This window comes from Schistosoma haematobium, chromosome 6 (genome assembly GCF_000699445.3).
Source record: "Schistosoma haematobium chromosome 6, whole genome shotgun sequence".
NCBI classification, from domain to species: domain Eukaryota; kingdom Metazoa; phylum Platyhelminthes; class Trematoda; order Strigeidida; family Schistosomatidae; genus Schistosoma; species Schistosoma haematobium.
This window is the reverse complement of record NC_067201.1, coordinates 558905-623132: the sequence shown is the minus strand read 5'-3', so window position 1 is coordinate 623132 and position 64228 is coordinate 558905. Positions and strand designations below refer to the sequence as shown.

At 37.3% G+C, this 64228-nt stretch overlaps 2 protein-coding genes across 3 annotated transcripts; one reads left to right on the top strand and one right to left on the bottom strand.

Moving 5' to 3' along the window:
* Positions 1-6407: 6407 nt before the first annotated feature.
* Positions 6408-15000, bottom strand: MS3_00008260 (uncharacterized protein). Its single transcript, XM_051216617.1, has 4 exons — positions 14773-15000; positions 12557-12676; positions 7954-10467; positions 6408-7922 (listed from the first exon to the last, which is right to left on the bottom strand). The coding sequence occupies exons 1-3, from the start codon at positions 14926-14928 to the stop codon at positions 10321-10323; spliced, it is 423 nt and encodes a 140-aa protein (XP_051065206.1). The 5' UTR covers positions 14929-15000; the 3' UTR covers positions 6408-7922; positions 7954-10320.
* Positions 15001-22147: 7147 nt separating this feature from the next.
* MS3_00008258 (uncharacterized protein) lies at positions 22148-61366 on the top strand (the record flags this gene model as incomplete). 2 transcript variants are annotated; one of them, XM_035732825.2, is made up of 13 exons in its annotated part: positions 22148-22209; positions 27297-27537; positions 30464-30632; positions 32209-32282; positions 34934-35304; positions 36507-36983; positions 43255-43395; positions 44742-45642; positions 48483-48862; positions 52211-52390; positions 54175-54441; positions 57077-57241; positions 60125-61366. In XM_035732825.2, the coding sequence occupies exons 2-13, from the start codon at positions 27366-27368 to the stop codon at positions 61364-61366; spliced, it is 4539 nt and encodes a 1512-aa protein (XP_035585824.1). In that variant the 5' UTR covers positions 22148-22209; positions 27297-27365. The 2 variants fall into 2 exon arrangements, with proteins under 2 accessions (XP_035585824.1, XP_051065205.1); XM_051216612.1 differs by lacking the exons at positions 22148-22209; positions 27297-27537; positions 30464-30632; ... (3 more) ...; positions 57077-57241; positions 60125-61366 and adding an exon at positions 33210-34700 and having other exon boundaries at positions 48483-51517.
* Positions 61367-64228: the final 2862 nt, after the last annotated feature.

Below are 64228 nucleotides of genomic sequence, written 5' to 3'. Positions count from 1 at the left end.
AGCGCCTACAAATCCACTTCGGACGTTTTAAAAAATGGCGTCGTAATCAACTCTTCTAAATGTATATTCGGTACCTCAGCCTTGTAGTTCCTAGGACATTACATCGACTCTCAAGACATTAAACCACCTCGAAAAAAGTCGAGGCCATTATCAACTACCCCGAACCAACTTCCGTAAAATCATTACGTCGTTTCCTCGGAACGTGTAATTTTTACCGACGGCTTCTACTATATTATCCAGACGTACTACAGCTGTTAACAGATTTGCTGAAAAGTGGTAAAAAAAGGTACGAAGAGAGAAAAGAACCAAATATTCAAGCTACCTTCCGACGCCAAAACGGCATTCGAAAAAGCGAAGTCCATGATTTCCAACGCCACTGTTACAACATCTAAATACTGACTCCACAACCCACCTGATTTTGTGTACGGACGCGTCACGAAAAGCCGTGGGAGCAGTATTACAACAGCAAGTAAACAGCACGACTACCCCCATAGTATTCTTCTCCAAGCGACTGTCACCAACTCAAGAACGTTATGGTACTTTCGGATGGGAGTTACTCGCCATTTATTTAGCTGTCAAACACTTTAATTTCTTATTACAAGGGGGTAATTTCACTATCATGACGGATCACAAACTTCTGTGTTATTCATTCAACACCTCTTATGATCGACATTCACCTCGAGAAGCGCGACGATTAGATTACATCTCTCAATTTACAACAGATATCCATTTTATCAAAGGACATACTAACGTCGTAGCCGATGCACTATCACGAAAGGATATGAATACGCTAATACGTAAACAAGACGTTAATCTTGAAACAACTGAAAAATTACAAGTAGACGATGCAAACCTAAAAATCTGCCAAAAAAACTCTAACTTGATTCTCAAACCTGTACCCATTCATTTCTAAAATGTATCTATCATTTGTGACGCTTCAACGGGGAGTAACCGCCCCTTCGTACCTCAAGCTTGCAGACGCCAGGTAATTCGACAACTACACGAACTTCCACATCCTGGAATCAGAGCTACCACCAAGTTGATTACTGAACGTTTCGTGTGGTCGAAGATTAACGCTGATATAAAGCGATGAACCCGAAGCTGTATACAATGTCAACGCAGCAAAATTCAAAAACACAATCCTGTTGGGAAGTTCCCACTGCCAGATAAACGCTTCCAGCACATTCATTTAGATATAGTCGGTCCACTGCCACCATCAAATCCATTCACGCATATACTCACCGCAGTGAACAGGTTCACAAGATGGGTAATAGCATGTCCTATCACTGACACATCTGCAGAGACAGTAGCAACCACATTCCTTGACCGTTGGATATCAAATTACGGAGTACCATCCATCGTTACTGCAGACAGTGGTCCCCAGTTCCAGTCTATCCTATTTCAAGAATCCACAAAACTTCTGGGTATGAACCACATCAAAACAACAACCTATCATCCGGCAGCTAATGGTCTGGTCAAAAGGTTTCATCGCCAATTAAAAAGCTCACTGATGGCACAGGATGATACATCGAAGCGGAGTGAAGCATTAGCACTCCTACTCCTAGGAATCCGATCAACCATAAAGAAAGATACAGGTTGCACAGTCACTGAGCTAGTTTACGGTACAACTCTTACATTACCAGGCCATTTAGTAGATCCAGACACATCAGTACCGACTGATCCAAGTCGTTTCGTTAGTCGACTTCTACAAACAATGCAAGGAATCAATGCAATACCGCCGCGAGAACATAATAATCGAATACAACTTGACAAAAGCCTAGAAACGTGTCTTCGTTCTAGTTGACGCTGTTAAAAATCCACTGAAACAACCTTACGACGGACCATACCAATTAATTAAAAGAACAAATAAACACTTCATAATCAACAAGTGCGAAAGAAAGGTGACTATCGCTATTGATAGAAAAAAAACCTACTTTCTACGTAGCTCAACTAGACAAAGAAGATAAAACGGCATTTAATCAACCCCTCCCACCAATCACTACTTGAGCAGAGCGGGGATAAAAAACTGAATACCAAAACTACTTGTTTAACACGTTCAGGCAGAACTGTAAAGAAACCCAAGTGCTATGTACATTTTGCTGAATAAAACAAAAAAAATCTAAACAGACAATTATCAGTGTACTATTGTTATGGCTCAAAGTGATAGCCGATTATATGACAGTGACTTATCGATCGGATCAAGGGTTCAGAATCTCGATAGTCTATTCTGGTCCGTTGTCCCCAACTCTGCTAACTCGATCAAAAAGTCTGGGTAAGGTGTAGAAAGTGTATTCTACAGACAAACAGCAGATAACAAGTCAGGCAGGCAGATCAGATCAAGCATACAAGTCAAGCGTATTTATACAATTATTTACAATCGATATTGTCATTGAAGATTTTTGAACATTAATCAACAATTGACTGCTATTTGAACATTTAATCGATAGTTCATCAATTGACCTATTTGTACATTTAATCGATAGTTCATCAATTGACCTATCTGCATATTTAATCGATAAGTAAATTACAAAATTTGAGTTTTGGGGATCTATCGTCCCCAACACTCCTCCCCTTTTTAGAAGATCCGGAGTTGATATCCGGACTTTAAGTTTTCCAGGTCCATCCTCCCCCACGAAACAGTGTTGGATCCTCATATGCCCACGTTATAATTAAACTGAATTTATTTAAGACATATTTATCGCACTGAACAGAGAATTGACTGAAAGTGACTAAGTCTTGAGGCTGAACGACACTTGATATGAGGTGTTCGAAGTTTAATTCTTCTGAAATATTGTGACCAAATTTATTTGGAATCTTATTTGTAGATAATCGATCATCAAGGTAATTAGCATCTATCAAAATTGTATTAAGTTTTTGATCATCATTTGATGCATCTGACATATTTTCTGGTAAAAGAGAATCTTGATAATAAGATTTGTCAAAAACATCTGTCGCATACTGATGAGAACCATTTGAAGAAGTTGTATTCAGTGTACTGATCGATTTGTTTTCTGTTTCATGGGTGGTTATTGCGACAATTCTATGAGCATTTGCCAGGGAGTGTGTTTGTGAGCTGGATAAGTCACCGTCTGCACATGCTGTTTTGGGGATAACAGAGTTTGAGTCCATTACCGGGCATGTTTCTGGAATGGAGAGGACTGGACCACTAGGCGCATCATGGATGACTGCCGTTCCGTTTGAAGTACAGTTAATCGAGGATTCATGGAGGCTGCTGTCATTTTCCAGCTCACTGTGTAACTCAGATATCAATCCATCCACTTCCGTCGCATCTTCATAGCATGACTGACTTAGCAGCTGCGTGCGGAACTTGAATAATAACTCCAAATGTCGTTCAAAGAGCAGCTGCAATCGATCGGAAGGGAGTGTCATTTTTTTGGATCAGCACCAGCAATGAAGATTACTGTATGAATAATGACCAATGTCGTTCAGGGACACTGATGACAAACTGGATACTGATTGATTGAATAATTAGACTGGATTTTGTCCAATTACAGAATGACTTTGGATTGTATTTTTTTTTACCCCGTCGCCAATTGTTATGGCTCAAAGTGATAGCCGATTATATGACAGTGACTTATCGATCGGATCAAGGGTTCAGAATCTCGATAGTCTATTCTGGTCCGTTGTCCCCAACTCTGCTAACTCGATCAAAAAGTCTGGGTAAGGTGTAGAAAGTGTATTCTACAGACAAACAGCAGATAACAAGTCAGGCAGGCAGATCAGATCAAGCATACAAGTCAAGCGTATTTATACAATTATTTACAATCGATATTGTCATGGAAGATTTTTGAACATTAATCAACAATTGACTGCTATTTGAACATTAATCGATAGTTCATCAATTGACCTATTCGTACATTGAATCGATAGTTCATCAATTGACCTATCTGCATATTTAATCGATAAGTAAATTACAAAATTTGAGTTTTGGGGATCTATCGTCCCCAACAACTATACTATTAAATGCACCCAATTTTCCCAATAAAATCTATAATTTTTTTTTCTTTTCACATGTGTACATAATTAGTCACATTTTCCCACAGTTACTTGTTTTGCCATAGTTTTTTTTATAATAAAAATAATTTTTTTGTCACAATAATAAATGAGTAAACTCTAGTTAATTATTTATTCATTGTACACAACAATAAACAATTCAATTTTTTTCTTGTGGGTTTATTAAGAGTTTTGCACATTATTATTATTATTATTATTATTATTATTATTATTATTATTATTATTATTATTATTATTATTATTATTAGCAAATCAAGACTTTGGATAACCGTATTTTCATTCCTTTTGTGGTTGTTATTGCTATGCTACATCTATGCTACTTTTACACAATAACACATCGTATATTACTGATGTGCATGTCATACCCATCTCCACATTTTTTGTTGGTTATTACTGTAAATAATATTTTTGCATACATGTATATACCATATTCTTACAATTTTTTTGTTGCTGTTATTATAACCAGTGTTACCTCCGGACACTGGGGGGGGGGAGCTATGTAGAGATATGCATGACAAGCTTGTAGAAGTTCAACCCTTGGAAATTTAGATGAGGAGAGTGTTATCTCTAAAAGTACGTCGACCACAAAGTTGAACAAGAATGGGGAGAGTGGACAGCCCTGACGAACACCACTTGAGGTAATCAATTCTGATGACAGTTCGCCATAAGCTCTCACTCGACCAGTTGTGTTCGAGTAGAGAGCCTGTATAAGGTTAATGTACTTCTTTGGTACTCCTTTCAGTGACAAACACTGCCACAGAACCTCACGATCAACAGAATCGAATGCTGCCTTAAGGTCGAGAAATACTACCATTGTTGAGCGTCTGAATGTATGTCTGTGTTCTAGAACCTGACGTAGTGTGAATATCTGGTCTATACAACCATGTCCAGGTCGAAAACCAGCCTGACTTTCTCTAGCCTGCTCTTCACGAGCTTTGGTTAGGCGTCGAAGTATTATTGAACCTAATATTTTAAACACTATATTAGTCAAACTGATTCCTCTGTGATTGTCACAAGAGGACTTTTGTCCTTTCTTATAGACTGGCACAATCAGTGATTGAGTCCAGTCAGATGGGATTACGTCTAGTTCCCAAATTCTACCTAAGACCTCAGTTAATCTCACTGTTAATACTAGACCACCATCCTTAAAACTCTCAGGAGTAAATCTGTCAGGGCCTGCTGCTCTCCCTCGCTTCAGATTTCCTATGGCTTTTTCAACTTCGAAAAGAGTCGGAGGACCAACATTAACTTCCCATTTAGGTTGACTGGAGATCGTGGAAAACCAAAGTGTGGCTGAAGGCCAGTTGAACTGATCCCTAAAGTGTTCTGCCCATCGATCCAATCTCCTGGATTGAGAATGAATAATATGTCCATCTTTCTCTGAGATTGTTTCGCTAACGGTCGGGTTCCTAATTCCAGTTTCCTTAACGAGTCTGAACAATTGTCTGCTATTACCTATTGCCGCTGTCTTTTCCATCTCTCTTGCTTTCGCTACCCACCACTGTTCGCGATCATTGTGTAGGTTTCTTGTCAGCTTGCGCTTAAGCTGACTCCGCTCTTCACTATGTTCAGAGCCAGGTGGAATGAGTTTCCGAGCATCTATCAGTGCGATAGATGCTGCTGAGATCCAGTGTTGCTCCCTAACCTTCTGGTTTACCGTACTAGCAGATATCACTGCTGTTTCCACAGCTTTTCGGATATCATTCCATGCTGCCTCGGGGTGGGCATCACTTACATGGCTGCCTAACTGTTTTCCTAGTTGTTCCTGAAATATACTCTTAGCTTGACTATCATAAGGTAGGCCCCTAAGAGGTTTCCTTGTAGCGTCTTTCCTACGTCCAGTAAGACGCAAGCAAATACGCGCTCGCACGAGAGCATGATTTGAATCTAAGCATGTGCTCCAGAATAAGCGACAGTCTTCTATTGAGCCCCTCCATCGGTGGCTGATAGCGATGTGATCTATTTGGGTCCAACGTTGGGAGGAATTAGGGGGTCGCCATGTTAAAATATGTTATTGCTTATGCTTGAATTTAGTATTTGCAAGAAACAAGCGGTTATCTGAACATAGCTGCAACAGACGGTCGCCATTATCTGTTCTTTGAGCCATGATGCTATAAGATCCACCCAGGTGTCTTTTCCTATCGCCTAGTTTACCCACTTGAGCATTAAAGTCACCAGCCACCATTATTATATCAGAGCGCCTAGCTTTTCGGAGAAGGTCGGAAAGCTTTCTATAAAACTCATCTTTTACAGCATCTGAGCTGCAGTCAGTGGGAGAATAGGCAGAGGCAACGATGAGTGTCCTTAACTTTCCGAGTCCTTCCTGTTCCGTTTAGTCGGACAGCGCACAAACGATTTTCTACTGGGATACACTCTAAGAGAACTAGTTCTGCCCTAGGACTCAATGCTATACCTACGCCGGCGAGGCCACAGGAAGCAGAATCAGGGCTTCCAGATCCACGGATCGTAAATCGAGTTGTTTCGTTACTTTGACATGGTGAGGTTAAATGAATGACGCTACTCGGATCCCGTATGCGCGTTTCGGAGACGCAGCACACATCGATGGCGCGAGATTCTAAAGTCCTAGCTAAGGAAGTCTGTTGTCCTATTTGGCACAGTGTTCGGACGTTAAAAGCTCCTACATGTAGTTTAGAGCGTGGTTTCAGGAGACCAGTAAAAACGTTTGGCGTACTGGAATCGTTTGCCCTGGCGATGCGAGGTGATAAAGGGTCGTGAGGAGGGTTATTCGTGGAGATAAGAGAGGTATGAGGAGGTGTAGGAAGGATTTGAGTGTGACCAACTTGGTCTCGTGTGCTGTTACGAGTATGAGGGCTGATGTCACTTCCCAGCTGCCCACACCGTGGAAGGGTATTTCTTGAGGAACCTGAAAAGGAAATTGGATTAGTGTTGGTCTTGACGACCTGGGAGCGTGACCGCAGAGCGCAAGGGACAACTGCTTGGGGCGGGTCGCGCACGGCTTTTTCGTGGAAGGTTTTTAATGTGTTAGCTCCGTTCTTCAAAGGGCCTGACCTCCGGAGACGGAAATTCGTGAGGTAAGGTGAGATGTGACATTTTTAGGGTCGACCTTTTCTAACCCCTTCCATCCTTGTGAGAAGACAGCATCGCTGCAGATGCTGGTTGTCCGAGGGAAATACCTTACTGCTGTCAGCAGTACGACTTCGCTCTCAGACCTTTAGTTGCTGCTTTTAATCTTACCGTTCTCCAATCGACCTGCCTGGCGTTGTAGAACCTACAGGAACATATGTTCCAGCCAATATAGCTCGGTTGGGTCATCACGATAGGCTATGGTCAGTATGTCATCAACGTTTTACATAGTATTCAGGATTAGCTGGTTTCCATGACATTTTTTGTTAACTAAAGATTGAAGTTTTTTATTTTTTTAGAACATTTTGACTGAGAGTTCAGCATCCACGTAATGTACTTCCGTTATTAAGAAATGGAAAAGTTATTTGTTAATGAATAATTTGTAATTTATTAAACTTTAATAAACATTTTAATGTGTTACGAATAAGTCTTAATTACAGCGATAGATCGGTTGTCGTTAAGTTTCTTTGGCAGTGCGTTCACTGTGTGTAATTGACTGGAATAAATGGAATACCTGAGTAGAAACTTATAGGTAGTTATAATCACCAGGCTCTTCTGTGATATCTGTCGAAAAATATGGAGGCATTTTGTATAAATTCACCGAAATTTGTGCAAAATTTTCCGCTTTCATAAATAAATAGACGAATTTCTCAAAAATGTAATAAAATTTTGAAGTTTTTGTCCTATTTCTCCAAAATTGGGATATTGGGTTCAGAGATCACAATACATCTGATTGATTGATTTATGATTATATAAACGAAGTTCATATTATTCACTGAATACTGATATATTAGTGGAATTGAAATAACATACGTTATGTGACGAAAGATCGTGAGTTCTTTAATTTGGTACCACCTATCGTGGACAAATGATTATCTTATTATTCGAACTCGTCCAAACAAAGTGTGACGACACAATGTGAGTTACTGAGAAAAATGTTAGAAATCGTTTAGTTAATTTTAGTGTTCGCCAATCGAATAAAATACTCGACATACACTTACGTTCAGGAGATAATTCGAAACCAAAAACAATTCTTCTTACTGGATTTTTCATAATAGACACGATCAAGTTGTGTGGCAAAAGATAAATCATGTAATTATATGGATTCGAAGATCAGTTACTATCTGAATATGGTTTTCATCATAAACTGACTCTAATTAATCAACCAGTGAAAAGCTATCTTGGTCTAATATGAACACGATCATAATAGAGATAAAAGCCATAGGTGTCAATACTCAAAGACCCAATCATGCCATCGAGACAACTGAACTTCAATTCATTTGTGCATATTCCCAATGTCGATAGATTCGTGACATAGCGAGTTGATCATTCATTGTAGTTGGGGATTCCTATCCAACTCTTATCACAACCGAGCTAAAACATTGACAGCTAAGAAAAATTTCATAATTGTTATCCTTTCTATCGAAGAAGGCTTCTGGATAGATTCGTGTACTTTGAATAAGATAATCACAGCACAGCTCTTTGTTAGCGTCAACTAAATTCAACAGTGTTAGAAAGTCAGAACAAATGATTCAATTTGTCGACCGTGGGAAGGATTTTTGCCCAGATTTAGACTATATAATCTTAAAAAAGGAATTAAAATATGCTACGGATCTACCGGGAATCTTAAGACATTGGGTAGCTATTTAATTTTGTCTTTATATTATCAACTGATGCTTGAATGTGACCACATAAAACTTTTAAGTTTCACAGTCAGTCAGCTACAACGTAGGACCAGGCACATATGTACATCGGTCCAGGTTGCCATACCTCATTAGCACAGCAAGATGAACACCGGATTCATAGGAGTGGTTAGGTCAAAGGTTGCATTTTAGTGAAGTTGGGTCCCAACTAAAGACGAGAATCAGGACACACATTCTGTCCTATTTGAGGCTCGTCAGATGGATGTATCTGGATCTTAGTTTTGATGATCACAAGGCGATTCAACCCATTACCTGTCATATCAAAGGTCAATGTGTTTTTCACTCAGCTTCTGAATACGAGTATCAAATTACAAACCCTTACAAATAGTCTCTATCAGCTGTATAGGTTCAATTTGCGATATAGTGCAGCAGTCACTTAATCGGTAAGAATCTGCTATCATTAACAATATGATTTAACGTAGTTTATCAAACTCAAATCGGGACTAACTAAATATGAGTTATATTTCTAAGTTCCAAGATTTCTGTGTTGAATGTTTCTTCACTTAATATATATGAATCCGATTTAACCTTATTTCACCTTGATAAGCTGTTCCTCTTAATCATTTCCGGAAAGAAGCCAGAGCTAGGTTGTCGGACGAAAAGTCAAGACAGTTTTTGTTTTAGAAAACTGTTGTATTCTATGAGCTACTGTATTAAAATTGTATGTCTGATGCTTTTACCTATTCGACGAATCATTTTTGTATGGCTGTTTCTTTAAACGTTGACATATATCCAGATAAAATTGAAGATTTCCGTTTTGAACATAATTGTTACCTACATTGATTCATACTGAGAAGCAATTTTTATCTTCATATTTAATAGACAGCAAGAACAACAATTCGAGCGGAATAAAATGAATTTTATTTTATTTCTTTTAGTTTCTTAGATTTGTATGCATCTTTACCACATTTTACTTTTAAGTATTCAAACTAACCCTCAAAATGAGCTCATTTACCAAAAGTAATCTCAATATATTTGTAACTAGGATTTTTTAAAATTTTATAGATTGTAATCAGCTGATGGGACCCCAAAGAAATTAGTAAGTTTATGTCAAGTAGAAACAGGTATCTTCCTCAGTACAATGAAAGAGAGTTGCGCAATTTCATGAATTGATCGAGGTTAAGCGTTCGCATACGAAACCAAATATCGTCGGGTCGAATCTCGCTAGCGGGATCGTGGTTGCGCACTGTTGAGGAATCCTACAATAGGATGAAATGGCCGTTCACTGCTTCCAGGTTTTCAATTACGATCTAACATCAAACAGTTCATGATCTCAATCAACATTTTTTATTGATAACTTTTTAACTAGTTTAATAAAACAAATTCATATTATGTAAAACCAAACAAAAATCACTGGCAAAACAAAAAAACCAACAATTTTATACATACTAACGAGATTGGTTAATACACAATTAAGTTGTTTCTATGCATTATGTCTACAAAAATAATTGTATTTATATATAAAGTGTATTATGTATTATAATAAATCAATTCCATTACGACGATAAAATTCACTTTCCACTAGCATAATTCGAACATGTTTACGATCATTATTTTCAATATTTTTATTTAAACGATGTCCATATATTGATGATGAAAGTGTTGGTATATCTTTACTTTTCTCCTATAATGAAATCAATTAATTTTAATTGAATAGGTTCAATAAACAAATACAGTAATTATAGAAGATAAAGATCATGAATCGATTGATATTAGACTACCATTGAAAATCTGGAAGCACTGGACGACTGTTTCGTTCATGTGCTCATCAGTGGCTAGGTTCGTGTGGGAATTCTCCGAGTTCTAGTGAGAAGTTGTGACCAGTGGAGCTAATCCGTGTCGGGGAGAGACAGGTACCTACCTGAGTACAATGGAAGATGGTCGTAAATTTTGATGGATTGGTTGAGATTAGACATAAGCATCACTGGATGCTGGCTCAGTGGTCTCGATGATTAAGCTTTCGCGTGTGAGACTAAGTGCTTTCGGGTCGAATCTCGCTAGCGGGATCGTGGATGCGCACTGCTGAGGAGTTACACAATAAGATTAAAAGGCCGCTCACTGCTTCTAGGTTTTCAATGGTGGTCTAACATCAATCAAAAACATAATAATCTCCAAAACCCTATATTGATAATTATAGAAAAAACAATTAGAAATGATGCTTTAATTATGGAGAAGATTTTCAGAAGTTGATAAAACTGGCTATTTGTTTAAATGAATAAATTAAGCCTTCAGAAAGTGATCAGTGATGATAATTGATCTATGAATTTATAATTCCTACAGCCGAAAAAAGTGAACTCAATAATATTCTCACACCATAAATCATCAGGTAAATACAAGAATGTGACAAAAGCATTTAACAATAGATATCCACCTTTGTGTTATGAATATTATTGGGCTTTAAGATATGACGACATAAAATGAAATTATTTGGCTTAGTGTTTATTTGTATCAACTCCCTACTAATCTCGGCTAGGGAGACAGGTAATGAGCTTCGTTTAGTGTGATATTCTGAGGTCAGTATTTTCTTACATTAATCTCGTATTAACTTTGGTTTGGAAGATCTGAACTTTTGTTCAATGTAACAATTGTGTTTCCCGTATTGGTTTATGTGAACTATATTCAATGTGTGTATTTTCATAGTAACACTATATACCCTGTCCCTTTGTGTGATAATACTAATCATAATAGCTCCCATTAGAATTTCGCAACAGTAACCTTTACATCTACGGAATTCTTCGTGATTGGCAATGTCTTTAAACAGCCTGGGAGCAAGTCGTCCATCTGTAGAGTTTGAAATTTTGTGCAACACGAAGACATCGACTAAAGGCAAAATCTTTGAGTGATAGGTTTCAATTCAGCGCCGTAAGAACTCCGAAGTTACAGGCTCTATTAAATATTTGTTCGTGATTGCGGACTGCTAAGAACTCTCAAACTGTTAAAAAGCAGTTGTCTGGTGTGCCATGGCCTACTACACATCTTTAGGTCTTGTTGTGATCACGATAAATAACTCAGAATATAGTGATTCAGATTTTCAATCTCAGTCAATTTGTGACTTTGTGTAGTTGAGTTGGTATGTAATTACAGAAGAAAATCATGTTTCAAAACGTATTTGGGTAACTCCGGGAGTCTAGAAACAAAACTAATTTTTATGCACTTGAGATCAAAGGTGAGTTTAGATCGAAAATAATGTACCACATTGAGCTGATTTCCCGTAATATATATTCTATAGAACATAAACAGCCGGTCTCAGTCCTATAATGTTTGGGACTTAAGATCGTGGTACTTTATTTAGCTGCGAAATATGCAATTGGATGTTTAAAGATTTTCTCTGGTCACATTTGAAATTATTCCAAAGTTCAATCCATCGGTAAATCAGACGCATTCAGTTTTTCCTCTGAAGTTATTAATGACATCAATACAACCTAAAGAAAACATATTGTTTGTGAATATCTTCAAAATGTACCATTACAATATTCGAAGGAAAATATAATGGTAATGAGCCTCCATATTTTGACTTCAAGTCAGCTGTGAAGTTATAAGTCATTGAATAAGATGCGACATTCCATTTTTTGACTTCTGGTTGCATGTTTCACAATAAACGCTAACAGCCAGACATTTGTTCGGAAATTTCTCACAAAGAAAATTATGTATTCTAATGTGGAAGTCAATATTGGAACATATTGTCATAAAAAAATATGTAGTATTTAACTCACTTCTTGGTTTATTTCCAATCCAATAAGTTTATCATGCCTGCGATCACTGCGATGAAGTTTTGGATTGAAATCATCCTCTTTAGAAAAGATTGAATCATATATGCAAGGATTTCCTTGTTTCTAAAATAATAATAATCTTCCAAAATTACTTTTATTGAACACTCATGTAATAAAATGACATGATTTGATTTTAAAATTATGGTTTATCTTATGCTCTTAGCTATATGACTATCGCAAAATACGATTGCCCATTTACATATGATGACTTATACTATCCAACTAATGACGCATACACCAGTATATGGAGTCTAGAGTTCCGATTGGTTCTTTTTCCTCTTAACATTGCCTGTTAAGTTCAGACCGCTCATCTCATCCTTCAAGATACGAGTCATATATTTCAGACATACTTCGTTTATATACAGGCAAAACCACACCAAAAAATAGAAAATAACATTTGTACACGATCAAGCCAAAAGTGGCTGTGACTATGAGAAAATGTGACTAATTGATTGAGGATAACTTGAGATTAGTAAATCATATAACGGTAACCAACAAGTCAAATAAAAGCTTATAATAAGAGGAATATAACTGCATGTAGTTTAGTTTCTTAACGGTTATACAATAAGAGTATATATACAATATTTCAGAAATAATTTCTAACCGTAGCCACTCAGTTATTCACGTCCAGATATAACAGTTTCAATTTTTTAATCTCAATATGAAACTTGAAGCAAAAAGGAGTTAAAATAACTTAGCAAGCGCTCTTACTACTTCTTTTCTAAGCCTGATCAACTCGCTTGTAAAGTACACTGAATATTGTTTCGATGGATAAATTCAATTTGTGTAAGACTATATGCTACTCAATGAGTGTTACCGTTCAGCACAACCTTTTAGGGCCACAGTTGGTTAATGTCAAAAATGTTTACTATAGGAGCAGTTTTGTTAAATCTACAGACAATCACGAACGATTTGTGACTTGCGGAAAACAAGGGTTAGGTTACAATGCTGTACTTTGCGCCAGTACATTATAAAAAATAATAGCATCTATGATAGTACGGAAACTAATAATAAAAAATAGACTTCGAAAAGAGTGGATATTATCACATTGCATAAATTCGTGGCATGTGTTACATCATCTCAGACCACCCGTGTTTTTATAGAACCACTGATGGAACAATAAAACAAGTTAACCAGTTCGATCCAAAAAGTAATTGAATGTAGAAGTTGTTGGCCAAAAAACGCAATACTTGACACATTAGAAAACACTGCCATCAAACTAGGAGACCAGTTTAAGAATAAGCAAGTTGTTTCGGTGAACAACTTCTAAGCAAACATAGAGTGCATGTTATGTGAATTTGAATATAATGCCCAAACTTTAATACGTAAGTAATTCGGGTATTAAATGAAAACAAAGCTATAAACTGTCGATTATGAAAATAGAGGGAAGTCTAAAATATCAATTTCGGTCATCATATATTTATGACTCAATACTGTTGATTAGATTCGATGCAACAACAACTTTTTAAGAATTCATCATGAATAACCAACAAGTGACTCAGACATACTAGAAAAGGTACAGAGGGCAGCTACGCGTGCAATTCCGGAACTCCGGGGTTTATCATATAGAGCCGCTCAGCGGCTTGAAAAACTGAACCTCTTTACTCTGACCTATCGCACACTAAGGGGAGATCTAATATTGATGTACAGAATACTGAGAAATGATTTCGGACCTAACTGAACCTCTTTACTCTGACCTATCGCAGACTAAGGGAAGATCTAATATTGATGTACAGAGTACTAAGAAATGATTTCGGACCTAACTTATTCTCTCTCTTTCTTCCCACTAGATCGGGACACCTCAGAGGACATAGCAGGTGAGTAGAAAAGCCAAGAACGAACAAAATACTCGTGGCATACAGGTTTTCACACCGAGTCATCAATAATTGGAACCTGCTTCCTGAAGCAGTGGTGTCCGCACCTTTAATTGACTCTTTCAAGAGAAGACTGGACACTCACAGAAGCATACTAGAAAAGGAATAAAATAGGCCGTAGGCCTTCTGTCCTTACTACACAAATCTGAATCTGATATCATGTGGCATCTTAGCTAAGCTGTTTAAGGCCTTCAAAGCATCTAGTTCATAAATTAGTGATTTCACATCTGATAAGACACTAAATATGATTTTATAAGATTTCCTTGTATTAAACATTAAATATACCTTCTCAGAAGAGTTAAAATATGTCCTGTCTTTCGGCAAATCCCGATGTGTAGGAACATGGGAAAAGGCAGAAAGGGAACACAGATGACCCTCCAGATGAAATGTTTCTCCATTACTAACAACGTCAAGCTGTGCTAGCTCACTGGGTGTCGTCATGTCTTGAAAGAGAGTTGTTTAGAAAGTAGTCTTAAACAATACATCTGAACAATCCAATATTCAATATCTTTGCAATGAGCTTGAAAAACCGATTGATCTTTTTGCTCTTGTTTCTTTTTATTCAGTGCAACTCCATGTGTGTGTTTATTTTCAACAGACGATGGTCTAGCCATTAGACTGCCTTAAATTTAGTCAGCTAGGTAGTTATTTGTGGATTTGTATATTTTGTAATTAGGAATAATGGGTTTGTTTCACGGCAGTGGGGCTTTCATATATCAGCAGCTATCACATTACCAGGTAGGAGATTGGTTTGTTATCATGTGAAAAGTAGTAAGGCTATAATATTAGCGCCATGAGAAGATGATCCTTTCAAGAAATAAGAAAATAAATGGTTTGAATTTCCATCTGGAAAGAACAAGTTGATAAGTGGTCTGTGTTCGTCCTAGCACAAATGGTCTCTCAGTTGATCCGACTTTCTTTTGAAAGAGTAGATAGATGTGGATTCAACCAATTGTTTACTTGATGAATTCCACTCCTTGATGATTCGATGGGAAAGTTCAAAATCAGCCGACAACTAATTTGTCCTGTGTTTGTGAACTTTTTGGGATTGCTCTCGTAAATTATTTGTTTTGGGAAACAAGGAAAGTGCGGGCATATAAAATGCAAACTTATCACTAAGTAATTTGAAAACTGCAACCAAGTGGCCTCTAGTTCTTCTATATGACAATTTCATTAGGACGAGTCTAACCAGTCGAGCACCATACGGGAGCTTTGCTTTTCCGGATATCAGTTTATTTGCTATTTTGTGAACCTCTGACAAAGGCCCACTGTCTTTTTTTAAGTAGGGGTTAGCCATTCTTATGTAGTACTCCAGTTTATGACACACGAATACTGTATACCAAGTCAGAAAGATTTTAGCGTCGTCATGACTAAAAGCCCTACTTATTGACCATAAAGTTCTAAAACCTTCTGAAGATATCGCGCTACAGTGTGCAGTAGTTTTTAATTCTTGTTTAACAATGGCTTTTAAGTCATTGTGTGTCTGGACAACAGGTAGCTTGCTGTTCTTCATAGTATGTGTATCCGTACCTTGTAGATTAATGTGCATCACAATGAACTTGGAAGTATTTATCGGCAACTGACAGGTTTGAGACTTTTCATGTAATTTCACTACGTCATTCCGGAGCTCTAAACCATTACCTTTACATTTTATCGCTTCCCACATCCTGACGTCGTCGGCATATACCAAGACCGACGATGATATGAGACGAGGAATATCATATTCATACAGCAGGAACAAGTCACCCTAAAACTGTACCCTGGAGCACTCGACTAAACACAATTTCATAGCTAGACAACTTGAAATCCACCTGAATTCTCCGTCGACGCCCAACTAGGAACTCCGTTATCCACATTTATAGATCGCCTCCAATCCTGACACTACTACCGGATCAACCAAGGGAGAAAATCATCGGCATCACGTTCACCCAGTAACTGGTTGCAATATTACATGTTTAATGTGATTCATTTTCGATCTATGCAATGTGACAACTGGCTTTCCATACTTTAAATCTACTAAATAATTTAAATTCCGATAATGGTTCAGGCGAGTTTTCTTAGTAAAAATCCAGAGTCCAGATAAACACATGGCTCTAAACATTTGATCAATCCGAAACGATATTAATAATACAGAAACTCCATGGCCCAAACTGAACGTAAGTTTCGGGATCTTTGTCTTCGTTGTTTGGAAATGGAACTCTTGGACTGGAAATTAAGTAGTTTATAGTCAAAAGAAAAGATCACAGGAGATAATCAGTAGTTTTGGATAAAGTAAAATGTCGAGTGCAGAAACAAGATAAAGGACTAGATGCAGACAGCTAGTCAGTTCATTTCTTGCAATTTTAGTCAACGCGTATTTACGTATTAACTGGTGCTGGACGTTTTAAAAACCCTATTTCACTGAAGCATGTAAATGTTACTAAAGCTTATTGACGAGCCATACTGGCTAACCTTAGATACAACAACTAGTTATTGGTATAGGTCGAGTTAGTAAACTTTAAGTACAAAGCGATATTACAATACGATAATACACGTGAGCATCAATCAACAGACTAATAAAACAAAGGTAACGTAAGCAAAAATCGATCGATTGACTTGAAGTAAATATGGTAATTAGTGTCACGGGAGAACTGAAGATATTTGTCTGATTAAAACCTTTATATTAAATGTTATTAATTTTACTGTGTTTTTGGATGTATTTGTTTCACTGAAATTCTGAACTTGTTTGTTTATATCATTATTTTTGGAGATTTCGGTTTCTCTTCGTTGTTGGTTTTGTACTTGTGAGTTTTTGCTCCGGGAACTTACAAAATTAAAGTTTGGTTTTGTAACTATAATTATTATTGTTGGAACGACATTTGGGTCGACTATTTGTAAATTGCGAATAAAATTTGTTACCTAAACTGGAGTTTTGTTCTATTGATAATTTGGGTTCGTAAATTGCAAATAAATCGATATATCGTACTTCAATAAGGGGAACGAGCAGAAACTTGGGCGTGACAATTAGTAATAGGCTGTGTGCCTTCACTCGGCTTCACCTTTTTAGCCACTTGTGAAGATTTATCGTTTTTACTTGTCGATGCCGTAAATGTTTTGTCAGGCAAAAGGTCTGACAACCAGTATGGTGGTTCATGATCTAGATAAGACGGTTTCAACCTATCAATACATACAGAGTCGATGTTTCCATATTTCTCTATCATGGAATATTTAGATTTCCTTGAGATGGCTTTCAAAGGACCTACGAATGGAGGGGGCTAATCGGAGCCTTTCTTTTGTCACATTTTATCAAGATATGAGTGCAGTTGCTTAGGTCCTTAGGTACGTATGTTGCTTGTCATTGTCCACAAATACTAATTGGTTTAAGTCTGGACATATGGTCTCGCATTCGGTTTACGTAGTTCTCTAAAGTAAGGTTTTTGCTGTTAGTATTATGGTTAATAAACTCACCCGGTACTCTCAAGGTCGTTCCGAAAACTAGTCCCGTTGCCGAACATTGTGAGTCGGTTCTGACAGATGTTCGTATTCCCAACATAAATAATGGTAGGAATTCTGTCCAATGATTGGAATTTGAGTGTGATGTAAGGGCAGCCTTTAGTTGACGGTGGAAACGTTCTACCATCCCATTAGCCTGAGGATGATATGCAGTGCAACGTATCCTATTAGAGCCTAGAACCTAGCTAAGTTGTTAAATAGTCCAGATTCAAACTGTGCTCCCCTTTCCGCCGTTATTGTTATACGCGTACCAAAAATGGTCACCCGGTTCTGCATGAAGACCTTAGCCACATTTTCAGTTGTGATGTCCATTATCAGTATGAAAATAGGGAATCCCGTGAATCGATTTATACATGTAAACAGATAATTAAAACCATTCGGACGCGGTAAATGGCCTCCTAAGTCTATATGCACATGAGCGAAACGTGGATCTGGCTATGAGAAAACGCCGATGGTTGAATTTTTATGACGGTTAACTTCGGGCTGGTTTCTAACCAGTTGGTTAATAGTACCGCCCACTACTTTTCCCGAAGCATCCACCACCAAGGCAAGTGGGGAAAAGGAATTCGGATACATCAAAGTAGATGCTCGAGCCAGTTTATCTTTTAGCTGTTTAATAGTCTCAACAACCTCAGAAGTCAGCCTGAATTCTTTTGGTGTTCCTTTAAGTGAAACTGTCAAAGGCTGCATTAGTTGTACACAACCGGGTATGAATGTGCGATAGAAATTAATTGGAACTAGAGAACTTCTGAATTGTTTTACAGCACTAGGTATGAGGTATTTTTTGATGGTGTTCACTTCTTTTGTGATAGGCGTAATCCCCTCTGGGCTTATTGTGTGCCTGGGAAATTCTAAAGTTCGGACATCAGAAGCATAGTTACTTTGATGTTTGTTCATCCGTCCCTAGTATTGCCAGACCTAATTCGGTTACAATCAAAACCCAGGAGAAATGCTTCCTGAACCTCAAATCTAGTGTGAAAGTCTTCTCTTCAAATGTCGCGATTTTAGTTTTATTGGTAGCTTGAAGAGTAGCTGGGGATGTTTCTTGACCCAGCTCAGTTCTATTTCGAGGATTGATATTAAGAGCTGCGCTAGTATCTACCAAGAAGGTCAAGCCAAAGTTTCTGTCATCAACATAAAACAAGCGACTGTTTAGGCGCCCCTCCTCAGTCGTCGCGAACTGGGGAGGGGTTTTTCGTTACCTATATACTTGGGGTTTTGTTTAGGTCAGGCGCATGGTTGCATGCACTTGGTTGAATTGACACCATACTTCCAGTGATATGAGCAGAACTGCACTGATTGTTCGAACATTTGTGGCAGGTTTTGTGTCTTGGATCTTGGTCGTTGTGTTTCGTAAAATAATGCTCTGGTTGAGCAAACCGCAACCCATGGTCACTACGGTCGAATTCTGGATTCAGAATTTCGTAGTCAAGACAGGGTCTATCTCCATTGGTGAGAAATCTTCCAGGTTTCCGGTTCGCATTGAGTCTGACATGAGGTATGTAACAACCGAACTGCCAGTATTCGGTCTGAACGCCGGACTGACGAGCCAAAATGTTTTCGAATAGGCCAGACTACGTTCTTCTGCATAGCTTACAAAGCGTTTTCTAGATATTCGTATCAAATTGTATCAAAACACAAACTCTGTGCTCAATCTAAACAGTACTAATTTAGGAAATAGGACAAATTATAATAAAATATGAAAAACCTCAAACGGTACAGCCTGTGCTATACAGTCAAAAGTTTCTCTAACACAACTTAGAGCGCGAAACAACAAAAGAAACAGTTAATTCAAAAGACTTCAATGCCTGAGAATCATCGAAAATATTCTCAACAAGATGGGATCAGATGTCCGACTGCAATAATTCCAGAAATCTTCCCAAGCAGACAGTCGAAAATTAAGTCACACACTGAACCACACCATGACCTTGAACTTTGTCAAACACGACCTCATGGTCAATAGTCTGTCAACATGCAATAGAAAATTAGGTAACAAAAGTTGAGTCTTTCATCAAAATCCCGCAATAAAAGCTCAGACGAGGAAGACTGAAGAACAAAAGTTGTGGTTAAAAGAGCTCTGAACAAAGGTTAAAATACACGACAGGGAGAAGAAACAAATAAATGACAGTACTGTCCAACAAAAAAGCTGCTGAAGGATTTTCATTGTTCTTTTTCCGTTACAAGGTATATGGCCAATATAGAAATAAAATCAGAACGAAAAATGACTGCAACAACACGGATACCTTAAGATAAAAAAGCTGTGTAAAAATATGTATACCAAACTTTGATTAAGAATAATCAGAAGTTCTACGAATAGGTAAACAAATAATATTAATAACAAAAATGAGGTTAAATTCGTGTTCAATAGGGCTCACCAGTTTCCTGGCTGTAGGTAACCTTCGTGTTATTGATAGAAGAAACCAGACTAATAGTGAATAGGTCTTTATTTATATCGTCGTGTAGTCACAGTGGAGTGTGAGATTACCTGTTCAAACACATCCAATATAAGATAATAGGAAATATAATGTCTATAAAATATAAGGAAGTGACTGAAAAATTGAGCCCTATTGTTCTGACATATGCTTAGTTGTTCGAGGTCAACTTTTAACCGATCAACCTAAGCTTTTACACGCCAACCTAGAATTGTCAACTAGTTCGATATTAGTACATTTATCTTTGCTTCTGATCCCGAAATTGTTGAATAGTCATGACGTGACTATGTAGAACTATGGTCTACTATGATATTAGTACTGCCCTAACAATAGACCTAATCCTAAAAGTATAGACTTGTCATGATATAACTGCCTAATCTATAAGATCTTACGTGGAAGTTACATCATCGTCTACACCAACTCATTGCATCATAACAATTACCAATACATGATGGAGAACAAGCTAAGCCTAGAGATAGGACAATATATATAATATGGTTAAAAGATATAAGATAACAGGGACCACGCCTGCATACCCGAGCCATGCCATTCGATCAACTCCAACTCATTCAATCCTTGTTCGCGCCTTCTCCGTGTTAAATATTGAATATCTATTTTTTGAGCAATCTCGTATCCAGCTTTGAAGATTGTGTGGTTATTGTCCAATGCCACTACAACTACCTAGTACTTTAGATTTTTATTGGAAGTCACATCATGGTCTACACTGGCTCGCCCTACGTGACAACCAGGAATGTGACATGTGGCATTTCTGAAGGATACATTCGGGCCGAGATGAGATTTATATATTTATATACAAAAAAAACAAGATGTTACATAGAGTGACCACACCTGTATGACCGGGTCGCGCCATTTCGACCGATTTTCCCCGCGTCCAGTATTTCAGACCTCCTTACCGTGTGAGTTGTTGAATGTGAATTTTTTTCAGTTATCTTATGTTCAGCTTCGAGTTTCGTGTTTTGAGATACAGCATCGTCACAATATAATAATTCCAGACGTTTGAATTATTCGTGTTACAGGGACTGTTAGGTGGGAAGTAATGTTAGTATCCAGGAAAATTGTTTTGTTGCACAGCTAGCAAACGAGAGTCAATAATAACTTTCAAAAAGTTATGATCTGTCAAAGTGAACTGCTGCAGAACAATAAATGATCTGGGCTTGATGTATCATAGGTTACAAAGTGATTTTGAACGAGATATATTCATTCTTTTTTTAAAAGTGGTTAGTACAACACGATGAACCTAGAAGTGAAGTCCAAGGGCTAAGAACGAACAAAGTACGCGTGAAACGCCTGTTTTATCACTATGAGGTTAACTTCAGAGACTTGCCACTGAAAGAACTTGTGGCGGCTCTCACAATACATTCATGCTAGGGTTCAGGCACACAGAAACTTGCTTGTAAGTAACTAACATAAACATTCATACTTCTACTCTTCGAATACAAATCCTAATAAGAAGTTCGTAAACTTCTGTAAATCAAACGCTGAACCCCAAGGGATATCGGTACAATATTTCTGTCATATATCCGTCGTCGTCACTACTATACTGAAGATTAATACTAGAAAATTTCTATATATAAACGAGTTTAAACCTGGGACCAAAGAAATCAACTGGAAATGAGATACTTTGGAAGTCACCGAGTATTAACGCTAAAGTACTTCAGTTTGCAGGAATTATAAAGTTAGAAATAGCGTACAAAATAATAGCTGCGTTACACAATAGTTAGGGTTTTGGCGGGTTGTTCGTTACTCAAAGTGTTCGTTGCCTCGTTCCAATTATTTGGTAGGTTTGGGAGTAATGTTGTCGTGAAATGCTTCTTTGGTATAGTCTCCCGATTTCCAAAATGGATGTACATTTTCTAGCCACTTTGAAAGTATTGAAAGGCAAGAGGTTTATTAGAAAGAAAAGGATTGTAATTTCATTGACTTAAACTCACATCACACCAATTCCGTTCATTCCTTACAAAACTAGCATTATTTCAACTTAATTCGGGTCACTTTAATGATTTCTACAAATTTTAAGACGTATTCTGAGCCCCCAATTTCGGGAAAGCCGCTATAGTAAACTTTGGGGAAATTCCCTAATACTTCCCCAAAATTCCCCTTTAACCTTGGTGAAGGTCATTTGACTTTGGGAGTTTCCCCAAAATACCCCAAAATTTCCCCAAACTTGAGAAATTGGGATGGTCAATAACACACTATGCTGAGTGTTTATTTGGGTAATCTGCACTAACTGAGGTTTTGTGTTATGATGCTACCCACTGTTATCAATCGTCACTTATTTACATTTTGCGACTCGTCGCTTATCATTCGTTCTCACTGTGGAACGTGGCCTGTTTGCATTGGTTCACGTTAAACACTGAGGTCAGGTAATTAAGTCTGGTTCTTGGTTAGTAGTAGTAGTGGTATATGTCAAAAAGACTAGATACAGAACTAAGTGAACTGATAATAACGCTGTGCTGATTTGCTGTTCGGAAATACAGGAGTGATGATGTTTTAGTCCAAAAGTTCAATTTTGCGAATTTATGAAAACATCAGTCGGTAATCATCGTTGTCGGACTTGAGACGAATTTGCATTAGTCCTAGTTGCCGCAACCAACATGAATACGACGAGGGGGTCAGTAGGTTAGGGAGCATCTGTTTGAAGACTAAAACCCAGTGGATATCTGAAGATGAGAAATACAATCCAAAACATGCATGCGAGTCGTGAAAATCTAAGAGCGATGTTTAGTTGAGAATTTAGAGACTGATGAGACAAACACTGCTGGACCACTGACCAACCTTGTGCTATATCGTCCAATTTCTGACATTGATTGCAAGCATCACATGTCTCAACTAGGAAATTTGCAATTGTCCACGCTGTATATTAATAGTCAGTGACCTCATGTCCTAATGCTGGTTTAAGTTGTTAACTGAGCTTTTTTCAAACCTAGTTCAGTGCTAGCTAACATTGGTTGTCAGGGTAGGTGATAGTTGAGGTTTGTGTAACAGATGTCCTAACTACGTTATTCAATGAATCTTTCTAGTCACACTAACGGGCTTAATGATTCATCATTTGTAACAATTCTAAAGTTTCTTACCAATCTTCATTGCTATTCAGACACTAACTAGGATTCCACTTGTATTTTGTTGCTCATAGGACGTATTTATTTGTTTATTTAAACACATAGACATCGGTACAAGGAGGCATTAAATATATGCGCGCCACACTTCGTCATTCAGTTTGTGTGAGGACTGAAATATTACTCGGGCGCCCAAACTGAAACAGGTGGTTTTCTTTGGAGGCCGTTCCCTGAGCCTTTGATCTCAAGGTCTAATCCAGAAAGCAGTGGAGCAGCGTTAGGAGATGCGGTCCCGTGGTGGCCGGTGACCAACAATAGGTTTATTCGCCATTTGTTTCTTTAGGATCCTGGATTATTTATTTATTTACTTATTTGAACACATAAATATTGGTACAACGGGGCACCAGATATTTATATGCCACACAAAACAATCAGAATGAAGAGAAAAAAGGTGAGGAGCGTAAAAGAAAAAGAAGAGGAACAATAACGACCAGATTAGTGCAAGGAAGTGCAGTAATAATAATAATGGAGGAAACGGAAAGGTACAACCAGAAGAAATCTTTCAATTAAGTAATATACAACCACTTTTTCTGAAGAAAGTAAAAGGAGGTTACAGCAGGATCGCCACTGGCTTTTATTCTGAGCCATATCTGATAACGTCTCTAGCTACTGTGTTGCACCATTTCTCGGACCCCAGCCAGGGAGTCGTGAAGGACCAACAGAAGCCAGCCCTTTGCAGATTTCTTACCACGACACCATGTCATACACTGACCACCTCTCCACTTTTTCCAACCAGTCCCAGAGTTGGCAAATAATGCACGACATGGAATTCTCTGGGACGACATTCGTAGGACATTTCCAAGCCACCGAAGTCGGTGTTTCAAGATGGTGACACCAACAGGATTATCTTCTCTGTACCCGAACAAACGATGCCGAACCTCTGCATTACTAACATGGTGTTGCCACTGGATGTCAACAATCCTTCGGAGACAGCGATGGTCGAACACAGAGAGTCGTCTAACATCCTCAACTCGGAGAGGCCAGGTTTCCCAAGCATAGAGCAGAACTGCTCTCATCGACGCTTTGTAGATCCCACCTTTTACGGCCAGACTGACATCACGAAGGCGCCAAAGATGGTTCAGATTGGCACGCTCTGGCTTTCACTATACGTGCATTGATCTCATCGCTCCCACTCCCACCAGTACTTATGCAGCTACCCAGATACACGAACATCTCGACTACTTCTATCTGCTCACCATGCAGAGTGAGTACAGGATTAGAATCCTGCCAGTCTTGTAGAAGTACTTTGCACTTCGAAGATGCAAAGCACATACCATACCTACGGACACTGATTGCCAACTGATTAAGTGCGGATTGCATGCTTTGGGCATTATCGCACAGTAAGACAATATCGTCCGCATACTCAAGGTCGAGAAGTCTTTCTCCAGGCAACAGATCCACACCACCATTACTTACATCCATCAGAGCTGTTTCCAGAATGTCATCGATGGCAACGTTGAAGAGGAATGGTGAGATTGGGCAACCCTGTCTAACCCCACTGCTCGAATGGAACAATGGAGAGAGGTGGTTTTATGCTCTCATTCTTCCCATCGTCCAAGACGTAGATGGATGTTAATGGTTGGCATCCCATCATCCTCGTAGATTGTTCCGCTCACACCAGACTTCTTGCTGCCAGTGGCTTGGATGAGTTGGAAGAGCTTCCGGTAGTCACCAGATGCAGCTGCTGCTTCCAGCTCATTATCACACTCCGACCACCAGGTTTCTCGGTTCTTACGCAAGCTTTGTTCAATTTCATTACATAAAAACCTTCGTTTGTGGTCAAACTCACGGTCACCCGGAGTAGACTGACAGGCTCCAATAAGTTGTAAGGAACCTGAAGAAACTCAGTGCTCATAAGCGGGACGTTTCGCGAAACCGCAAGCGACTTTACTCGCCATTTTGATGGCGTCATGAAGCTGCAACCAATGCTCATCTATACTTTCCGGTGGAATGTTAGCTAGCCTTGAACCTAGCTCGGTTTGATATTTAGTTGCAAAAGAAGTTGCAACCAACTTGCTGACATCAATCCTTGGGTGGTGGTCACTTCGTTGGCCACTGAAAAGTAGGGTAAGATTGGCGCAGACCATGGCATGATCAGAGTCCAGATAGGTACTCCAAAAGAAGTGGCAGTCTTGTACACAACCACGGCACTTTAACGGGATCCCAAACCAATGGTGCACTTGGGCTCCAGTATCCTGAGGGAACAAATGGCGTATAAACCAATCGTTGGTTACCGGCTAACATGGGAATGCATCTCTTCACGATGCTCCACTGCCTTGTGGATCAGACCTTTAGGTCAAAGGCTCGGGGTGTGGCCCCCTAAGAAAACCACCTGCTTCGGTCTGGGCACCTGGGCAGTATCACAGCCCACACACAAATATAATGAAAATGATGGTATTTACTGAAAACTCTATTCTCGCTTCGATTTACAGTCAAACAATTCACATTATTATTATTATTATTATTATTATTATTATTATTATTATTATTATTACTATTATTTACTACGTCATTTATTCACTCTTTTATTCCCACTTTATGTATCCTTATTTTTCGACTTATACAGCAGCTCGCCTATAGTGGGAACTCGGTTCTATCTAAACGTTCTCGAGTCACTGCTTGGTTGAAAATTGTATGCTACAGCCAAAGACGAATACTGAAGCAGTTTTTCTGAAACCACGTGCACCATTCAAACCGGCAGCCTTCAGCGTTCGCACATTTATGCAGGTTGGACAACAGATAGGGCTGGCTATGTCTTTGGAAAGTCTTAATATCGACGTTTATTGTCTATCCGAGACCCGTATTCAAGATTGGTGAAGTACTAAAGATTCGCTCTCCATCTGTCACTTCAAAAAGCTTGTTTTACGTGCGTTTATCTGGGGACCGTGTGGCATCTTCGGCTGGTCTTGCTGGCGTCGGTGTCGCACTAAACGCTAGAGCCAAGGCAGCACTAATCGATTGGATGCCCATTAACAGTCGGTTTTGTGCTGTTAGATTGGAAAGTTTCATCAAATTGAGAAGAAATCGGCGTGAGAAACGATGTCTTTTCGTCATCTCTGTTTATGCCCCGACAGATTGCAGCCCGGATGCAATCAAGGATGAATTCTACCACCAGTTATCTGTTCTTCTCCGGAAAGTGCGTTCGACAGATATTGTAGTACTAGCCGGAAACTTGAATGCTCAGGTCGGGCGTCTAGGCACGGAAGAGAATCGTTTAAGTGGCCGATGGGGACTTGCTGGTCGCAGGGCAGATAACGGGGACCGTCTACTGCATTTGTGCACAGACCACAACCTGTTTCTGGCTAGCACCAACTTTCGGCACAGTCATCGCCGATGTGCCACCTGGCGTCCTCCCTCTGCATCTCAAGCCTGGACTCAGATTGATCACATCGCGATCAGGATCCTGGAGCCCGTATGCAGCTCTGGTTTAGAATCAGGGTTTTCCAACTCCCCTAGGTGGACTCTCCGTGTCCACCAACCCGGTTAAAGCAAGTGCCAGACATTCGCTTTTCGTCCTCTCAGTTTCGTAAACAACACCCGTGGTGCGAGGAGTCTGTGATTAGGACTTCTCTGACAGCGGTTGCGTCCATGTGAGAGCATTTCGAGAGGGAGAGCTGACTCTCTCCATCCTCGATCATACCAGGAGCATAGGATGTGTTAAGGAGAGGTCTTTGGTCTTGATAATTTAGCGACATAAGTTATAGTTTAAGACAATTTAATTAATTGACTGTTTAACATTTTCTTTTAGGAGTTATAATAACCAATTTCATGTTACTAATTTCGGATATTCATTCAATGGTCTAATTGTAAATTGAAAATGGATCCGCAAGAACAAAACCCAGAAGTTAGTTTGTCCTGGGAAATCCTTGAGAATTTGATGTCACGACAACATGCTCAAGTAAACTATCTGTTTATGGACGATCCTGAACCGGTAAAAGGGAACAATGACAACAAAAATTTACCAACAGTCTCTATTAGTCTCAATAGAAGTAAGTTATTGGACTAGACGTTTTTGGTTTGCATCCATTGTCAGGGCTTTTTCAGTCAGCTTAGGACCAAAGCACGATGGCAATAGCTGTAGTGCTACTGGTTATTCTGTTCTCGTCCAACGTGTAGTTTATCAGTAACATTTGTAGCATGTATATTGAGGAGTGATTTTTATTTACTAAGAACGATGCCTCACGATTTTGACCTTGGAACGTCTCAAATATGAGTACTAGATGGTATAAAATCCATATATGAAGCCTACAACTAATTAATAGATATCATATAAGGACCTGAAGTTTATTTATTTAAACTTAAATATTGGTACAAGGAGGCACCGAATACAAATACACCACGCTTCATCCGATTTGTGTGAGCGTTTGTATACTGCACGTGCTCCCAAACTGAAGCAGGGCCTGAAATAAATACTATTAGTCGATACGTATCACTGGACTTTAGCATTAGTCTTATTTCCGATGAGAAAATTTAGTCTTGTAAAGATTTGTAAAATGATACCCGCCTCTAAGGTCGTTTAGTGCTTACTATGTTCTAGCTGTTAAATTCTATACTTAGCCCACATGCACTTGGACACCTAAACCCTTGTTAACAGGTCATTTGTCGGATTACGTAGGTCATAACAGTAAAGCTTCATCCTAGAGTGCTGTCTATAATGATGTCTGAATAATTATCAACATTTCGCTTGCACTTATTAGTTGTCTATTTCTTAGTGAAGGTTTTCTAGTATCAGTTTCTTTTAGAGGATTGTCTTATATTTTTTAAACGATGAAACTCGGTATAAATGGAGCAGTATGAAAAACAAGCAGATGATAGTGCTATAAAGGAGCAATCAAATGAAGATTTAAGTGTTCAGTTGGCATAAAAGCGAAAAGAAAGTTTCTTATCAAAGCTAATGCTCACTGTTTGTCCGGAAATAAAAAGAAAACATTAGAATTCATACCAATTTCGGACAACGTTCCATGATTTTTCTGATCTTTAGGTTGGATGATCGCCGTATCTCCTCCCCAGAAGTTGTTTTGATTTAGGAGATAATAATCCGACAGGAAACCTGTAACTTTGATTTCATGTTTCTAGCTGCTTATATTCACTTTTTCTAGCCAACTCTGGAGTTAACAAATAATGGAGAATATAAAAGACTCACTACTAATGACACTTCTACTGGTACTACAACGACAACTACAACTTCAAAATATTCCTAACCTTTTTGTAAGCAATGATGGATAGTGGCTAGCAGTAGAATCCAGTTTGACCCACGTTTCGTCCTATTTGGGACTTGTCCTAGAATTAGGGTAATATGAAAATTCTATAACCCGATTGTACAATAACTACACATTAGAAAATGTACATGCTGTCCCATCAACGAATTAGCTTTCATATTTTCACTTTTCCATTTGTTCTCTTCGTCTAAACAAGTTTCAGTCTACTTACAGTTAGTACCATCCATTTATCATCCAATTTCTATCAATTTTTTTCTTTTGGTTTTCGAAATTCTTAATCATTAATGTTTATTTATAATAGTACCCATCAACTTCAACCTACACTTGACCCCATGGTTCGTGTAGTGTAATAAGGGAGTAAATATATAGGTGCTGTGGTTTGTGAATGAGAGACAGTCTTTTTCGTATCAAAATAAACGGAACAAGGTTCAACTATGCTCGGAGATTCTGGTGTGTACGAAATGGATAACAAATTAAAACCTAATGTATTGTAATTAGATTTAAAATCGTTGGTCACTGAACTGTTGATCTAACAACCAAGATGGTCTGAGAATGAATATTTTAGCCGGCTACGCCTATACTTTCTCAAGTTGTTCTTCAAAACCAGTCCATTTTAAACTGTTTTATTAAATAAGAACAAGGGATTAGTTGACACCTATGTACACTTTGGTTTCATACCTGTAGGTACTTATTAGCCAGGTATATTTTAAATAATGAGGAAACTGATGCTTCCTTTAAAATCTGGCCTGTTATCGTTTGATATAACAATAAAAAGTGGTACTATACCATTCTTTTGGAACTAAGAAAAAGACATGAGATTTTTTCTGCTACCTATGAATTGATTAGTTTATTCAAATAGGGAATATACGTTTTTCGTAGAGTTCAAGATGGACCCTTCCAATGATTGTCAAAAAATCATACAGAATAGGTTGCTGGTATCTTTATTGGTTAAATCAAACTATGTAATATTTAATAATGCCTACCAATCTGTGAAGTCAATTAACATAATGGTCATATCACCAATGTAATCGATATAGTTCCATTAATACTTTAAACTAGACGAAATAGTACTTCTGTACTACTTGAAGATCAATTCGTGAGGTTAGACGCAGCGTATTAGGGAATGATGGTAAATTAGTTGATGAGGTTATGAATCTTCATCGACTAAGATGGTTGGGCCGTGTTACGTATGCCTAAACATCGATTACCACGACGTGCAATGCTGACTAGTGTTGGGGATGGTCGGAAGAAAGTTGGGGGCGTCCAAACCAAAATGTGGCATCAGTTCTTGAAGTCGCTAACTTCTAGTCTTAGCAATGTTGGTAGATACAGACTACGTGGTTGGCATCCGCGCGACTATCGTAATCAATGGTTGGAGACTCTTTTTGACATAGCTCGGAATCGAGCCCCTAAACTATGAGACCAAAATTATTTCATATCTTTCTTTCTATGAACTAATTCTTTCTTCCTGTACTATATCCTTATTACAATCTTTCTTTTATATAGTACACCATTGAGTTAACTGCTTCTATGAATCCGGTGTTTGTCTTGCTGTGCTAATGAGGTGTAGCAACTTGGACCGATGCATATATGTGCCTGGTCTTACGTTGTAACTGACTAACTGGCTGACGAATTCGTGTAGTTATGATATTTATCATCGTTCTGTTTATTTAATTAATTATTTATTTATTTGTAGTGAATGAGAAATTTTTAAATGGTACATATCGTGGTATACGTGAATTTGTTTGTGATTTCCGTTTGATGTTATTAAATTGTTATCGTCACAATGGAATCTCTTCACGTATTGGACGTTGTGCTGAGAAATTAGAATTATTGTTGGAACAAAAACTTCAACTTTTATCACCGTAATTATAGTGTAGCGTTTATTATTTTATTGTTTTTAATGAATTTAAGTCTTTAATTTAATTTAGATATGTCTACTTAAAAAAAAATTTGATAGAACAATGAAAGATCTTCGCTTAATACTGTTGTTTATAATGGATATTTCTACGTTTATTGTATAGTGGTTAAGCGCTCTTGTGCAAGACTGATAGGTTCTGGGTTCGAATCTCACAAGGTGGGATTGTGAATGCACACTGCTGAGGAGTTCCGAAATAGGACTAAACGGTCGTCCAGTGCTTCCAAGTTTTTCATGGTGGTCTAGCTTCAATTGATTCATGATCTCAACTATTGAAATTTATTGTAAACGCTTAATTTGTATTACTGGAGATTTTAATAGAACTATGATTGACTAATTTCATTCGGTTAAACGATTTAAACATAGATACTGTGGATTTGATTGGTTAGGCTTCATTTCAATACATAAGTTGATTGTTTCATGCTCAAATAAATGAAGTATTGACTTAATGATTAAAGCATTCAACTTCATGTGATTAAGTTACGAGTTTGAATATTACCTTTATTTGCGTAGCCCATCAATCACATAAAACTATGTAACTCATTTGGTTACTGAGTTTATTTATCTCAACTGAATGTTGTTCAGTGTAGAGTGATTAAACCTTTTTATTTGATTGATGATGATAGAATTAGTTGAGACTGATCTATTTTAGTTTCATTGTGTTGCATAAAAGATCTAGTTATGAATGTGATTGCATCAACTGTAAAAAGATTGATATATTTCTCAGAACATGATGGTTAGATGTAATATATGAATACAGTGATCTTTAGTGCTGTTAGAGGTATGAAGGCGGTTATCACTGCCCGGTTGTCCACACCGTGGAAGGGTTCTTCTGGAGGTACCTGAAAAGGAAATTGGGTTAGAGGTGGTCTTACTGACCTGAGAGCATGACTGCAGTGCCAAAGGGACAACTACTTGAGACCAGCCACATACAACCTTTTTGTGAGCAGTTTTCGTGTTAGCTCCGTACTAGTTGAAACCTTACCACCAGAGACGTATATCCGTGCGATAAGGCGATGTGTGCATTTTTAGAGTCGACCTTTTCTGTCCCCATTCCTCCTTGTGGGAAGGCAGCTGCTTTTAGTCTTACCGCTCTTCAACCGACCTGTCTGACATGGTAAGGCCTTGAGGAACGATCGTTCCATCCAGTATAGCTCGGTTGCTTCATCACGATAGTCAAGGCCGACCACCACGTCAAGGTAACAGCAACGGTCAGATGTAATATATATATACTAAGTGAAATAAATGTAATATTTTACTGAGAGTTTAATGTTTCATCTTAATTAATTTTAAGTAGTTAGACCGATAATTCTGTAACTGATAGTTTAAATCTGGTTCACGTTCTATTATTTGAACTTGTGGTCAACATTCCGTAAAGGTGAAACTATCACTTGTCAAAACATACTTTTGTATTACAAGTTGTCAATGACAATATATGTCTGTTTATGCAACTTCGTCAACTGTACTTAATATTATATCATTTTTGAATTTCGTTGACTTTTTCTTCATTTATAACGTTTTAGTGAAATTAGAGCTAAAGCATCGATACAATCAACGCTTGGATTTGGTACAGCTGAAGATGAGTTACTGGATTGCGGTAAGTGCATTCACTTGATGAATCTGTGTATTATTTATTTGTATTTTTATATGGTCGAAAATTCTTCACTGGGATCAGTTACTTCTCAGCTAATTTTTACAAGTTGAATGAAATGAGTTGAACAACTGTCATTACGTAAAGGCACTGACTTCCGGTTGGATTTCCAAAGAAATCTAGACTATCTTATTGGTGGTTGTGCTATAGTTTTAATCACTGACTTGAGAAGTTAATTAATATGGTTTAAAATCAGTCTCACTAGGGCAGTTGGATTAATTATTTCGTCTCTGTCTCATGAATAATATGATCTTACATTTCGGATTCTTCAATTTTATTTGTTTCTTTCGTACTGTATCTCTTGTGTTGAACTTTTTGATTTTTGCTTATCGATATCCAACCGGCTAGCCTAGTATATTAAAAACTCAAGGGATAAGTATTTCAACCGATGAAGTTCGATTGGGTCATCATGATAGGGAAGCTCAACCATCACGTCAAAACAGCTACTATAGTTTTCTTTTCAACGAAATCATTTACTTAAGCTCTACATTCGTATATATAGTTATATGGAAAATGTATGTCTATAGAAGGATAGAATGGATTGTATCACAAAAATGGATTCAACAATAAATAACAAATGAGGTTAACGTACTAATCAAGCGGTAAGGAAGAACAAAATTTATGGGTCAGATAATAGTCCAGTTGACAGATATGAAGAAAGAAACGACAAAACAACAAAGGTCATAATAATAGACTGAATAATAATCAAGAAAACTTGTAAAAGGTAATAATAATAAATGATTAAAGTTTAAAGTGCAAAATAGTAATAATAAAAGTGCATTGAAAAAAAACCCACTTAGAAACATACCCATTAAGGGAATTAGGGCCAGGGAAGGATGAGAGGTTGGACAAATCGTTTCTGCACGCAAAGTTCAGGCTTTAGTTTGTGGATTGCCAATGCCTCTGCTGTGCATAAAATATTGATTCGAACCCCTTTCGATCCAGTTCCTTTGACTCTGTAAACTATTTTAAACGAAGAGTCTTTTGGAGCGATATGCCCACAGTTGATTAAGTACTCCTGTATAGAACTCGTGATTGTTTTTCGCTCCCCTTTCAAGAGCCAAGCCGGATAATGTTCCGAGATGCGTTTGGATAATGATCGCTTTGTGCGGCCTATGTAACATGCCCCACATGAGCAAGTAAACTTATAGATACACATTGAAGTGGCCAAAAGCGAAAGTTTGTCCTTAACACACCCCAGAATTGTAGGTCGGCTAGAGAAAACGATTCGAATCTTAGCTGCGTGGAATGTTTTATTCAATGATTTAGAAATCCGTTTATTTAGGATTTCAGCAGCCGTATCTCCCTTAAATTCCATATTCACAAATAGAGTTTTTTCTCTACTGTCAATGCTTTGTCATGAGGTCTAGGTACCAAGTTTCTATCGATGAATCTCGGTGGATAACCATTTTTGATGAAGGTCTGTCGAAGATAAAATAGTTCCCCATCTATTGTGTCATTGGAACAAATTCGCTTGATCCTTGAGGATAAAGAATGAATTAAGTTCCTTTTTCTAATTAATGGAACCCAACTGTGGAAGTTCGTGTATTGTCCATTCCAAGTGGGTTTTCTGTGTATCGATCTCTGTAATAAACCGTCAGGCATTCTTTTTAAATGGATATCAAGAAAATGAAATTCGTGGTTTGTCTCTGCTTCTAAGGTGAATTGGATTGATGGGTGGCAGTTATTGAAAATATTCAAAATATCATTGAGGTCACTATCTTCTTCGCAAATAATGGAAGTGTCATCCATATATCTTTTATATAAATGAAATCTTTCAATTATTGATCGAAGTACCGAGTTTTCTAGGTTCGCCATAAAACAATCAGCCAGGAGAGGACCCAATGGAGAGCCCATTGCAACTCCATCTATTTGTTTATAGAAAACATCATTAAGTAAATGATTTCGTCGCAAAGAAAATTTTCTTCGCTGAATTCTCTTTTTCTTATTCAATGACACTATGGGTTATTTTAATTAGCTACTATAGTGTGAACTGGAGACTATTCCCAAGCTGTTCCATTCTGATTTATGTATAATTTTATTTCTTTTTTTATTTAGTCGCATGAACATTGGTGCGAAGGGGTAAAAAATATATATATGTACCACACAAATAAGTTATTCAATTTGTATGTAGGCTTGGATGCTGTCCAAGTTCTCGAACCGAAACAAGTGGTCTTCTTAGGGGGCCCACTCCCTGAGCCTTTGACCTAGTAATCTAATCCATATGGTAGTGAAGCGATATTAAGAGATGCAATCCCATGGTAGCTGGTGACCAAGAATATATTCATGCGCCATCTTTTCCATCAGGATCCTGAAGCCCATATACATTATTGGTTCGGAGTCAGAGTTTTCCAACTCCCCTAGGTGGGTCCCTCGTAGCTAACAGCCTGGTTGATGCGCCTAACATTCGCTTTTAGTCTTGTCAATTTCGTAATCAAAAGTTAAAACGCTTCTTATGTATGTTAAATAAACAGTGAAGTGATTTCCTATTTGCTATTACTCACTAATGTTGATTCATGACAGAAATCATTCTTTATATAGTTGTGCTTATTTTTGATTTTTATTAATCGCACATAATTTTTTTCTCAAAACTGTAGGTGTAACTCGCCGTCGAAGTTCTGGACGTTTGTTCCTTTCTGGTGATACACGTCAATTAACACCAATGCGCGCTATCATTGAAGAGCTGGAACATGTTACACATCCTGGTTCTGGTGGGGGTATCGCAGCATCATTAATTTCAAATAGTATAGATTCAAATAATCCTATACCATCCAACCAACAACAATCAGCTACTACTACTAATATTACTAATAATTTAAGTATAGATGAAAATGTCGGTTTAATTATAGCTAGATTAAGTTTATGGGAGCGTAGACGACATGAAGAAGAATTGTTAGATTCATGGAATGAATGGTGGATTCAGAAAAATGGACCTAAATTGCAAGAAATTATATACAATGTACCAGAAGTTAGTCAAGTTTATTGTTTTGCTCTAGTATTAAGATATCTTGATAGGGATTTAGTTTGTTGTTTATCAATGTCATTCACTATTGAACTTTAGTTATTTCATTGTTTAAAGTAACATGGAGTAAATTGATACAAATTGATGACGGACTCAGTAAATTGAGTAAGAACTTCATTTATATATCATCTAATGCAATTGGTGGGTGACAGCTTCATTCTAAATGTGGTTGAACTCCACTGGTCACGGCTTCTCACTAGTACTGTGGGAATTGAATGGGTTTGGAAATGTAGAATATTAAATCGCTATTCATTAGTTTGTAGGTATTTTGCTGACGCCGAAAGGCTTGAAAGTTCTGTGAGATTCAGTGAGCATACACTATTAAACATTTCATTCTTAAATTCAAGTAGTATCCATAATTTAACCATGTAAACAGTTATTTATGAGGAAATGGAAAGCATTTTAATTCTTTTAACCGATAGCAAAAACAATGTGAAGTTTTCCGTTGTCATCTTGAAGAGAGCAAGAACAAAGATTTGAGTGGAATAACAATCATTCATTTTAGTTTACGGATCATAGTTGTTTCTATATTCATCTATTCACTTGTATCTGTGTTTTCTCATCAGACTGGTTATGTTGATCGGTTATATAACTAGTTCAGTGTAAATACAACTAGTTTAACATAAAGTAATACCGTCTGATAATCTTTTCTTTATTCCATTCTTTTTTCTGCTGTAAATAATAAACGGATTAGTTGATAATATGTGCTCATTGTTGGGATATGTACCGCAAGGGGATACCATTGTTTGTCTTTAGTATTGTTATGCTGCCATTGAAATTTCTGTAACATCATTGTGACGTTAAATATCCAAAGGATACAGGGGATGATTTTATATACATATGTTGTGTATTTATAGACTGAATAAAATTGGTATGAAAATGTAATGTTTATTATACACGATGAACTTCAGTAAAAGCTGTACATCATGATGTTAACGACTTTTATGAGCACACTGGATTCTTCTTAGTAGGATTTTTACAGAAGAAAGATAATCAGATTAAATAATAGATGGAGGAGACCGAGTAAGACGTAACAATTTATATGGTTACACATTTTTAAAAGTTAACTTTAATGCTGAATTTCTTTACTTATATGAACTGAAGTAATACAACATATCTTATTGTATATATGTATATATATTTTTTAGTTATTAGAAGCTTATCAATTCTTGTGGCTAGCTGATCCTTTTTTGGGTATTAGTGATTGTTTGACAATTTATAATAATAACAACAATCATAATCTCATTGCCAATTCATTGAACAGTACAAATCATTCACGTAATTTATCATTATTCGACTTAGAAATTGGACTATGTTCAGTTCCACAAGCTAGTCTAGTTTTAAATGTTTGTATGTCTAATCTATTAGCTACGCCAAAAGAAAGAAATCAAATTGTCGCTGTATTAAATAATAATAATGGTAACAATGTTAATTGTAATCTTAATGTTGGAGCAGATTCTAGCACAGATTGTATTTCTTCTTCAACAAGACGATCTCGTAATCTTCTATCAAATATATCTACATTACCTGTAATTGATTATGATGTATGGGAACGTCGATTATCTAGTCGTGTTGATTCATGGTATCGTTCATTTTGGGAAAAAGGCAAAGGTGTTGTTGAATGGGTAGGTTGTATGAACTTTCTTCTACATACAATATTCATGTAGTAGTTTTCTTTTGTTTTATCTTTGAAAAAAGAAGTTGATTTGATGTAGAACTCACGAAAGGAGCAACTGTTTGTACATTTAATTTCCAGATATAATTTTTTTGTGGAGAGCTATTGCCGCTGTAGTTAGAAAGCACTGGTTCTCACCTGCTATCCAGTGTTCTAACCACTAACCGATAGAACTACTTATAACTTAATGTACGATTTTTAAAATTATTCTTCTCAGTGATTTGAAAGAAATGTACTGAACAGTACATGTTTTTTGGGAGTTCGAAAAATTACTATGTAAAGGAGTTCTGTATTAAGGGAAAACAATTATCTTTTCCTCAATTTCCATTGTTATTCAGATTTCGGTCGATTAAATCAATGCCAAAATGACTTCACGTGTTGAGTAGTTGAAAAGGACCGCTGAAACTTTCTTAACGTATACTTTTTTGCTGTTTGCTGTCTGTTAATCAAAACATACTCAACCTTTAGGAAAGTTTTACTTTTATACAAACTGAAATACCCTTCGCTTGTTCGAATTATTTTTTTGAGCCTAACCACCTATCGTGAGTGCTAGATTAAATTTCTACTTTAGCTACTATCTTAACATGATTATTATTTTCATTATTTGAACACATAAACATTGGTACAAGGGGCCGCCAAATACATAATTGCCACACAATAACAATGAGATTGTGAAGAGATATAGAAAGAAAGGTGAGTGTAATAAAAAAGAGCAACAGTGAACATAAGTTAGTGTATGAAAGTGAGATAATAATAATAACAATAATAATAATAATAATAATAATAATCGGATATACAGTTCAATTAAGAAAAGTACAATCAGAAAGAATTCTTCCTGTTACAGACGTTGTGGTGTGAGCTACTTATATCCACATAAGTAGTATATAACCATAATCAAGAATAAAATATATTTCAGTAGAAGATCGAGAAGGAAAGAACGGTAACGGAAAGCAATTGGTATGAAAATGCAGGAACAGTGCAATCTGGGATGATGAACTGATATTTGCAAGAGAAACAGTGTTTACTGCATTGTTCTCATATTTTAGTGAAATGTTCTGTAATTGCGTGTTCAAATACATCCGATTGTCCCCACTCGTGTTCTCGTTCACTATAATGTTAATTTCGCTTTCGTGAATAAAGTAAAAGAAGGTTGCAGCACGACTGCCACTGACTTCTATTCTGAGCTGTATCTGATAACGTCTGAAGCCACTGTATTGTACCATCTCTAGGACCCCATCCAGAGAGTCGTGAAGGACCGACAAAAGCCATTCATTTACAGCTTTCTTTCATAACACGACACATGTCATAAACTAACCAACTCTCTACTTTTTCAAACCGGTCCTAGAGTTAACAAGTAATATACGATGTGGAATTCGCTGTGACGACATTCTTAGTACATATCTTGGCCACCGAAGTGGATGTTTGAGTATGGTGACACTAAATGAATTACCATTTCTGCTTCCGAACATACGTTGCCAAATTTCTTTATTACTGATATGATGTTGACAATGATCAAACAGAGAGTCACTTAACATCCTCAACTCAGAGAGGTCACGTTCAAAAGCATATAGCAAAACTGCTCTCACCGACGCGTAGTAGACCCGACATTTTACATCACGAAGTCAAAGGTGGTCCAGATTGGCATAAGCCGACCTGGGTTTCGCTATACGTCAGTTGACTTCATCTCTCACGCAACCACCAGCATTTATTCAGCTACCTAGTTACACTAACTTCTTTACTTCTCCTGTTTGCTCACTATCGCGAGTGAGTGCAGGTAAAGGGTCCCGCCGATTTCGTAGAAGTAGCTTGCACTCTTACAGTGCAAAGAATATGCCATACGTACGGACACCGATTGACAACTGATTAAGTGTGGATTGCATGGCTTATATATCAGTCAGAAAGTCTTTCTCCAGACAACAGATCCACACCACCATTACCTACATCTATCAGAGCTGTTTCCAGAACGTCATCGATGGCAATGCTGAGGAGTAATGATGAATTTAGGCAAAACTGCCTAACCCTTGGGTTGAGTAAAATAATGGAGGGGTGGTTGTATGCTCTCACCTTGCATGAGGTATTTGTATATGTGGCCTTCACAATATTAATACACTTCTCAGACTTACTTACTTACGCCTGTTACTCCTCGTGAAGCAGCATAGGCCGCTCACCAGCATTCTCCATCCAACCCTATCCTGGGCAATCCTTTCCAGCTCCTTCCAGTTGTAATTCATCGTTTTCATATCTGCTTCTATTATCCGACGCAATGTGTTCTTTGGCCTTCCTCTTTTTCGCTTCCCTTCAGGATTCCAAGTTAGGGCTTGCCTCGTGATGCAGTTTGACGATTTGCGTAATGTATGTCCTATCCATTTCCATCGTCTTTTCCTAATTTCTTCTTCAGTTGGAAACTGGATTGTTCTCTCCCACAGAAGACTGTTGTTGATGGTATCCGACCAATGGGTATTGAGTATCTTGCGTGGACAGCTATTTATAAATACTTGTACTTTCTTGATTGTGGTTGTTGTAGTTCTCCAAGTTTCAGCTCCATACAGTAGAACTGCCTTGACGTTCGTATTGAAGATTCTCACTTTGATATTGGTTGAAAGTTGTTTTGAGTTCAATGGACAATCCCAGAGAATAGTACTGTCCAACGAATCAAAGGCGGCTCTAATGTTAAGAAATATTACAATTGTTGGTCTGTCGTAAGTATGACGGTGTTCTAACGTTTGGTGGAGAGTGAGGATATGATAAATACATCCTCGACCAGAACGAAAACCAGCTTGCATCTTGCGAACCAATTTTCTCGGGTTTCGAACAATCTACAAAGTGTGATTGTGGCCAATAGTTTAGATGTGATCGGAAAAAGACTTATTCACCTATAGTTGTTGCGAAAATAGCATGAACTCTTTTTGAAGATAAGAACATTTATTGATTCGTTCTACGATATTGGAACACTAATGCCAGACCTTTATTTACAGCTACTTTGAGTGCTGGATTTATTTTCTACTTTAGCTGTTATCTTAACATGATTATCGACCTTATCTTGACAACAATGTGTATTTCAATTATATTGGCTGAGACATATCTACGAGGTCATATAATGCCAGGAACGTTCATTAGAGTGTAGTACAGTCGGAACTATACTTTTTCTCACAAAAGAACTGTGAGAAAGGGTCAGGCCTTATAGTCGTACACCATCTGTCAATCCACAGGTTTTCACTTTGGGTGGTGAGGTTTTAAAAATTCTTTGTGATTTCAGTCTGTAACTAATGAATCCGTCTTTTGTGCTTGAAGAGATTACGAGTTTACCTGAATTTGCGAACGGATCGAACACTCAGCGACACCATGACCTAATAAGCTAACTATTCTGATGCGTCTCAGCTAACTAGAGAGAGAAGTCCAGGTTCAAAAGAGGGAAAATGTATTCCACTAGCAGACAGAAGCACGAACAACAACAAGCACAGCTCCAGCGTATATATACATCATAAAAATGTCCTTGGGAAACGTTACAAAATAATATATTAAAAGAGACGACGAACCGGTGACATTTAACATCCTCCCAAATGGGAAATATGATATGAAGGTGAAAATGGGCGCTTTTAGTGCGAAGAGAAGAAATTCAAATTTCCAAAACAAAATTGCAAAAATAAGACATTTATCAAGTGAGTTCTGTGGATCTAGCATCCCCAACACCTCTCCTTTTATTAGCGTACGTTCTTGGAGTCCACTTGCATCCTGACAATTTGTCGCCGTTGTCGGAGTGACCACCTTCTGTAATGTAAATCGATTTGTTGTTATACTTCCTATGTAGGGGCTACGGGTAGATTAGAAGTATCCAGCAGAATGTCTAGCGGAAGATTCCCTTCAGTCACTGGGCGAACTAAGGCTAACCACTTACGTAGTTGGTTTCAGTGTTGAGTCCACTTGTCTCTTCCCACCACTACCTCGTACATGACTTGACCTAACTTTCCGACCACCCGTGCTTCGGTTCAGAGACCATGATTTGGTCTGTAGTCCCTAGCGAACACCGGACATCCAACCTTGTACGTTGTCAGCTTTTGGGATTTCGTCTGTGATGGTAGTGGTATGGTTCTCGGGAGCATCAGATTGTGGATCATCCTCAATTTTCTTCCCATGAGGATCTCTGCCGGGGACGTCTGCTCTGGTAGCGTATCATTAGGTGTCGTTCGGCAAACGAATAAGAAGTTCTACAGTGTTTCAAATGGCGTCTCCTCCCCTTTCGACTTGATTAAAACCCTCTGGAACGTATCCACAAATCTTTCTGCTTGGTCGTTTGACTGTGGGTGGTAAATTGGAGAGCGGGAGTGCTTTATGGATAGCCGTTGGCAGAAATCTTGGAACTGAGTGGAAGTGAACTGCGAACCTTTGTTTGGTGCGATTACATTCGGTAATCCGTTGCGGACGAAAGTCCCTGACCAAAATGTTGGGTGCGCGCATACTGAATGTCAAAGTCATAACACAAAGGTATCAAGGCTCATCGCTGGAGATGATTTGCAGAGTGTGCTGGAACACCAGACTTTGAACCGAAGATTGTGGGAAGGGGCTTGTTGTTTTTTAAACGAGTAAATCTTCAACCGTACAGGAACTTGTAGAAGTAGCGCATTGCAAAGATAAGGGCGAGAGCCTCTTTCTCCATCTGGCTGTACATTTCCGCCGGAGTTAACGTGAGGAATGCATGCATAATAGCTTCTTTTGTGGTGTCCGGGAACTGATGTGAGATGACGGCACCGAGTTCAAAGGCGATGATTGGCATGGATGAATCGTTGTGTGCTGATAGTAGTTCCGAGCTAATGATTGACTTCAGTTTGCACAAAGCAGCTTCAAATTCCTTCGTCTAGTTCCAATTAGTATTCTTTTTCAGAAAACAATTCAGTGAGACGCGGATGTCATGTATTGACGGAACAAAAGCTAAGTAGTAGCTAACTAATCCCAGAAATGATCGTAGGGCAGAGACATTGGTGGGAGTGAGCCTAAATTTTATAGCTCGAATGTTTTCAGGATCTGATCTGCGACCTGGAGCATCCAAAAATGAAACCCAAATACTTGAAGAAAAGCTGGCATTTTTCTGAACGTAACCGAAACCCGTTATCACTGATGCGTTGTAGTACAGCTGTTGTGCGTTCTCGTAGCTGTTCAAAAGACGTGGCGACAATTAAGATGTCACCGAGATAAGTTGCAACATCCGGGATACCCGATAGGATTGTATCCATTAGTTGCTGGAAAATAGATGGGGCGGTCTTAACTCCAAATGGTAGAAGATTATATTGAAACAAACTACGATAAGTACTAATGGTAAGTAGCTCTCTCGATTCTTCAGCCACTTCCACTTGTAGATAGGCATCAGCAAGGTCCAACTTCGCGAAGAACTTCCCACTATTTAGTAAAGTGAACAAATCTGTAGGGACTGGCAGCGGCTAATGATGGTGTTATAGAGCTGCGTTAAGACCTGTGGAGAAATCTGCGTACATTCGTGTTGTACCATTAGCTTTCTTGATAACCACAGTAGGTGTTACCCAAACAGAATAAGAATAAAGCGTAATAACTCCTTGTAGTTGGAGGCGATTAAGTTCTTCATCAACTTTCGATAATGTTGCATACGGCACTAGTCTCTTCCAAAACAAAATTACAGAAATAAGACATTTACTCAGTGAGTTCTGGAGATCTAGCATCACCACCATCGTTCATAATAAATTATTTTCTTGTACAGGCTACTGAGCAATGAAAATATTGTTTTAGACACACTCAGTGTTTTTCCTCCTAAATGCTGAATGTTATTTCATGACTGGCCAATGTTATTGTCTGGTTTGTCGATTAGTAATGGAGTATTTTAGTGCACTGATCATTTCATGAAAGGTGAATCGCTTATATGGTCGACGAAATCTTGTCATGGATACAATCCGTTTGTTTGATTTTTGTTGGTTTAAGCCATAGTTAGCGCAGACGTGTTGTTTATCTGTCTAACAGTGGTCGAGTATACTGCTGAACAGTCCTCTGTGTATTACTTCACACTTGTAAGGAAATTATTTAAGGTATTACATATCCCTGAGTAATAGTGGTTTGATTCTAATTTTCTTACAAACATTCATTATACGTTTCAGAATAACCAGGCCAAAAAGTTAACATGATTCAATTGTTTGATGTGCTTATTATAATGTAGTGTTTATACAATTTCTATATTATTCTGTTTTGTTTTCTATTGATAGGCTACACGTCGTTTAGGTTTATCAAAAGGATTTTTTGATGCATGTGGCTATAAGTTGAATCCGTTAGCCAGTAAACGCTTTCATGAATTATCAATATATCAGCAAGTTGTAATAATCTGTGCACTTTGTGAATCGACAATGGTGAGTGTTATCATTAGTTTGTTTATTTTTGAATGCCGTGTTCACTGTGTCTATTCTTGCCCTGTTCCGGTTTAACTAAATACATTCTATTGAATATGGCCTCGCTCGTGTTGAAGTTTTCTGTCTGTATCATATGAGAGATCATTTAATTGATTTGTATACCACAGTAATTGTGAGGTTTTTAAAGAGTCTAAATAAGATTTATAACAATCCGCTGTTATTCAATCATGTGGATGGATTTTTTCATTGCTCAGCAGTGATTTTATAAATATCTACTGAACTGAAGTGTGTCATTACTGTCTTGAAATGCCAATTGATTGTTCTTTTGAATAATTTTCGAGTTATACCACCATTGAAACTGATTTATTGTCTGTAGCAAGTTGTTTTATGTGTTTTTAGTTCTGAGTTTACTTCTTTTTCTTAACTGTTGAGGTTTGAGTTAGATAGTTCCTTGGTAAAGGTAAGAACTTATGTTTTGAGTCTCTCATGTTATTAGTTCAGAATTTTGAAGCGCGCAAAAGAAAATAATATGTAATAGTTCTGTAAACCTGCTTCGGTCTGGGCACCCGGGCAGTATCACAGCCCACACACCAATCAAGTGACTTTTGTGGCGCATATGTATTCTGTGCCCCTTTGTACCAATATTTATGTGTTCAAACCAGTTAAAATACCCAAATGCCCCTGGTGCGGTCGAGGGTAGGGAAAGTCATCTCTTATTCTCCAAATGCTCTCACATGGCCACGCGTATACAACCACTGCCAGGGAAGTCTTACTCACTGACTTCTCATGGTGGTGGTGTTTTTTACGAATTTGAGAGGACGAAGACTGAATGTCCGGCGATTTATCTGGGTTGGTGGACTCGGAGAGTTCACCTAGGGTGGTTGGGAAATCCTGATTCCAAACCAATAATGCATATGGGCTCTACTATCTTGAGGGAACAAATGGGGTATGAACCAATCGTTCCGTCCTATTGTGGGACTTTTCAGAAATGCGCATCCACGATCCTGCTCGTGAGATTCGAACCCAGGGCACTCAGTCTCGCACGCGAACGCTTAACCTCTAGACCATTGATCCTACCGGTATCCAACGGTTTTAATGTCTTACTTCAACTAATCCACGAAGTTCTGGTGGTCTTACGTCAATGAATTCATGATTTCAATCACAAACATAGTAATCTTCACAACTCTGTGATGTTTAAATTTATCTAATTTAACTCACAGTTATATCATGAAAATAGGAATAAACTTTCAGTAGATATTTTCCTTTGTTGTATTATTATTATTCGATTTTTTCTTTTTTCCTTTTTCTCTTCAAAATATTCTTTCCTTTTTGTCTTCTTCTTCTAGAGAACATTTGAAAATCTTCGTTTATCTTTAGATAAATCAGCTGATTGGGAAGCATCAAATCCAGTTTATTTAGGTACTGATTTCTTTTCAAAATATACTTATATACATTTACCTAATTCAATTGGAATTGATCCAGCCACTTCATTAAGAATCTATCGAATCTCTTATATAAAATATCAACCAGTTGAAATGAATTATGAAAAATCTTTCAAAATGACAATGAATCATAATCATCTTGATATGAATAATAAAACTGAAATATTAAATGATTTTCTAAAATTCCAAAATGTAACCGACCTAAATCAATCGTCTAATTTGAAACGTCGTCGTAGTTGTACAAAATCTAAACAACAAATTCAATTGTATGATGAATTAAATAAACATAATAATTTTCTTCTAGATAATGGTTTATCAATTCCTGGTTCAGTTCAACGTTTACCTAATTGGATTCATCCATCATTAGCACGTGATGTATATCGTAGATGGTATCGTGTTACTGAACATGTTGATTCTATTCCTAATTCTATTGTTAATTCTTCTGCAATTGATTTAACTACTGATCAAGAGTCTGAAGAATATGGGAAAGCAAAAAAGAGGCGCTTATCAGAAAGAACTGTTAATAATACTAATACTAGTACTACTACTACTACTAATAATAATAATGCTGTTGTAAATAAAGCAAACACACCAAATAATAGGAAACGTAAACCCCCTTCTTACAATGATAGTAATAATAATAATAATACTGTTAAAGAGAATGTACCATTTGGAGATTTTCAAGATATTGATAATCAAATTATTTCAGAGTTTATTAAAAATGATCATTGTTTAAATCCATCACCTTATGCATCATTTAATGGTCCAACACGTCAATTTTTATCTTTACAATTAAGTCGTACTGGTAAATCATTTTATATTTTACTTATAATAGTTGAAATTTTTCTTGATCATCTTTATAAGTACAATATTATTTTACGTATTTAAGCAAAAATGGATAGTGGCTAACAGTGGAATCCAGTTTGATTCACACGTTTCATCCTATTTGGGACTCGTCAGCTGGACATACGTGCATCGTAGAGTTGATGTCCACTCCGGCACTCGAACCCAGTACCATTCGTTTCAAACGCCATCGCCTTATCCACTTAGCTACTGAGCCTGCGACTTAAGGCTATATCGAGGCAATCCACACTGGATGCACATATGCCAACATGAGACTGATTAATTGCAGTCATGAATAACAATGGGAAGATACAATTTAAACAACACCATGTGAATTTTACTTATTCGTTATAAATTATTTTATGGTTAGATTGACTAAATTACAAAGATTACCTGGTGATGGTAGTGGCTGTAGTGAACGAGAACACAAATGACGACAATCGAATGTATTTAAACGTAGAATTACAGAACACCTTAGTAAAATCTGAGAACCATACTGTAAATACTACATTTGCAAAATATCAATCAGTAGCCTCGAATTTCACTGTTCTTTTGTTTCTACAACAATCGTTCTTTGTTCTCGTTCTCTTTCCTTCAATCTTCTTAACCCTCTGCTGCCAGGCATTTCACTTTTGACTGATGATACATACTACTTATATCTGTCGACATCAGTACCACATACCACAGCGACTACTAATTGTGTTAGGATTGTTTTTTAAAATATCAAAGTTGTGATTTTATGGTTATAGTACTCGAATTTCGACTAGTAAGTTATAGATTTCAGTGATATTCCACTTTGTTTAAGTAGTAGATTAATACCATAAACTTGCATATTGAAATATATGTGATTTGAAATCAAATATCTGAATATGAAATCAGTTACCAAGTTGAGATTTCTATTAACTTTTTTTATGATAACGGAACTAACTACCAACTTAATTGCACAGTTAACTTATCAAAATAACTATTAACTATGTAACGTAAGCGGATTTATGTCTCCTTGGAATCGCTGGTTATTTAGTGTGTAGTTCAGTAAAAGATTAAATCACTTGATGGTGAAGTGCAACTAGTTTTGTTATGTTTTGATGGAGTTTTGTTCTCTGAGCTGGATGGTTTGGTCGTGGAGCTTTCATCGTTCTTCTGAACGACATCACCAGGAAAAACTTCAGATAGAAGTGAAGTGTTCGAATTTCTCCATATGTGTTTCACAGCTTGTTCTGTACACCTCGATGTTGATTAGTTCTTATTGACCTTAAATTTGTCATTGTTTACTTCTTTGTTTTGGTTGTGTCTCCCATTCGTATGATTTTTGTTCCTATCTGGTTTTGTTATGTCTTAAGACGCTAATCGTTGTCATATACTGAATTCGCCTATCAGAATTGCGATCAAAATTTTTTGTAACACGTCTACTATTCCGTCTATAGCGTAGCGTTCTGTAATTGAACAGTTATACATTCTGACCTGGATAACTAACCTTGGGCCAACATAAACTACACTTCTGTCGAACTGTCTATTCCCAAACCGTTCTCCTTATCTTCAACCTTGATCTCAAAGGGACGTTTTCAGCTAAGGTTATATTATTACTACTATCACCGATAATAAATTTAGTTACTAAGCATAGAATCGAAATTTAAATAATAATAATAATAATCCGGAAAATAGTTCAAAAGTTTCCAAGTTTTGGAAAAATCCGGTCGTAACCAATTTGATAATCCAGGGTTTTAATTACCAATCATCAGAACATTGCTGTACACACTGACAACTCTATAGAATTATTATTTTAAATTCCCAATCTAGTTTATAATACTGTTTATTTTTGTAAATCAAAAGTAAGGAAGCCTATTATGCCTTCAGAAATAAAACAATAAACGCTTGAATGTCAAAGAAATGATTATACAGGCTTAAGTACCTTTTTGTTGAGATTGCTAACAGCATTCGCTTCAAATGGAGATTATGTCGGATTTCCTGTATTCATCGAGTACATTTTTTGGATTTTCTGAATGATTTCAATATTAAGTAATCATACGAGCAGTCAAACATTTTTTAAAGGATTTCTCACGTGCTGTTACCATGGCTTTTGTGCTGATCATGTGTTAATAGCTTTTAATGTTGTCTGTCTGTATTCCCGACACTGAATTTGAAAGTTGTTTCGCTTCATTCGCTGTTTTGATTTAGGATCTCTTCAGTACTTAACCTCAATAAGTGAATCCATGTAATAGCTATCCGTCTTTTGGAGTGGGGGATTAGTTTACCCCCTGTGTTGGGAAATGGGAGTTCAGTAAGTCCTCTGCTGGCTATGAACTTATTTAGTTCAAGAGATCTATCACTCTTTCTGTTTGAGTTGTACAATACGACCTGAATATTTGTTGATGGTGTTGTGTTCACCGAGCTATATAGTTGAATTGCGAAGCTTTCATAGTCATTCTGAACAACACTATCACCGCCTACTTCGTGTAGGTTATCTATACAGCTAGGACAACTGGACATTATTCCTGTTGTGAGACATTGACAATGATCCATAGACTAAAGCTTTGTGGTAATTGGTAGTTAACAGCAAAATTATTTGCGTAATCTTGAGGACATCAATGTTCCTGTCGAATTGTTGTTAAGTTTCTATCATACTCATCCTTTTCATCGAAATCCTTATTTTTGAAATATTCATTTTAATTGAGATCATGAACTGAGCAATTATAGACTCATTGTAAACCTTGATAGATTGGTGGCTTAACATCAATTGGTTCATGATTTCGATTAAAACTCAACAATCTTCACAACCCTATACTGCTATTCATTTTATTTCAGCCGTTGGTGGCTTACGTTTTTGTTCAAAGTACAGTTCTCGTCGAAATAAAAGTATTGTACATACAAATGATGACGATGATGATGATGGTGATGATGATGACGATACTGAGTCACATTCAGCTGATCAAAACCCAAATGATATTCGTTCACCTTCAGTCAGCCACTATGAATCAGATGATTATGTAGAAGATGGTGATAATATCAGTCGAACTGTTGGAACTACAGACAGCGTTGCAGAAGTAGATGAAAAGTTGGTTTCCCGTGATAAATGTATAGATGAATCTTTTATTCCAAGACGTAGATCAACTAGATTAAGTGAGTTGTCCAAGAACACAACACCTGTAGATTGTTCTATTAACTCCAATGGAACGTCTTCATCGGTAAGATCTGTAATATTTGTTGTTTTTTGTTATATTTATTTAGTTCCTCTTTTTTGGATATTGTGATATGTATAATAGATGATAACATTTCAACCGGTTTTACATAACTTTTACTATCTTAAATTACGGATGGATTAGGTATATTAATTGATAGAGTTTGTTTTATACTACTCAAAGTAGTATCATTAGCCGTTGCAAATGTGACATGAAACTGTGTTGCTTTCAGTGAGTTATATTATTGAATAAACTAAACCGGTGATTGTTTAACTATAAACTAGGTGATCTGAAGTTATATTAACGAACTGTAATTTCCCACTTTCCCACATCGTACAACGACACTTGTTTTTGATATATTTCGATAATGCAATAAGAAGACGAAGTTTATCAGAATTATGTGATGATAGATTTGCGCAATACATTTCGAACAGTCTGATCACACCTAATATACTTGTTAAGAACATTTATATATGAAAAATTAAAAGGTCAACTAGACAGGTTAAGGGTAAGTCATAACAAAGGAAAAATCATAAAGTACACAAAAACAAATGTGATTACCACTCTGGTTAATAAATCAGTAATACCAGGGTAGGTTAAGTGTAAGCACAAATTCTTTTTGAACACATAAAGGGAGTTTCAATTCCCGTATAGCCAAGGCTTCAATAAACCTTAGTATACGTCCTTGAAGGCTTTTGTATAACACTACAAGTGCTGACTTGATGTCAACCTTATGACCAGTCTCAATCAAATGTTTCGCAATAGAGGATGATGTCTGTCTATCCTGTGATCTTCTTTGACCATTAGAATCTATTTGTTTCTGCGACCATTTTCGTATGTTTTCATCCACCCTTAATTGCAAATCATGATTGAACCTCCCTATGTACGGGTTTCTGCACATGCATGTAAATTGATAGACACAATGGGATGTGACTCAATCACTTTCGTACTGTTTGGGCTTTTGGTGAAATATAGACCTTGTCCTTTCGACATATCTGAATAGGAAACTGGGTTCGTAGTGCTCGTGTCAACCTAAGCGCTTGAATTCAGAGCCTGAGGGATTATTTTTCTTGTAATTGGTCACAGATAATCTTTTTGAATAGCTCTTAGTATTTCAGTTTTCACCTTGGGAAACTTATCCACCAATGTCAGAAATCCTGGAGGGTTGGATCAGGTGTGATACTTTTATGGTTGATTTTTTAAAATCTTTTCCTTTCATTGTGGGAATGCAGCATCGTTGGAGGTGCTGGATTCCTGAGAGAAACACCTTATTGATAAATCTTTTGATATCGCTTGAGTCGCTTTCCTAAGTTCTTCTAATAACTCCAGGCTAAATGTAAACGAAAAGAGCGCATTACTCCAAGACTAGTTTATGTACAGAAAATCGACGTTATTTATGGCATTTCAGATGGCCTTTGACTTCTGGAAGGTTTTGGGACCTTAATAGACATAGTAGCAGGATAGGTAATCATCCATTTGGGAATGTGACACATGACTCTCTACTTTCTAGATGTTTCTAAGAAACCTCTGTTCAATGCTGACTGGATAAAATGCTCACAAGTATTTTCAGGACATTTCTGGGCTTTTCCAAAGAATATTCTGGGTCTCCTCAACATGTATTGTCATCATAGTCTAGTACCGTTGGCAGTGGGGCTTCAGTCTCTTATCTTAAGTTAATGATTTTCACTTCACGGCTCTCAAAAACCAATTTATCTGATTCACTGGGTCATCACAAAATGCGAGCACGACGACCACATCAATACAGCAATGTAAGGGTATATAAAACTCCGCCTGGAGCCCCTCTGGGGCTACTGCCGATTCCAAGCCTGGATAAAGGAGGAGGGTTGAACATGGGGTTAGCAACTTCATGCCGTAAAACACTAACTCACTAAAAAAACGCTAGTCAGAAAAAACAATTAAAACCATTTCAACTTTGCCCTAGTAGTTAGAAGGTTTTCATTTAGAAGAGTTATGACGTCTCATGATGAAAACCGAGTTCTTTCGGAAGTCACGAGGCTGATCCTGTTTTTGACAATCAGAGCAAGCATTAATTTAGGTACATGGAATGCTCGTGCAAGGGTATGTAAAGATATCGCATAATTGTAAACAACATTATACATTTTACAACATATTTAAATGAATTCTATCTGTTATTTTCACCTGGTATTTAAATTTACATTTCTAAAATTTCGGGATGAACTAGTTTGTTAAAGTATAGTTATTCTGGTGTTAATTTCCATAGGCATAGAGAGTTCATCAATTTGTGTGTGGCCTGTGATACTGCGCGGGTGCCCGAACCGAAGCAGGTGGTTATCTTAGGGGGCCACTCCCCGAGCCTTTGACCTAAAGGTCTAACCCACAAGGCAGTGGAGCATCATAAGCAGATGCAGTTCCATGGTAGCCGGTGACCAACGATTGGTTCATACGCCATTTGTCCCCGCAGGATACTGGAGCCCATGTACACCATTGATTTGTGATCCAGTTAAAGCGCCGGACATTCGCTTTTCGTCCTCTCAATTTCGTAAACAACACCCCCGCCACGAGAAGGCAATGAGTAGGACTTTCCTGGCAGAGGCTGTATACGCGCGGCCGTGTGAGAGTATTTCGAGAGGGAGAGCGGTCTCTCCCCACTCTCGGCCGTACCAGGGCATTCGGGCACAGAGATGATAATTCAATTGGTGTCACCATCTTGAAACACCGACTTCGGTGGCTTGGACATGTTCTCCGAATGTCGTCCCAGAGAATTCCACGTCATGCATTATTCGCCGACTGTGGGACTGGTTGGAAGAAGCGGAGAGGTGGTCAGTGCATGACATGGTGTCGTGGTATGAAAGAAAGCTGCAAAGGACTGGCTTCTGTTGGTCCTTCACGACTCCCTGGTTGAGGTCTGAGAGATGGTGCAACACAGTGGCTAGAGACGTTATCAGATATGGCTCAGAATAGAAGCCAGTGTTGATCCTGCTGTAATCTTCTTTTACTTTCTTCATAAAAAGTGGTTATGTCTCCCTTACCTGAAAGATTTCTTCCGATTGTACCTTTGCGTTCCCTCATTGCTACCACACTACCTTACACCAATCTCTTCGTTATTGTTCTCTTTTTTTTCTATTTCTCTTCGAATTCTCATTGTTTTGTGTGGCGCATATATATTGGCGCTCTCTTGTACCAATATTCATGTGTTCAAATAAATAAGTAAATAAATAAATTCTAGTGTTATCTTCATTATACTCTACTATTTCAATCACTAAATGATTTATTATGATGGAATGATCGAATTGAGATTTTCTTACCTAATCACGTTTTATAATGATAATACAATTTGTGTATACATCTGTATATATATGTATGTGATTTCAGTTACCCGAAGATCAAAAACATGTAACTTTTGATGAGATGGTGACAGAACAATCTGAACTTAAATCTAATCAAACAATTTCCGATAAACAATTCACTCATTCTGATCAATTATGTAAGAAAATTTCAAATGAAGATAATTGTGATGAGAATTTAACAAAAGTTGAAGAAAATCTTTCAACTGTAAGTATTTATGATTGTTTTGAAAGTCATTTAATGATCCAGTTCATGATTATTTAAATTTTTGTCATTGATTATAATGCTGTACCTGTTATATTCGGACGAGAATAAATGAATGGTAACCGTTAGGAATTACTTACTTACTTACGTCTGTTACTCCTAATGGAGCAAAGGTTGCCGACCAGCATTCTTCATCCCACTCTGTCCTGGGCTTTCTTTTCTAGTTCCATCCAATTCTTGTTCATTTTTCTCATGCCTATCTCCATTTCCCGATGTAATGTGTTCTTTGGTCTTCCTCTTTTCCTTTGGCCTTGAGGATTCCATGTGAGGGCTTGTCTTGTGACGCAGTTGGGTGATTTCCTCAATGTGTGTGTCCTATCCGCTTCCAGCGCTTCTTCCTGATTTCTTCCTCCACTGGGATCTGGTTTGTTCTATCCCACAGTAGGTTGTTGCTGATAGTGTCTGGCCAACGGATCCGAAGTATTTTGCGTAAACAGCTGTTAATAAACACCTGTATCTTCTGGATGATGGCTTTCGTAGTTCTCCAGGTTTCCGCCCAATACCGTTAGGAATTTCTTATGGATTAATGTATATACATATATTCTTATTGTATGACTACTAAGTAACTATATTATTTACTTATTCATTATTCCTTTCACTAAAAGCTTTTATTTGATCTGTGGACTATCATCATACGATTCCCAATATATTAGTAACAATTTCTCATAATCGTAGCCACTTTTAACTTGATCGTGTACAGATGTTACTTCCTATTTTATGGTGTAACGTGGTCTAATCTTGCTTTCTATATAAACCAAGTATGTTTTGCAATATATGATTTATATCGCAGAGGTTGAAATCGGTGTTCTGGACTTAACAGGTAGAACTAGGTGAAAAAATGATCAATCGGAACTCTATGTTGCTCGTACTGATGTATGAGTCATTAGCTTAGTCGTATAAGTTAGCTGATCTAAATTGGCAATCGTATTTTGCGATATTCGTATAACTAAAGACATAACAATACACATGCACCACCACATACCTAAATAAGGCGGTAGCCTATTTGTTATACCCTAGTGAAGGTTGAATTACTGGTAACTTCTGAGATCTATTAATGAGATAATATTGTATATATATTCCTATTTTATAACTATTCAGTAACCAGATTATGTATATCTATATTCCTCTTATGATAAACTTCATTCAGATCTATAGATTATTATTATATGATTTACTGTTCTTAAGTTATGTTCAGTTTATTGATTACAGTCTCCCACGTTCACAACTACCTTTTGGTCTGATCTTGTATAAATGTTATTTCCTATTGTATAGTGTGATGACGCCTGTTTGGCTGGTATATAAACCAAGTATGTCTGAAATAAATGATTCGCATAGCGGAAACTGTTATTGACGTTCTGAACTCAACTAGAAGGGTTAGGCGAACAAAATATCAATAAGGACTCTAGGCTGTGCATACCAGTGGAACGTCATTGGTTTGGTACAGTATTAAATCGTATTTCAATTGGCAAGTAAATCACGTGTTATTATAAACCAGCCTTAAAGTCACAACACTATTCACACTTGTATTTCTGAATGAAATAGAAATTAAACATCATACTCTTACTTACTGTTTTATATATAAACCAGAATATGATTGTAATATTTCAATTCTAATTAATTGACTTGATTATATATCAGTTCTTCTTTTTTTGGTTGATACATTTCTGCTTTTTTTTAAATGAAAGTGCAATATACTACTTATTATCTTTATTTTGTCTTCTTTATAGGAACCATCTTGTGAATTATTCACTTTAATTGCCAAAGATTCACAAGAATTAAATCAATTATTATTAATTCTACGACAAATATTATATACTAATGAAGAGAAATTAAACAAGAAACAATGTATTGATGAATTAGATTTAAATTCTGATTGTGACAATCCAATACAAGAAGATGATGATGATGATAATGATGATAACATTATCAATAATCAATCTGTTGTTAAGAAAAAACAAACATTCCCGGAACAAAATGACAATCTTACAAATCAGGTAAGTGATTGATCAGTAATATTTATGTTCTGTGAGGTAAATATATAATTTACAGAGTTATGATGTGGTATGTGCTATTGATATCGATAGATATAAGTAGTATATATCGCCAATTGAAAGTGGAGTGCCTGGTAGCAAAAAAGTTAAGAAGATCCAAGAAAAGACAACGAGAATAGAGAATGATTGACATGGAAACGAAAGAACAATGAATTCTGAGACAATTGATTGACATTTTGCAAACGATTTATTTACAGTATGGTTCTTAGATTTTACTTAGGTATTCAATCATCCCCACTTGTGTTCACGTTCACTACACTGGTATGATATGAAAAACTTGGGTGTCAGGTTCTACATTCATTTTTATTAATATCTGATTTCAATTAATTGGGATAAAACGAATTTGGCTCCCTCCTATTACATCGACACCCGAACTAGTGATAGGGAGTGAAGTAGTTGAGTGTGTCGACCGCTTCACTTATCTTGGAAGTCTGATCAGCCCTTGTGGTCTGGTGTGTGACGAAATCTCAACACGGATACAGAAGGCTCGACTAGCTTTTGCCAACTTGCGTCATTTATGGCGTAGGCGAGATATCCGTCTATCAACCAAAGGACGTGTTTACTGCGCAGCAGTTCGTTCCGTCCTACTTTATGGCAGTGAAACATGGCCGGTAAGAGTAGAGGATATCCGTAGGTTACTAGTATTTGATCATAGGTGTCTTCGAAACATTGCTCGTATATCATGGGACCATCGAGTAAGTAACACAGTTGTTAGGAAACGGGTACTAGGTAAGGATGGCAAATCAATTGATGAATTAGTGAAACTTTATCAGTTGAGATGGCTGGGACACGTGTTACGTATGCCCAACGACCGACTGCCTCGACGTGCTATGTTCAGTCGTATAGGAGTGGATTGGAAGAAAGCTAGGGGCGGCCAAACCAAAACATGGCAGAAGTCCATGAAGTCACTGACAAGTGAACTGAGTCATGTTGGTAGGTGTGGACTACCTGATTGGGGACCGCGAGATGACAGCAACCGATGGTTAGAGACCCTAAATGACATGGCTCAAAATCGTTTGCAATGGCGCAGGTGCATCCACTCTTTGTGTTCTCCCAAATTCTAATCTTCTGAATTCTTCATGTCCCTTTTTTCCTCTTTCCAAATTTCTTTCACTGGATTACTGCTTATACTCTTATTACCTCTACCACTACGGGATTTGAATCGACAAGTGGTTCTCTGTGCTAATGTGGTGTGGCAACTCGAACTGATGTACGTACGTACGAAGTTCTACGTTGTTACTGACTGACTGACTGACCTATTACTGTTATTATTATCATTACTATTAAGCTAATGATTTCATTATTTATAAATTGTTATTATTACATGCAATGCATTTACACTTGTGAATTGTTCTGTTTTGTTTATCAAATTCTCTGAGTCTTTACCTAGTCATTTTTTCCCTTCTAATTTAAATCTAATGAAATACAATTTGATTCCGTTGATCTACGAGTTATCATTTAAAAGTTAATTAGATAAACTAAATTATAATAGATCATCAGCTTTATTAGTGGCTTCATTCAGATGATCGTCACGTTATTTCACAACTTGACAAAAGTTTAAATTACTATCTTTGAAATATGAAATGTTATTCTAAAGGTTAGGTGTTCGTTGCAGATATTCGAGGTCTTACATTCAATTCTTGTTGATGTCTTGGGTTTTCACTGATGAAACGTTTTGTAGTGGGATGAACTACTTGTTTGGTGCTTCCAAATTTTCACTGCTACCCCAAATGAAATTCATCGGTGGAGAATACAACTTACAAACAGGAGATAGTTTGTATACTTTTCTTTAATCACTCCGTGAATATATTCACATTTGACCATTGAAATAATCACTAACCAATTGTTAGTATGTTTTAGAATGATGTGGATCAGATTGTTCTATATTTTAAGGTTATTTATTCTCGACCGTTTCTGCTTCCTTGACGTAGTGGTCGGGCTTGCCTATCGTGATGCACCAATCGAGCTATACTGGATGGAACAATCGTTCATCAAGGTCTTACCATGCCAGACAGGTCGGTTGAAGAGCGGTAAGGCTAAAAGCAGCAAACACAATGTCTGAGGGCGAAGTCGTACTGCTGATTGTACAGAGACGTGACGGCAATAAGGTGTTTCCCTCGGGAAACCAGCGTAATAGCGATGCTGCCCTCCCACAAGGAGGAATGGGGTTAGGAAAGGTCGAGCCTGAAAGTGCACACTTCGCCTTATCGCACGGATATCCGTCCCTGGCGGTAAGGTCTCAACAATTACGGAGCTAACATGAAAACTACTCACAAAAAGGTTGTGCGTGGCCGGTCTCAAGCAGTTGTCCCTTTGGCACTGCAGTCATGCTCTCAGGTCACTAAGATCACCCCTAACCCAATTTCTTTTTCATGGTGTGGACAACCGGGCAGTGATAACCGCCCTCATACCTGTAACAGGTTATTTATTCAGTAAGATTTTCAGGTAATGATGTTACAAGTCGTTACTATTAGATTGCATTGAATTTTCAACTAAAGTTTCATTTAACTTCATACTTATGCACCTACTAATTACAACTCTGTTATTCTTTTCTATATTATGTTTGTTAAAAATTAAGAAAACTGTACGGTTACGTAATGCGATTGGATCATTAAAAAGTCTTATTGAAAATTTAGAACAATTATATAAATCTGTATTGAATCGAGAAAATGAACGTGTTGATGCTCAACGATTAGCTCGATTACGATTACGTAAAGATGTTGAACAATGGGAAGCGAATGAAGTAAGTAATAGAATTCTAATTTGGATGATGTTAGAAAACAATTCTGTAATCAAACGTTAGGCTCCATTATGTCATATGATCAAGTTTTAGTAAGTAGGAAGTGGTCAAAAATTCAAGTTCGTGAAATGTTTTACACTGAGGGTTACTTGAATTTTTAGTGTTAACATTGATTTCCAGATGTTAATTTTGAACTTTATCTACTTCGATTTATGCAGTCGGGTTTGTGTCTGACGAAATCTCAGCACGGATTCGACAAGGTCGCCTGGCTTTTGCCAACTCACGTCACCTATGGCAAAGGCCAGATATTCGTCTGTCAATTGAGGGACGAGTATACTGCGCGGCAGTCCGTTCTGTTTTAATTTACGGCAGCGAAACATGACCATTAAGGGTAGAAGACACTCATAGGTTGCTAGTATTTGGCCACAGATCTCTTAGAAATATTGCTGGCGTCTGCTGGGATCACTGGGTAAGTAATAGTGAGGTTAGACGCAGGGTATTAGGGAATGGTGGTTAATCAGTTGATGAGGTTGTGAATTTTCATCGACTGAGATGGTTGGGTCACGTGTTGGGTATGTCTGAACACCGATTACCATGATGTGCAATGCTAACCGGTGTTCGGGATGGTTGGAAGAAAGTTGGGGGCGTCCAAACCAAAACGTGGCATCAGTGCTTGAAGTCACTAACTTCTAATCTGAGCCATGTTGGTAGATGCAGACTACTTGGTTGGGATCCGCGCGACTATCGTAATCAATGGTTGGAGAATCTTGGTGACATGGCTCAGAATCGATCGATCACAGTGGCATAGGTGTATACACTCTCTGTCTTGTCTTAAATTAAGAAATTAAAATCACATCATATTTTTCTTTCTATGAACTAATTCTTTCTTCCTGTACTATATCCTTATTGCAATCTTTCTTTTATATATTACCTCCTCTGAATTAACTACTTTTATGAATCTGTTGTTCATCTTGTTGTGTTAATGAGGTATGGCAACTTGGACCGATTCATATATGTGCCTGGTCCTACGTTGTAACCTGACTGAGGCAGTCGGGTAGTATCATTAGCTCTCAGTGCATAAAATCTGTGCTTCACAAACAAATTATGGTTTCTAGGCAACATTTGATTTATTAAAAGTATATATACTTATTAAATATACATAAGAACATTTCCATGAATGTTTAAGGAGTTAGTCAACAATTGTGCATCATTCCGAATTGGTACATTTAACACCAACACATTGAGAGAGTAAATTAACAAAATGCAAAACAAAGAAACGAAAATTATATTGACTTAAGTGAACATTTAAACATGTACTACTGCATGTACACTACTACAGTATTCAAGAAAAAAAACCAAGATTGAAGGATCAATAATAGAGAATCACACTAAAGTTTTAGTGAAAGTATAAAAATAAATAGGAATACATTAGTGTAGTCAGTTGTGTGCCATATCATCCAACATCTTCAATCATTAATTACAACATGTGACTTCAATTAGACAGTGTACATTTATTTATTTAAACATATAAACATTGGTACAAGGAGGTACCAAAAAGATATGCGCCACATAAATTGTTCGAGTTGTGTCAGGGCCCGGGTGCACAAAATCGCAGCAAGTGGTTTTCTTAAGGGGCCACACTCGGAGTCTTCAACCTGAAGGTCTGATCCACAATGCAGTGGAGCAACGTTAGAAGATGCAGCTCTATTGTATCCGGTGACCAACGATTGGTTCATACACCATTTGTTCCCTCAAGATACTGGAGCCCATGTGCATCATTGGTTTGGAATGAGGGTTTTCCAACCACCCTAGGTGAACTCTCCGAGTCCACCAACCCAGGTAAATCGCCGGACATTCAGTCTTCGTCCACTCAAATTCGTAAAAAACACCACCACCATGAGAAGTCAGTGAGTAAGACTTCCCTGGCAGTGGCTGTATACGCGTGGCCATGTGAGAGTATTTTGAGAGAGAGAGAGAGGGAGCTGACTGTCCTCACTCTCGCCCCTAACAGGGCATCTAATGATATGTTATAATCTACCCAATGTAACTATTTTGTAATCTGATTATATGCAAAGTTAATGAACACAAACAAAATTTTCATGAGTAGTTTGTGTTTCCGTTAATGCTTATTTTATATTACAATAGCGTTTGTGTTAAATTTGGTATTATTATTCTCTTGTCTAAACTGATATAGATGGATCGTTGTTTGAACCTAATTATAAGATGAGTTGCTTTCACTCAAATAATCATTTAGATTCTCATGAAGAAGATAGAATGTTGCTGTTGTTGTTTTTTCAGATTTTGCATCGACGAAATACGAGTCTAAGTTTTTGTTTGAAAACTAATCTCAGAAGGGTTTTTTGTAGATATAATAGTAATTTCAATAGTTGATATCATGAGTCAATTGAAACTAGACCACCATGAAAAAACTGGAAGCACTGGACAGCCGTTTCATCCTAGTATGGGACTCTCCAACAATCTCGCGCGCGAGTGCTTAACCACTAGACCACTGAGCTGGCATCCAAAGGAGTTAATGTCTAACTTCAACTAATCTACGAAGTTGAGCGACATATTCACCATTGTCATCAGTGAGTTACTATCTCGCACGCGATAATGATAGCTCCTGGATTCAAATTTCTCGAAGCGAGGTCGTGGATGCACACTGCTGAGGAGTTCTACAATAGGACGAAACCACCGTCCAATGCTTCCAGGTTTTTCATGGTGGTCTAGCTTCAATCGACTAATGATGTCAACTATTGAAAACTAATCGTCTTCTCAGTTTCGATTGATTATATCTTATTAACAAAGAAAAACTATAATGTCGTTATTATTATCTCTTATCCGGTTAATCATTTTTCTTGCTTAAAACATTTGAATTTTTAATAGGCTGAAAAACATAGAAAACAATTGAAAATGAATCAGAATAACAAAATTAATAATCAGGAATCTCGTCTAAATCTTTTAGCATCACTACGAACTGATCCATCAAAAGATCGTGCTGAACGACATTCAAGGCGTGAACAACTTCGTGCACAAGATTTAACTAACGATGAAGCATATGAAAGTGAATATGATAGTGAAACTAATGAACAGAATATAAGCAGACAATCGAACAATTCACCCAAATCAATCACAGTTACAATGAATACTGATACTAGATCTAGTAGTGTGAAAAATATTAATCAAAATAGTTATCAAGCTTTTGCATCACGTATCAGTGCAAGTGGATCTCCGAAAATACCTATATCACGTTTTAATAGTCAAGATTTAATACCGAAAATTCGTCGATCTTTCATGTTGGATCCAAGTAAAAATGTCTCCATTTTGCCTAGACCATCAGGAACACAAGGGAAACCAACTAGTCCTACAAGTTTGAATAATAATAAGAATAATACTAGGAGTGAGATAAATCATTCATTTCCGCATGTATCACACTCAACATTCCGATCAAACACACATCGCTCTCCTGCAATTCTACGTACTGGTTTTCCTAAAACATCACCATCGGGTATAAATCATTCAAATGGGTTATCTGTTCTTAATCCAACTACTTCTCCACTATCGAATAAGAGGAAGATATCCTCAAATGTCTTATTATCACCGAAATCACCTTCATCAATGACGATAACGAATACTTCGAGTAATACTACTACTGTTACTCCTCCTCCTCCTACTATTACTATTACTAGTACGTCACCAAATAAGACATCAACACTTGTCCGAAAAATTTATCGTGTATGTAACACTTTATTTACTGAAGATGCAAGACCTGTGAAAATTGGTCCTAATGGTTCGTTAGTTCTTATACCACCAGATAGTGTACCATTAAATCAACGTCAATTAGCAAGTCAAATGATATCTCGTTATCATCAACACGTGAATGCAATCTCTGTAAAACCTAATTCAATAACTCATCCTCCAACAAGTTCATCGCCATCATCATTATCTGTTATTTCGAATTCTTCGTCTCTTAGTAATACAATAACCACCATCACCACCACCACCACCACCACCACAACAACAACAACAACTTCTTCTTCTGCTACAACAATAGCAGTTATGACATCCAATGTATCAAAAGAATCAAATTTCCCTTCATCATCTTTGACTAGTCCTGTTAAATTATAAATATTATTATTGTTATATATAATTATTTTATTACTTGAGTTTTTGTATACATCTAACAATTATCATTGATTAAGTAAATATGATGACATACTTACACATATTACCTTCATGAGGAGCATAAGCATAAGCTTATGCTTCCCATCAACATTCTTCATCTAATTCTATCTTGAATGTATCTTCATGTATATTAACATAATTATTGTCTAGTCATCATTGGTTATTATTCTATTCTATTAATCTTGTATTAAACATGATCATAATAATTGTAATTAAATCAGTTTACAATTTCATTTCTATCTATAATGGATGTAATGCTGTGTGTTGTTCATTAATCTTTCATAATGAAGAGAAAAATAAAAACGATTATATTCACTTTTCTCTCTCTTTTTTTTCTTTTTTTTTAAACAGCTGTTTATTGGCTTCCTTCTCTTTTCTTTTCTTTTCTTTTCTCTTGTTATATCTATCTATCTATCTAACTAGTCAATTCTCTTCTCAACAATTGTTCTTCTTTGTCTCTCTCACACACACACACAAACAAACAGGCACACACACACACACTCAATCCTTTTTATTGTTTATGATTGTATTACCGGTTTATCAAGTTATGTGTTACCTTAGCTGTTTTGTTGTTGTTGTTGTTGTTGTTGCTAGATCGATTGATTGATCTATTCAATTGTTTATTTTTTTTGTGAATGATAATTGTATGCATTTATATGAATAGTTTAGTTGGTTTTGTTTTGTTTTGTTTTTTTGTATATAAGAAGAGTGAAAGAAAGAATGAAAAGGGGTGAAACATTCAAATGGATCTTATTTATTGTGTAAAAAATAATTCGTTTTGTTTTTCTTTCTCTCTGTGTGTGCGTGTGCGTGTGTGTGCTTTGTCATTTTTGTTTGCCTTCAATTTGAAAAAATTTTTTTGTATAATTATAAGTTTTGTTACTAGGTGAAATAGGTTACTATCAGTTGATATGTCATATTTGTTTTATTTCTATTCTAATAGAATTGAATTCTTACATTTGATCTGATTCAGTAAGTTTATTAATTATTATTTAAACATATCAACATTGATACAACAAGACATTGTATAGATATGCACCATATAAATCATTCGATTTATGTAAGGGCTGAAATATTACTCAGGTGGCCACACCTGGAGCCTTTGACATAAAGGTTTGGTCGATTAGACAATGTAGTAACGTCAGAATATGCAGTCCCATGGTAGTCGGTGACCCACAGTTGGTTCATACGTTATTTCTTTCTTTAGGATTCTGGAGCCCCTGTGCACCATCGATTTGAAATCAGGGTTTTTCAACTCACATGGGTAGACTCTCCGTGTCCACCAACCCTGTTGAAGCAGATGCCGGACATTTGGTTCTCGTCTTCTCAATTTCGTGAACAACAGTAAGTCTACGAAAAGTCAGTGAGTAGGATTTTCCTGTCAATGGATGTATACGCGTGGTCATGTCAGAGCATTTCGAGAAGCAAAGCTGACTCTCCCTACTCTCGACCGTACCAGGGTATTTGGGGGCCGTGCAGTCATTATCAGAGTAGAGCCTTGAACAGATGTGTGTTGGGCCAAGTTGCCATATCATATTAGTACACCGTGTTACAATTGATAAGAGGAATGACAAATTTGGTCGAAATAATATAGTGGGAGTGGCTATGGAGATGAATGAATATTGAGAATATAGTTCGAAAAGACAAACTGGAAAGAGAAAAGGTGAATGCATCTTCACCATTGTGAACTGTTCTGAACCATGTCATTTAGTATCTCTAACCACTGACTGTGGTATTTGATCGAATTCCGACCAGGTAGGCTGCATCTACCAATATGAAGGGGTCTTAATACTCAACTATTTCACTCCTGCCCATTAGTTCAGGCGTCGGTACAGATCAGTCCTGAAGAGTGAAGAGTGTTATTTCTAGCAGGACGTCTGTGACAAATTCACTAAAAAGGAGCGTAGTTAACAAAACTAATCAAATCCGTTTTGTGTTGATAGTTCTGATAACAGTTCATCATTACCTGTGAATCGAATAACAGTGTTCGTTTAAAGAATTTGTACAAGGTAAATTTACTTCTTCCGATGACGAGCATTGCTACAAATAGTGATAATCAGTAGAGTTTATTATTGCCTTAAGGTCAAGAAATACAACTATAGTTGTCTTTCGGTTGGTATGCCTGTATTCCATAACGTGAAGAAAGGCGACAATTAGATCTATTAGGGAACACATGCAAGTTTGAAGTCAGTCAGATTCCTCCCGCTTCGCTGTTACGGATAAGCGTCAAATCATTATGGAGGCTAGTATTTCAGATACTATATCCACCAAAGTGATTCCCGTATGGTTATCACAAGATTTTAATACTTTTTTATAACCCTGAACGATTGAGTCCACTCAGATCGGATTAGAATCAGCCTTCCAACTCTAGGTATTATATCAGCTTAGCTATTATAACTGGACCACAGTACATACAGATTTCTGGAATTAATCTATCAGTTCCTTCGGTTATTTCTTTTCTCAACTTATGTATCGTAATCTAAATTATTGAAATATTAAATGCAATACAAATATTGAGCCAAATTATCTTTTCTATGTGTATACGTGTAGGTTGCACAAAGCTAATTAGATTTTCAAACTCTAGATGTATTATATTCAGTTGATGTTGTTTTACTTGTATCTTCCCATTACTATTTAGGACTGCAATTGATGTCTCATGTTGGCATATGTTCATCATGTGCGGATTGCCTCGGTATAGCCTTAAGTCACAAGCTTTTTAAACAAAGATGGATAATGGCTGGCAGTGGAATCCAGTTTGATGCGCGTCCCATCCTATTTGGGACTCGTCAGCCGGATGTACCTGCA

Coding starts and splice junctions, on each gene's coding strand:
- MS3_00008260 (XM_051216617.1), bottom strand. CDS start 14,928: ATGACGACACCCAGTGAGCTAGCACAGCTTGACGTTGTTAGTAATGGA. Junction 12,677..14,772: donor ATTTTAACTCTTCTGAGAAG/GTATATTTAATG, acceptor TTATTATTTTAG/AAACAAGGAAATCCTTGCAT. Junction 10,468..12,556: donor GATTGGAAATAAACCAAGAA/GTGAGTTAAATA, acceptor ATTTCATTATAG/GAGAAAAGTAAAGATATACC.